Here is a 72089-nt window from a genome sequence, read left to right on the forward strand (position 1 = left end):
TTTTAGTTCTTTTTGAATGGAAACTTCCAGAGCTTCACGGATCTACGTTAGATTCGTCCTTGTTGATGTTTCTGAGAAAGAAAGTGGAGTTTATGTGTTTACCTGTGGTTTTCGGTTGGAGATTTCGAACGAAGATCTTCGGAAACACTTGAATCTGGTTCTGCTTGTTGATTTCTTGCTTTAAAACCGAAAATAAATCGGTGTTGTTCCTTCTTCTTCTTCACCGGTTCAGATTCTGCTTCTTTTTCTCTTCTTCTCAAGCTTCGGATCCTTCGTGATCGTGCTTGAATTCGTCGCCACTGGTGATGAATTCGCACTGGAATTGCGAAGGATTTGATTCGATGATGATGACTCGCAAAAGAATCTCTGAGAATCACAGAAAAAAAGATGAATTTGGTGAATCTGGAAATCTAAGGTTTATCTGATTGTTCTTGTGATTTTTCTGTTTTGATCTGTAACTGCCAAGAGAGAGAATTCTCAGGTGTTTTTTTTTTTGTGGTGGCGCGTGATTTTTTTTCTTTCTGACTTGTGCATTGAATGCGCCTTTTATAGGCTGCCACTTGTATCTGAGACCTAATGGGACACTGCCACCTGGAATTGGACTTAGTTTGGCTCTGCCTTGGACTTTTGACTTTAAGGACCTTTCTGCAAAATGTAAAAAATGAGGACTGGACTGTAAATAAGAAAAATGGACTAGAAATGTAATTTTGAAAAGTTTTGGACAAAAATGCAATTTTGGAAACCTTTTGAGGGACCAAAATGCAATTAAAAGAAAATTGAATTAAAATTGGTAATTTGAAAAAAAAGTAAAGTGAAACCTAAAATAAAATCAACAAAAGGACTAAAACGAACCAATTACTGACATGAGGTATTTTAAAATACCTCCCTGCCGAAATTTTGACAGGAAAAGACCAAAATGCCCCTAGGGACTAAACTGACTCAAACTGACTCAGATGCAATTTTTGAAATGATTTTTAAACAAAGACTCAACAATAATTCGTACAGACAAGTTGAAAAGACTCAGAGGCAAACACAGGGACTAAAATGGGTTCCACTGCAGGAAATGACCAAAATACCCTTTTGTATGATTTTTGAAATAAAATGCAAGAAAAGTAATGCGACGTTTCAGAGAGTTCTTAAATGACTTGTAATGCAAGAAAAGACAGACAGAGGCAGTAAAATATGCTTGAAAATAGAGTAAAGGTTCAGAGTAAAATAACAGAGAATTGACAAATATCAGTGTTAAAAGAGAAATTTGAACAAGTATTTTTAGGTCCAAAATCAGGGTACAGCAGGGTGGAAAAACTCTCAATCACTATGAGGTTAGGCTTAGCAAGCCTTTGTGGGACATGGATTTTGAGTTTATAAGGTGGTGAAACGATTGGCTTATCACTTTCTCCTATGACTTTCTCACCTTGTTGCTTTTCACTCTCTATCTCACCCTCAATTGTCTTAGTTTTCATAATGCGGTCCTCTAACTGCTTACCGTACCTAAGTTTAATAGCATTTATAATGCTTTTGGGGTTGGCTTCAGTTTGACTTGGAAAGACTTCGGGGGTTTGAGAGGAAGTAGCTACTTGTTGAGCTACTTTAGAGATTTGAGTTTCTAGCATTCTAGTGTGAGTAGCAATGGAGTCCACTTTAGATGTAAGCTTGACAAGAGAGTCATTCAAAAATCCAGTTTGATTTTTAAGTTCTTGAAATTGCTTGGATTGCTCCATAGCATGTTTTTCTAGTAAAATTTCCAAGCTGGATTTCTGAGGGACTCTTTGGTTGTTTGCATAAACGGGTGGTGTTGTTTGTTGTCCAAAGGTATAAAAATATTGCTCGGGAATTTTAGCAACACTACCTAGTTGGCATTCAACACCGGTATGGTCAAGTATTCCACAAAATTCACAAGGTGGTGAAACAAGAGTAGGTGTGACGACACTTGCAGTTAATTTATCAAATTTTTGAAGAAGTGTGTCCACCTTAGCAGATAGATGATCAAGGGTAGAAACCTGGTACATACCTGCCTCTTTTTTAGAAGGTGGAGGAGTACCTTCAGTGATAACTCTCTCACTTGTCCACTGATAGTGGTTTTGTGCCATGTTCTCGACTAAATCATATGCTCCTGTGTAAGTTTTATTCATCAAAGCTCCACCTGCAGCTGCATCAACATTCATTTTTGTGGAAAACAAGAGACCATTGTAAAAAGTGTGGATAATAAGCCAATTCTCAAAACCATGATGGGGGCAAAGCCTAAGCATTTCTTTGAAACGCTCTCACACATCGTAAAGAGATTCACCATCTTTTTGAGTGAATTGTGTGATTTGACTCCTTAATTGAGCTGTTTTACTATGGGGAAAGAATTGGGAAAGGAATGTCTTCCTCATTTGGTCCCATGAAATTATAGAACCAATTTTCAATGAATGAAACCAAGCACTAGCACTATCCCTCAAAGAGAAAGGAAAGAGGTGCAGCCTTACGGCCTCTTGGTTTGCCTTCAAAGTTCCACTGAGTCTTAAAAAAATTGAAACATGAAGATTCGGATCCTCAGTGGGTGATCCGAAAAATTGATTTTGCTGCACTAGGTAAATAAGTGCATGCTTTATTTCAAAATTATTACCCTCAACCGTTGGGTACACAATAGCATCGTACGGCTCATCTGAATATGTGATTGCATACTCTTTGAGAGCACGTTTCTCAGTCATATCGTTATTATTGTGTGTTTTTCATCTTAGAATAAGAACCCAAGAAGTTAACGGTAAAAACAAAGAAATAAAGAAAGAAATAAAAATAATTTTTTTTTTCAGTCTAATCGATAAAAAAAAATTAATCAAATTGCAATAACTCTCCGGCAGCGGCGCCAAAAACTTGATGGGATAAAACCGCAAGTGCACGGTCCTATCGAAGTAGTAAAATAAGAGTATCGTTCCGACAGTGAGTTATGAATTCAATTATCTTTTAACAATGATTAGAATTAAAGTATAGAAAGTAGAAAGTTGTATTTTTGTATTTTTGTATATTTAAAAGAAAATAATAATAAAAGATAAGAGTCTTGGGATTATTGGTTCATCCTAATGACAAGTCCTTCTCAAACCAAACTATTAAACTTATAACCTTATGTTAGTCCTAACTTCTAAAGACAGTTTCTCTTTTGTTCCTCTAGCAACCAAGCCTATTTCGCTGACTTGATTACTATTAGATTTTGGTCCTAAGTTGCAACCAAGCCTATTTTGCTGACTTGATCACAATTTAGAATCATTGAAGTTTGAAACTATATGTCTCAAAGATTGCAAAGACTATTTCGCTGCCTTTGCAATCCTTGTCTAAATTCACTTGTTCGAATATCAAAGCTCCACTTTCGTTTTATGAATTGATATTTGAGATGATGGATAAACAATTATCAAACCCTCCACTTTCGTTTCCATAGTTTGATAATGGTTGATCCATGTTAAAGCGGTGAATTTAGATAAGAAATTAGGGTTACATAAGATTAAGGTTTAAAGTTTGGTTTGATTAGGATTATGTCATTAGACTTATCCAACAATCCCAAGACAAGAGAAGTCTACTCACTAATGTTCATCGTAGACAAGGAGAAGAAGAGAGAAAGCATAAAAGTAAATAACAAGAAAGTAAATGAACTTTTATTAGAAAGACAATTGTCACATATTGCATTCCAAGAAAAGATGAATGTTTGTGATGGCTAGCTACTCTATTTATAGTTTACATTCGACTTAAAATCTATGCAATCACTAGAATGTCCCACAAGTAAACTAAAACATAGTAGCTTAAAATCTAAGCAAAAGCAGCAAAAGTAGTTCTGGAGTGTGGCACGGCCGTGCCAAGTTTCTGACTTGAGGGAGATATATTTTTGTCTCCCAATCTTCGTATTTTCGTACCAAATCAGTTCCAAGACCCCTTTCTTTTGCTCCAAGACTCAATCCATTAAATATTCGTTCCTGAAATATAACAATATGCAATTGTAGTAAAATAGTTCAAAAAAGGAAATAATATTAATATAAAATAAACTTAAATCTAATTAAAACTAAAGTAAATAACATATTAAAATAGATAATAAATGACTCATCAATAATGTGACTCGTCACAGACTTTATGGTCACTATGCCCGCATTCTTGTTGACCTGGATCTCTCGAAGGATCTTTTTTATGAGATCCTGGTGGAACGTGAAGGCTTTGCGTTTCCATTGGCAGATAGAATATGAGGGACTTCCCGATTTTTGCAACCATTGTAAAAGTATTGGTCATGATGTTTCTAAGTGTCGTTGGTTGTACCCTAGAAAGGATGTTTCTAATAATAAAGATACAGATGGTAAGGGGAAAGAGAAAGTTCCGATGGTCACTATGCCCGCATTCTTGTTGACCTGGATCTCTCGAAGGATCTTTTTTATGAGATCCTGGTGGAACGTGAAGGCTTTGCGTTTCCATTGGCGGATAGAATATGAGGGACTTCCCGATTTTTGCAACCATTGTAAAAGTATTGGTCATGATGTTTCTAAGTGCCGTTGGTTGTACTCTAGAAAGGATGTTTCTAATAATAAAGATACAGATGGTAAGGGGAAAGAGAAAGTTCGGATGGAAAAATCTGGGTGGATGCCGTTGAAGAACAACCCCTCAGGTACTGGTTTCTCCAAGGCCTTTGAAACTCCCTCTACAGAGCAGTCGTCGGTGACTAAGAATATTGCTGAAAATTCTTTTAGTTTTGCTTTGCAAAACGTTACAGACGAGGTACCACAGCATTTGCTTACAGTGGAGACTTTATTGACGTTGGTGACAGTTGAATCACAAGATATCGTGGTATCTCTTGAAGGGAACAACATTGTTCCGGTTATTGATGTTACTAAATCTCCGGTAACAACTGGTTCCCCTTTGCACTTGGAGCATGTTGAGGTGCAGGAGGTGCCTATTGATGATCTAGTTGACACTATCGCAGTGAATGATGCAGAAGTTACTCAAGATGCCACTGAAGGTACAGCCATTGATGTTGACAATGTTGACATGGATGTCTCACCAACTGTAAAATTTATTGGCGCAGAATTTGCAGAGTTAGAGGAAACAAACGGACCTGTAATTGTCCGAGAGGAAGGAATGACGCATACTAATCCTCGTATTCAACAAGATCTCGATCTTTGGCAGAAAGTTAAGGATTATGATCAACGTTCAGTAGAGAATCCTTTCGTGCCTGTGTTATCCAAAAAGCAGAAGCAAATGTTAATGAAACACCATTTTGATGGCAAAGCACCTTACAAGACCCGCTCCACGGGGCCGATCTCGCCTCCTTCTCAATGAATATTTTCTTCTGGAATGTACGAGTATTGGCATAGTATGGTGGAACAAACGCTTTAGGATTCTCCGAACGGACACGTTTTAGAGAGTACTACAGTTGTTGTTCCGTCTTCCGTAGTGCACGTTGACGTGCCTAAGATTTATGTTTTGCCTCAATCCACTTCTGCTAGGACCATACCCTTGCTGGTCCAGCACAATGAATCACAAGATGTGGTCCATTCAAAGGTGGCCGATTCTTTAACTTGCCAGTTGGTGTGGCTCCAATAGTTGATGATAAAGTATGTGCTGACTCATAGGCTTACCTTTTACTATTTGGAGCAGCTATTTCTAAGGCATGGTGATGCTGCTCGTGCTATCGGAATCAAACAGATGGATAACTACTATTATAAGTAAACATTTTCTGTCGAAATCAGCCCCATTCGTCTTGAGGATTTAATTTGTTTGCCTCCTAATGCTGCTGCAATTTTGGGAAATATTGGTCCTATTGTGTTTTGCTCGAAGGTTTCTAACAGCATTGCTTTGCTTGATTCACTTGCCTTGAAGTTTGGTTTCATGGATACTTTGTATGGAGCTAAAAGTAATGACATGGAATTGGACAGGTACATAGGAAGTATTCCTTAAGTAGGTTAGGCACTTCTACAGGCTTGTGTTACTTTTTAGAAATGCTTCTTTAGTCGGATTATGCTTCGAAACAGATGGCATAAGGGATCTGTTTGGTTGGATACTTTACCATCGAAACTACACTCTTATTTCTCTTGCGAGCGGTGTGGTCTGCCTTATTACAGATTTTCATAGTCTGTTGCCCTTTTCTTTTTTCTTTTTCTTTTATTTTCAGCTTTTGAGGGTTTTGGTCTAGTCCCCCCTCATGTATATATTTTTCCCCTTTTTTTAATAAAATCTTTTGAGTTTGGCGGCATAGGATGGAGGTTTCGCAGGGTGCCAACTGTAACACTCCTATTTCTATTAAAGCAATTAAACATGCGAATAATACATTTATTCAAGAAATAGAGGTTACGCCACATTCAAAATTCAAAAGTCAATAAACATGTATATAAACCTCAACAGTCGCAGCGGAATATAAACCAGAGTAAATTCAAATATACATGTTATGAATAAATAAATTACATCAACATAGATGCATCTCAAAAATCCCAACAAACGGGTAATCTCCAAACATAACAACATCCAAAGATAACCTAATCTAGACCGACACAACGAAGCCTAGATCAGAGCCGACTAACTCTAAACACCAATATCTAAGAAAGCTCCCGATATCCACCAAGCACAAGAACTCAAGAAGCAACTAAACCTGCACAACGTCTACCCATCCATACAGATAGGCAGGCGGTCCATCACAAATCCACTCGGGGTAAGTATTACATCATCATAATCCAAATAACAGTTAACATGAATATTTCAATTAACATCATGCATTTGATCAATAAAAATATTCACATAACAATACTTACATCAAAACCCCAATATCTCACATTAATAATCATCTATCACACGTGTCATGAACAAATATCAATTCACAGTTATTCATACACAATTACCCATCACATATATCGTGAACAAATATCAATCATATTCCATGAACATTCATTAATCACATTTCATGAACGATCACCAATCATAACTCATGAACAATCACCAATCACAAGTCATGAACAATCACCAATCACCAATCACATTTCATCAAGTCACATATTCAATTATGACATACTTCATCAACCAATCAAATGCATGCAATGTTCTAGACTCTTCTAGATGCATGCGGTACCGGTCATCACCAATATTTAGGCTGTCGCCCATCATCACCAAAATCATCGCCAATTGGATATATAAACATATCCGTCATCACCAAATATGTATGCATGAACATATGACTCAATAATAATGCATATGTCCACACAACAACTCACCATATCATCACCAATATTTATTTGCATTTATGCAATCACACCAATAATTCATCACCAATAATTATTTTCATTTATGCAATCACACCAATAATTCATCACCAATATTTCATCACCACTTGCATAATCAATACCATATCATAATAAACAATGTATATGGACTCACCAATATCATCTCATCATTACAATATTTCTCATATACCAAGTAAGAGAACATACAACACCTCATGTTAATATCATAACCAACATATCATAATTCATCCATACATCTCCAAATCATTTGCATTCTCAAGAAAACATGTCCATACACAATTAAATCATAGCATTCATCATCACCACATCAACATGATCATCAATAATCAACAATGTTATTCAACATCAACTATCACATATAGTTTCACCAATTCAAGCATTTCATATTCCAAGTAATATGGAAAACAACATCTCATGATAAATATCATATCCAAAATATAATCACTCATTCATACAACTTCACTTAGTCATACAAGAATGGTCACAACAATTCATAAGACAATTAGTTTAAGAAACATTTCCGACCAAGACCGTGTCAAGTGGCAAACAGCCAACATTGACAATTCCCAAGACAAAACAACATAGACAAGTTGAGAGTTCTCAAACAACCTTAACCAATCATGTATTCATGAATTTAAGTTGCCTCCGGACCATTAAACATTAATCCAAGAACAACTTAAGTTCGTATGAAAAACCCCATTTCACAACTTTTCACATTCCCACCAGAAATATCACCTTTTACATGATTAGAACAAATGAACTAAAACCAAATAAATAAACTCTAGGACCTCAACCATGTATATACACAAGTCACATATGAGTGCAGTAGTGTTTACATCAACGTTTCATAGGCCAACTCACTTAAATTCAAGTTTTGCAAAGATTCATATCATAAATGTTTCATTAAAGTCAAGAAAACAAAAGGACTCACTAAGCCCTTAATACAAATCTATTTCTTCCGTAAAAACATCCATAGATGATTAGGATAAAGTCCCTACACTTAGGAAGAAGTTTGGAACCAATTGGAGCGAAGAAAATTGCATTTTTGAGGTTTTTGGTCAAACAGCATCGTGGCACGTTGGTTTCCCATCGTGGCACGCTTTTTCCAGAATCAGACAGGTTGAAAACCTGGTCAAAATCGTGGCACGTTGGCCCCGAATCGTGGCACGATTGTGGTTTGACAGACAGCATGAGATTTTCAACTTCTACGTTTTCGCGCATAAAAATCAAACCATTAATCCGTTTTCGATGTCGTTTTCACCTACATGCTCCTAACACTTAGCACTATCATAATGCACAGAAAAATCCCAGTTTCAACAACCTCAAATTCATTTTACAAGCCTCACACAAACACTCATTTTCCAAAACGGTTAACAAATGAATTTTCAAACGAAACTCCCATTTTCTCCCAAAACGACTCGACTAACATAACCACAACATAAAAACAGAAATTCCATCAAGTTTAACTCATCCAACCACATAGACAACTCAGTCAACAACTTTGTATGTAAAATTCCACTTAGGGTTCTTCACATGAACATCTAGCACAACTTCACCAACACAAACAACTTATTTCATAAAATGGGATACCCATGATATTTTTCAACCACAACAACATATCTAATTCAACAATACTTCATTTAGACATGAATTCAACCATCATTCAACAACACAATATCCTAATCCAACAATTGAGCAAAACACATAAGTACCCATTTTCACCAAACCAACAACAACAACTTATTTCACAACAACAAATTATGAATCATGCATATCCAAGCCATAAATTAGCATCCATAACATCACTTAACAACAACAACATCTATTGATCATGAAACTTATCACAATTCATCAACAACCATGCATAATTCACTAATTGAGCATAATTTACAAACTACCCATTTTCATACATCATGAACTTGCAATTTCATCATCAACAATTCATTTATCATTCAATTAACATACTCAAACTTCTCACCAAAACAAGAGCACGAATTTAAACAACAATTATCAATTCATTCCAATCAACCCATTTCATACAACAAAGAAAATTGCAAACAAAACAATCATGATTATGATGAAGACAAACCCCCTTACCTTAGGTTATGATCAATTCAAACTTGAGCTTCACTTTAGCTCCTAATTCTCCAATCTTCAAGTTTCCCCCTTTGCTAACCCTTGTTCTTCCTTTCACTCACTTTCTCTCTCTACCTCTCTCTAACTTTGTGAAATGAAATGAATGAATGAATTCCTCTCCAAGTTTTAGGTTTAGGTGTGTTCCCACTCAATTGGGCTAAATTCTAGATCCTAATGGGCTTAACCCATTCTAACACAATTCTAAAAAGTTTCTATACACTCAACGGTAATTACTAACAACAGTAAATTATAACCAACGGTCACCAAACGGTAAAAACTAATCAGTACACTAGTAACTTAGTAAAATAAGGGTTCTCACTAAATATTAAAAATAATTCTCACCAAAATTACCATTTTACCCTTATCCGCCAAATGACCAAAATACCCTTCTAATACGGTAATCCATGAAAATGCACCCAATGATGATTAATCACACCCAAACACAAATAATCACATAATAATTAATTAAAAATAAATTTAGCGAAAAATCGGACGGTTACACCAAATTAGTTGGAATGTCGTTGTTTCCTCTTGATGTCTGTCCTTTATCCTGGCTTATCTAAAAAAAAAAATGATTTATTAATATTAATTAAATGAACCCAAGAAAAAAAAGTCACATGTGATATAATAACAACAACATAGGTGTGTTGCACTACATCACATATTAAAGAGTAAAAAGGTAAAAATACTAAAATGAGCAACTTCTCTATACTTTGTTTTGGAGAGAACAAAAAATATGTGGGCCCCATCTCAGATTTGTCTCTCTTCTCTCTTTCATGTGTGTGCCAAACAAGAGAAAATGCTAGTTTCTCTCCTATTTCTCTCTTTGATCTCTCTCTTCAGAATTTCTCTTCTACCAAATAAAGTGTTAAAGTAAACTCATATGTATAATTCATATTTTGAATAAAAGTTTGCAGAAAAATTCATAATATTATAAGAATTTCTCCTAAAAAAAATTAGAAGTTTTTAAAAAAAACATGAATTTCATATGAATTTTTATATTTTTGAAGGTGAAAAATTCATATTTAATTTGTGTTTCTTTTTAAAATTTAATTTTTTTTCTTGGATATTTTTTTGCAATATTCTACACATTTCTGCACAATTTATTTTAAAAAAAGAATACAAAAATTAACTTAAAAATAGGGACCAAAACTAATGATTGAAAATTTTATAGGGACTAAAAGTTGAATGGAAATTTTAGAGGGATTAAAACGAAAAATTGGTATATTCATAGGGACCAAAAACATATTTAACCAAAAAAAAAAAAAAGTAGAGAAATGTTTAAAAAAATGGATGTTAACTTGCGCCCTTAAGACACATGTTAAACATTATGGCATTCCATTAATGGTAGAAATTTATTTCAAAAAATTTAATATTAAACATTTTGACCAATAAATTAATACAATTTCCGATACATAATTTCTATCAGTGGAATTCTTAACATGAGCCATAATGGCACATATTAGCATTTCCTTTTAAAAAAAGGTTAAATATGTTTTTGATCCCTATAAATATGTCAACTTTTCGTTTGAGACCTTCTAAAAAATCTCTTCAAATTTTAGTCTCTAAAAAAAATTTCATCTTGACTTTTGGTCCCTCTTTTAAAGTAAAATCATATGTATTATACATACTTTAGAATAAAATTTTGCTGAAAAATTCATAACATTATAAGAATCTCTAAAAAAAAAATAGAATTTTTTCAGAAAACATGATTTATTAGTCCCTCTTTTAAAGTAAAATCATATATATAATTCATATTTTAGAATAAATTTTGCTGAAAAATTCATTACATTTTAAAAATCTCTCTAAAAAAAAATTGAATTTTTTCACAAAACATGAACTTAAAATAAATTTTTATATTTTTTACGGTAAAAAATTCATATTTAATTTATTTTTGGTTAAAAAATTCTATATCTTTTACTATTTTTTTACAATATTCTACACATTTATGAATAATTTCATTAAAAAATATAAAAATTAACTTAAAACATTAAATTAATAGAGTCGTGTTATTTGAACAACCAAATGAGACAATTTATGTGTACAAATATCATTTTTCTCATTAATTAATGAAAAATGTTATTTGATATTTCTAAAACCAATTTAATACAATTTTGTACAACTTTCTCCCTCGTACTCAGAGCTTATCCAATCCGCTCCCACCAATTTCCGATCCCGGCTACTCACAAAAACGGCAAGGGGGTGGCAAGATCTCTCTGGTACTTGCGAATTGGTTCGTGGTTCGCTGAACCTCCTCGCTTATCACAGACAGACAGAGTTTCTCTCTCTCTCTCTCGGTCGCGGCAATGTCAGTACTGATGGTAACGAGTTTAGGCGACATGGTTATAGATTTACACACCCAAAAATGTCCCTTAACCTGCAAAAACTTCTTGAAGCTTTGCAAGTCAGTTTTCTCTCTCTCTCTCTCTCTCTCTCTCTCTCTCTTTCTTCCTTTCTTCACATAATCATCATTATCATTATCTTAACATTGTTTTTGTTATTAGGATTAAATATTACAATGGGTGTTTATTTCATACTGTTCAAAAAGATTTCACTGCTCAGACTGGTGATCCTACTGGAACTGCCACTGCTGGTGATTCTATCTACAAGTAACATTCCCTAATTCATTCTTTCCTTTTACTCTTGTTTTTATTTCATAATTGTGTTTTCTAGGGTTGTTAATTAATTAATTAATTAATATTTCAATAAATTTATGAAGCTGAGTTAAGTTTTTGTTTTTTATTTTTTGTTTTTATTTCTAGATGAGACAAGATTAAAAATGACACTTGCAGTAGAAATTAGGTTTCGGTGGTTTCCAAATGTTGAGAGAAGACGGGTAGATTCTATAGTAAGGAAAGTAGATCAGATGGAGAGTGAGACCTAAAAAGACTATAAGAGAAACTGTTAAGAAATATCTAGAGATTACTTAGTTGGATCGAAATATGGTTTATGGTAGAACATTATGACGTAATTTGATTCATGTAGCTGACCCCACTTAGTGGGATAAAGTGTGATTGTTGTATTGTTAAAATGTGTGTTTTTTTTATTGTTCTTACTGATTCACTACTACCAGCTAGCACTTCCAAATGCCGAGTGTTAGTAGTGGTCACAAGACTTTTTTTGAGGTGAATTGGGTCATGGGGGCTCACCAGGGTAAGAAAAAGTCTTGGGATTTTGTGGGATTTGACTTGAATCCTTACTGGAGTAGTAGTAATAAGTCTTGTATCACTAGGGTTTTATTACTAGGATTTTGTAGGACCTATTCTAACATTGACGGTAAATAAAAAAGGGAAATATTATATGGGAAAGTTTTGGATTTGAGGAGAGTGAATGGGGGGAGGGAGAGACAAGACATTCTCAAATTTTTTCTTGAAAGAGGAGATTCTCTGTAATATTTATCCACTGTTTAGGTTTGTGGCTCATTGAATGGATCTCAGTTAGCAATAAAAACCTTGTTTGTTTTCTCTACGGATTTAACCAATCTATTTGGATGTAGGACTTGTGTAAATTGCCAGTTCTCTGCACTGGAGATATGGTATTTGTTATCTCCTCTATCTGTATATGATATATTGTGAATTACTAAATTCACATAACAGAATTTTGAGATTTTCCTTTTTCGTTCTATAAGTTTGTTAGATCGTTGTCTTACAATATATATTGAGATTTTCCTTTTTCATTCTATAAGTTTGTTAGATCGTTGTCTTACAATATATATAGGGAGCATCAGATAAGAGTGTGAGAGCATGAGAAGAAGTAATCTTGATTGCAAAATTTCTGACTTGATGTTGTCATTTTGTGCAACGACCTTCTGATTGTTCAGGTTTCTTTATGGGGATCAAGCTCGATTTTTCAATGATGAGATTCATATTGATCTAAAGCATTCTAAGACTGGAACTGTTGCCATGGCTAGTGCAGGAGAGAATCTGAATGCTTCACAGGTATGGCATTGATTTTGGTGGCAGCTTGATGATTAATTTACTGTTACTTGATCAACATGTGTTCTTCCCTAACAACCTTGCATCGGATAAACTATTCTTTTACTTACTATTCTTTTTCTTGTTTGTTTCTTTTTTCAGTTCTATATAACTCTGCGTGATGACCTTGATTACCTTGACGGAAAGCACACTGTAAGTATTCTAGGCATCCTTTCCTTGCTTTGATTGTTTCGCAGGGTACACGGCATCATTGCATTGAATACACTGAATTATTTACTTATTCAGGATTTGGATAGATATCTTTTGTAAATTTCACTTTCGCTGCAAAGTTAACAGACTTATAATTTTGTCAACGATAAATTCTAAATGTAAAATGAGCTCGAAAGATAGTTTGCTCCATGCTTTTGAAAATGTACTTGTCCGATAACATGTAACAAACCATCTTCATCATGGTTCATTTTTTCCTTTTGGCCACACTGATCTGTTGTGAAATAGAAATAGTAGTCAACTTCCTTTTGATCCCACTTTGTTTGCAGAAGTCATTTAAATCACATGGATTTGAATTATGATCAGTAACACCCAACAAACATCCCTATTTCTATCTTCACCAGACCTCATCTGGTTACTTTCAAATTATCTGTGAAGAGCTTGAAGATGAGACCTGTCTGTTATTTCTGTTGCAGTACCTTATTTGAGAATTGTGTCGAGAACTGGTCATATGATTTACCTAGTTCTTCACTTTTGGGTTCATTCAAGCAATGTATTACCCAATTCTATTTGACATTAAATACTAATTTCATTATTTTAATGTCATTCGACTTTTAAATTTATAGAATGAGAGAAAGTGAATGATGGAACTGAAACTGTATTTTCTGATTGGTAGCTTCAGAACATGAAACCCATCTTACGGTGCACTTAAGCTTGTTAGACAAGTCCTAACGACTCTACAGTTATGCAACTGAACTTCTACAATAGAGAGCACATGTGCATTTACATTTTATATAATAAAAGCATAAAATAGAAGCTTGACTGGCAGAGGCAGCTATTATAACAAAAGCAACTTAGCTATTACTTTACTCTATCAACTTTTATATTGTCAAAGTTATTTGTTTGGTTTCTAAGGTATGCCATCTCTGCAGGTTTTTGGCGAGGTCGCTGAAGGATTTGAGACTTTGACTAGAATTAATGAGGCTTATGCAGATGGAAAGGGAAGACCATTTAAAAATATCCGGTCGGTACCCATTTTTAACTACTAAGAAATGTGGATTGAAAGAGGTATTTTAGTTTGTCTTTTTGAGAAGACTATAATATATTCATCTTGCATTACTTGAACAGAATCAAGCACACTTACATCCTGGAAGATCCTTTTGATGATCCTCCTCAACTATCTGAGTTCATCCCTGATGCTTCACCAGAAGGAAAACCTAAAGACGAGGTAAGGAAGGGTTGATTGCAGAATTGAATTTTATAGCTTGTAACCAAGCAACATTTAGCATAGCATAGATTATATTTATCAGCGATCCTTTCTATTATGTGAGCATTAATTGTGAGAACTGAGAATGACTCCAACTGAAAAAAAATCATTGACCTCATTTGTCTTAATTTGATTACATGAGCAAATCCACCTGTTATTTCTTCAGACACATTTTAAAGAAATAAGCTTGAAGTTACATTAGTTAAGTTTGAAAAACTTGGGAACAGTTCCTTTTATGATTGCCAAACCATGGAGCAAATCCACCTGTTACTTTAGAGTCTGTTTGGGAGGGGTATATTGGAGAGGAATGAAGTGTGATTGAATTGTTATATGACCATATATCATGATATTCTTTCAATTTTTTTTAAAATCTCAAATATATATATATTTTAGGGAAAATCTCAAATATATATTAAAATATAGACCTAGCCCTCCAAAATCCCCCTCCCAAAGAGACCCTTAGCGTTTCATTTGTGGTTTCCTAAAGGTTTTTCCTGTTAGATATGCAGAAGGATAGGATCATATGAGATCTATTCAGCTTAATTTACACTGTTAATTTGTTTAATTTTGATACATTATTTTTTTCACCTAGTTCAGGAGGGTAACACACCCTCCCCTATTTTTTGTGATTCTTCTTCAATCTTAAATAAATTTTTGTTTCTCTATATAAATGGTTAATGTATTCAACCTGTTTTTTTTTCTGCCATGTTTGTAAGTTACAACAGCAAATCAAGAATTGACTATCAGATTATTGGATTATTGTGAATTGTGATATTACAATTTACAAATTGATTTATATATGTTGTGACTGTATGACTAATCTGTAATTGAATGACAGCATCATCTATATATGGATGAATATGTTGTGTTTACTTTTTATGTATTTATAATCATATATCAAACATTACAGTGAATATTTCAATTTTACAGTCTTTAGTAAGAACACCTGTTTGAACTTCAAAGTTATGACTAAATGCAATTTTACTAGGTTGATGATGAAGTCCGACTTGAAGATGATTGGGTGCCCATGGATGAACAATTAAACCCAGGAGAACTTGAAGAGGTTATTAGATCAAAGGAAGCACATTCTAGGGCAGTTGTGCTTGAGAGTGTAAGTATATGTTGCACAAATCTTAGTACTTCGTGATTTCTCATCTGACTACGATGCCTTTGTATAACTCCCTTTCTTCCTTATTTTAGATTGGGGATATTCCTGATGCTGAGGTTAAACCTCCAGATAATGTACTTTTTGTCTGTAAATTGAATCCGGTTACTGAGGTAGGTAATCTTTTATGCTCTTTTATGGATCTGTATAATTTGCTTTTTTTACCCATTCATATCACCGAGGTAGCATTCTGTGTTTTCTTAACAATTAATGATTTTTTTTCTCTTTAAACCATAGGATGAGGACTTGCACACAATATTTTCACGCTTTGGAACTGTCTCATCGTGAGTAATACTGAAGATTTGACTTGTTTACACATTTAGCAATATCATATTGTATATTGTACATATTGTTCTCACCTAAAATATTTGATGATAGGGCTGAAATCATCCGTGATCACAAGACCGGCGACAGTTTATGCTATGCTTTTATAGGTCAGTATGTATGTCCACAATCTGTGTTAAATTTATGCAGTTTAAAGTTCATCCAGGAATTTATAATTATCAATTGTTTAAATGAGTCCGATTTTTTTCCATCATTAAATGGCCTTTTAGACTTCGTAGTGAGAATCTGCATTGAAAGGCTACTGTTAGAAGACTTATAAATATCTTATATTATCTTGATATTATGTTAAGATTTGAGAGTTTCTTGATATTATCTTAAGACCCCAGTATCTCAAACCTACCCTGCAATTGTAAAAGTGGTAATTACTCTTGTTATTAATGCAATCAATGGTATCTAATGCTTATGCACCGTGACAGAGTTTGAAGACAAACTGGCATGTGAGCAAGCATATTTTAAGGTATGCTGGAGATCTTGACCTGTTGTTTTCCTAAATAATATTGTCTTTCTTTTTCTGGGCAGTAAATGACACTATTTAGCTTCATGCACACCAGAAGTTTTAGTAGGTTTATTAATTCCTTGATAAGCTTATGTATACCTTACATAATCTTCCTTGGTTTGCATTATCCGTCATATGTAATATTGCATTTATCTCCTAAACAACAACAATAACAACCAAGACTTATCCCGCAAAGTGGGTTTGGCGTATTTATCTCCTAAAGATAATGATAATTTCGCTAGTGTTTAATATGCTTGCTTAGCTGTTTTATTTGCTTTGTTATCCTGTTTCAATTTGCATTGGCCTTTTGGATGTATTGGATTGCAGAGTTGTTCTTTTCTTTTGTAATTTTTAGTTTAAACTTACAATTTCAACTACATATACATAATTATTTCTTAGATGAATAAAAAACTTATTTTTCCTTCATGGCCTCCTGATCTGCAGATGGATAATGCTTTGATTGATGATCGAAGGATACATGTGGATTTTAGTCAAAGTGTTTCAAAACTGTGGTCACAATACATGCGGAAAGATAATAAGGGTAATGATATCACTCTAAGCATTTGTTTTATACTTTCATTTTATGGCATCATACAGAATGCCAGCCTATGTTTGGTTGTCAACGATTGAAACTAACCCTCCATGTTAATACAATAATTTACGACTGCAGGTGGTGGTTGCTTCAAATGTGGTTCCACAGATCATATTGCTAAGGATTGCACTGGAGATGCTACAATGAAACAACCCACAAAATTTATCATGAAGGACAATAATGCCCAACGGGGTGGAGATAAAGCAAGGTCTGTACTTTTGATTGCATATGTTTGTCTTTTACTGCCTGTGATTATGTTTGTTCTAACGAACAACTGCAATTTCATGGTGTAGATACGAAATGGTTTTTGATGGAGATAACACGGAAAGTCCAAAGAGAGAAATGAAACACCAGCGACATGAAAGGGATGACCGAAATGATAAAAAAGGCAGGAAGGAGAATTTTAAAGATGATAGTCATAGAGGTCGTAGGGATCAGGAGATGGCAGGCTCGAATAACAGAGATAGGCATCGCGATAGAAGCAGAGGGCTTGAAGGAAATGGAGATGATAAAGCGCGACTAGAAAGAGGTGCAAGAGATCCGGATTTTCATGCCGACAAGAAAGACATAGAAAGGCATATGGGAAGAAGACATGGAGATGATGATTACCGACGGAAAGATGAGCTAGACTCGAGAAAAAGAGACTTAGATGATAGATACACAGAAAGACGGGCTAGTCGAGATGATAGGAGAAAAACAGACGACAGCCATTTAGATAGGAGGGATGACAGAGATTATAGGAAGAGAACTGAAGATAGTGGAAGGCAAGATGTGAAGGTTGATTCTGGAAGAAGAAAACGAAGCCCAGATGGTGATGATTACAAACGTAGAAGGAATGATGAGGATTACAGACAAGATGTGAAGATTGATTCCGGACGAAGAAAACGAAGCCCGGATGATGGGGATTACAAACGTGGAAGGGACCATGAGGATTACAGACAGAGGAGGGAAGGTCGTGAACATAGAAGGACATGATACCGGATCTGATGACAATCCTCATCCTCTAGAAGGCATCATGGTGATCATGGTGACAAGATGACTGTTGGTGTCATCATATTCTAATCATAAGCACAGAACTTTGTGAATGCAAGTTTAAGGTAGAGTTTACTAACACAGTGAAATCAAACAGTAGGTTTTGTTTTCTTCGGTTCCACTAAGCTTTTGTTAGTGGAATCGGAAAGTCTTGTTTATTTAGTTCTATGCCGTATTTAATACTTGGAACATAGATTAGAATTCATGTCTAATATTTTGTCTTGTTTTTTGGTGTTTACAAGAGAACAAAACTTACCTGTAGTAGCATAGGTGTTATAAGTGTAACACTCCAGTAAAAAAAGCATGAAAGTCGAGATTTCAAGAACAGTTATGCAAAGACAGTTGTAGATTGTTATCAACAGTTATAAAGGAAAACGGAAACTACCGCCCAAATGGCATGGTTTCACGATGTAATCGAGTTTTCTTTGAATGGTTATGCTGCGAATGTCTTTTTTGCTTCCTTTCCTCTGCTTCTGGTGAGCAAGTAAAGCATACTATTATTGATGAATGAGGAATAATACGGCTCACATGGATGCAAAACATATTTTAACTGATGGTTCTCAATTTTAAATATGTCTGTAGGATCATCATTGATGTGTCTGCAACTTTTAACATGATATTTTAAGTGTGTATTATAAATAACCGATTTAAAACGGTGAGCGCCATTATAATTTTCAACTTCATTTCATAAAGTCACCATGTTTTTTTATTTTTTATTGTCAAGTGGTTTAATAGCTAAACTCGCACACTGAGTATAGAAAAGTGGGAAATTCAAAGTTTAAACCCCAACTCCTACCTATTAATGTCAATGGAGCTACCAACCAAGCTCCAAGACATCATTGTGATTGTTTCTGTTTTAATAGGGTTATAACTACACCCAGTTTTAAAACTAGGGTATTTTAATCTCCATTTCATAATAGTGAGACTTTTCAATGTTTTTTTTCACATGTAATCATTATTATATACACTTTATCTTATTCCTTTAGATTCCTAACCAAGTTATTAAAAAGCCTTTATCATCTTTAATTTTCACAAAGTGAAATAATTTGATACATTAAATTTATCAAAACCACCTTATGTGTCTCATTGGTCACATCTGCTTGGCAAAAAATATCTTAATGCTGATGAATTAGAAATTGTAACGGTCATTGTGTAATATAATATAATTTAGATCTGATGAATTGATGATGTAATTTTCCTTATTTCAATTACATGGTTTATGTTGGCCCCCTAATGAAAAAAAAAGTTGCATATTCATCCTTTAATTTAATTAAATGGTAGCAATTTAGTTATTTCTATCCATTTTCATAGTCAAATTCAACATCTGTGACACACGACGTTGTGATTGAGTATCGACAACAGCGCCATGTGTTAAAAATGTTGACTTTAACTAACAAAATAGATGGAAAATAGTAGGGATGTCAATGGGTATCCATGGATACAGGTAAGTATGATATTTGTCCCCGTCCCGTTCGATAAATATGGTATCCGTGTGGGTATCTCTATACGGGTAATCCATAGATATTTAGATACCCATGGATATTCACGGGTACCCGTAGATTTTTGAATTAATTAATTTTTTTTACAAAAAAAATAAATAAATACTTTTTAAATTACCTACAAACTTCAACTTTTAAAGATCTATGCATAACATATTCCATTCATATTTCATAATCCAAAAAAATATCATAATTCTTACATAATCTCAAGCAAATTCATCATACCATAATGCATATAATTTTTAGATAATTCATACAAATTCTTAAAATAAAATAAAAGGATAATAACATCTAAAATCCAAATAAACATCCAAAAAGCATAAAAAATTTCAAATGAAAGCTAGAAATTTTTGAAAAAATCCTTGAGAGAAAGAATAGAGAATCACACGAGTAAACTAGGATTTTTTTTTAGATATCAAACTCATATATATACACATGGATATTTTAGTAATTTACTTGATTTATTAACGGGTACAGATACCCGCGAGCATGAATATCATCAAACCTGTATTCGTGTTCATAAAATAACGGGTAATTAAACACCCGTTATTTTAACCGCGGATACTCGTTTGGCTATCAGCCCTATGCCCGTGACAGATTTTATCTGCGGATACCCGCGGGTACGGATATTTTTTTCCACCCTAGTTGTTACCATTTAATCAAATTAAATGACCAATATAAACTTTAAAATAAAATGTAAAATGAACCAAAGGGGAGTAGTTAACTGTATATAATATTCCATATAAGTGCCAAAATAGTAGTAATATATATTATTGGAAAAATGTTCAAGAGTCAAAGGATAAAGGTTTTTTCTTTTATTATTTAAAAAGGAAGGATAGAGGAAATTTTCAAAGGCAACCACCTAATGTGTCTCATTGTTTGTTGGCCGACCAAAATGAGAATAGGTTTATGACAGACAAGCAGATGAGACCAATGAAAATGAGAAGAGAAGTTTGCTCATTATGTGAACCGGCCATAAGTTAATAATGTTCATGTGTGAGTGAGGCCGGCTAGGAGGTGCTCTTGATTTCCAATTTGCACTATATTTTCTTTAAAATTATTATTTTTCAAAAGCATGGCTATCATCATCAAGCAAAGTCTTACGAGAGTGGTCCTCGTGAATCTAACTCAATTGGTAGGGATAATGTATCATATATGTAAGGTCTGAGATTCAAACTCTGACCACCACAAAAAATAGTCTTACAAGAGCACACAAATAAAAAAATATTAAAAAATAAATAAAAGATTGAAAGGATACTTTTTTTTAGGGAATATTGAAGAGCTGCTATGTATGTATATATTGGAAAAGTTTTTCTATGATTTTACTAGGCAGAGAACACTCAAATCTTGTTAATTATATTTTTTTTTACTGGTTATTTAAAGTTTATTTTTACTCTTCCTTAATAGCAAAGAAAACTCAAATATAGCTGGTTGAATTATTTTTGTTTAAAAAAGACATCTGTTTTTTTTACCAACATTTTTTATTTTGTTTTAGTAGTAGTAAATAACATATTATTTTTTCTCCTAAAGTAATATCTTATCTTTTTGGTACAAAGTTTTTTATTTTTACTCTGCCTTAAGAGCAAAGAAAAATCAAATATAGTTGGTTGAGTTATTTTGTTTCAAAAAGACATCTGGTTTTTTTTACCAACATTTTTTTTTTTGGTTTTAATAATAGTAAATAACATATTATCTTCATAGATGAGGTGACAAAATGCTACATAAACCTTACGCAGACAATTGCGAGATTTCAAATTCGAGTTTGAGTGAAGGTGATCAACCTAATGATATCAAACATTGTTAGTTAACTAAACATATAATTTTTTTATGAGGGAATTCTGACATGTTTGACAAAAAGATATTCTCAAGTTGATTCCTTAAAAAAAATCATTTTCTTTAAAAGATATTCTATCAGTATTATTCTCTTGGTCCTGAATTTAATTGTCTTTCATAGAAAAATACTCCTTCGCACCTTATTTATAGCCAAAAATATTCATAATTTTATAGCTTCAAATACAAGTAAATGGTACAAATTCAACTCTATTATTGTTTCAATTTTATAATGAGTGTGCATCCCATTACAAATTTAATGAGATACTAATTATTATAATAAAAAATGTTTGTGTAAATATAACCAATTATTGAATATGTTTAAAACAGTAAAATTTTGTTTATAAAGAAGTCATGTGTAGTTAGTACATATAAATTACACATTGACAAAACCTTTTTACTACTATGTCTTCCTTTATTTATGGCTTGATCATGGCACATGTAGCTCTATTTTTTGGTCAACATGCAACCACATGTAGCTCATAAAAACTGCCAAAAGGTATTATCTTTTAAGGGTAGAAGGGCCTAACATCAACTACCTCATGTACATTACCCTTTATATTTGCCAGCTGAAACTCATCATGTTCTACCTCCTAAATGCAACAACCCATAGAAGTGTGACATTGACACCTACATACATTAATTATATGGTGTTTTAATGAAGATTGAAATCTCCTTGAAATCTCGGTTCGATTCTCTCTAGTGTCAATTTAGATGAACTAATTTAGCTTTTTAAAAAAAAATGAAGATTTAAATCTGGGATCTGATTACTATAAAATCATTGATTGATACTTACCTATTATGCAAAATCGATTTGGTAAGTGTAGTAAAAAATTTAGGATTATATTAGAGTATATTCAAGATATGTTGGATTATCCACTGAAATACTACTCTGATCATGCTCTAAAATGACTAAAATATAAAAGGTGTGTTACGAGTCTCGCATTAAACAATCTGAATAATTGTATTTATAAATATTTGACATCTCAAGTCGATTTTCTAAGAGTTACTATGAATAGTAAATTTGTTTACTCACTTAATTTGTTGACATGAAATCATAAAATGAATAGATGTCACAAAGGATGAATTGACTTCTTATGTATGTTACTATATATTTTTTCTTTTGTCTTTGCATTACATGGTTTGTTGTTTGGTGGCCGATAACCAATATAAAATTTTGTTGAATATTTTTAGTTTACAATCAACATGATTATGTTTACGTTAGGTTATTGGTTTTTAGAATATGAACCGTATCATATTTTTTTGGGTCATGTTTGGTAGCCTGCAATTATTTAAAAACAAAAATATTGGGTTTCAACCAATGAGTTGATACAAATGATTGGACCTTTGTACGTGTATTAGGTGTGATTTCAGCTCATTTTCAAAATTATCTTGTTAATAATAAATAGTGTATATACGTAAATTTTATTGTAAAATTGTGTCCATGTTGGTGGTTTTCCTTTGAATTGCTTAATATATGCTTCCATTATTCTTGATTTTGTTTATAAAAAATGAGTTTTCTTGCAAATAAGTGTCGGAACATTTTTACTTTTTAAAGTAAATCTTTAGTGCTGTTTTATTGATGGTTGATATTTAAGTCCCTTAATATCTACTATCATTTGTTCACGGGTTTGAAAGGGAAGGGAGAGAAGGACTAAGGAAAAAAAGGAAGGAGGAAGTGGCAGAGAAGAGATAAAGAACATTGGGAGATGAGGGTTTCGAGGGGTTCGTTTTTCTTCATAATACAAAATCCTACTAATTTGTGGGAACTCAAAAATTGTATTGAAAGAGAGTGTATATGAATTTTTTAAATTTAATATATGTTGTTATAATATTCTTAAATTAAAAAATATATTAATCATAAGTATTAATTTCATCACTTAAAAAAAAAAACACTCTTTTAAAAAATGTGAGTATATTTCCCACCCCCAAAACCCTCCCTTCATCTCCCCTCCCATCCTCTCGAAACTTCCAAACAAAGCCTAAGAGTGTGTTTGGATGGAGGATTTAGGAGGGGAAGGGAGGGGAGAGTTTACTTTTCTTTTTAAATTACGGACATTATAAAATGATTTTTAGAAAATTGAATTAACAACATGATAAATGATCATATAATACTTCAAAAACACTTAATTTATTTAAAAAAAATCATTTTATATTGTTCGTAATTTAAAAACAAAAACTGAGCTCTCCCCTCCCTTCCCTTCCTAAACCCTCAATCCAAACACACCATAAGTGTTTGGTGAAGTCCCATTTCGTGTGAAAAGCATCTGATAAATGAGATTAATCTTCCAAATAAATCTCAATTATCTCGTAGTGGAATGCAATGATATCTATTTAACAACAAAATAAAAAAAATAAAAGTAATTGATTTTAAGTTGGAAATTCTGTTGTGTTGTAATTAACTTGTGTGCATTAAATTATTAAATATTTACAATCAACCATTTCTCTAAGCCAATAGAATCTTGGTATTATTCTTTAATAATACCATTGCTGAGTATTGTATCTTATAATCATATTTAGAACCTCTATGTAGGAGAGTTAAATAGAAACTGCTTATGTGCAATATAGTGTTGTATAAGATCATAAAATCACTCAAATCCTCTCAATTCTTTTTCTTCTATATGGAAGACTTAAACATGTGGCTTTCCTTCTATATGAATGAAAGTGTTAACCTTGATTTCCCTATAAGAAGGTTTTGCCCTGCAAGAATGGAGCAAGATCAAGAAGGAGAGTGCCATGACCAAGAGACAATACTTGATGATGTTGAATTGTGTACTTTTGATACTACCACCACTTCTTGTTTATTACCTTCTTCGGAAGTCGATGACTTTGTTGATAGCTTCATCAACATGGATCAATATTCAGATCATGAGTCTCAAGAGAAGAATCATCAAAGTCAAAGTTTTGATCATAACTTTTTGGTGAATGATGATGTTTTTGGATATGATCCAACCACAATGGAGGATGAAGAATTAGAGATCTGCGAAAATACAACGATCACAATGGAAGACGAAGAAGTTGAAATGAATGGCAACTTTGGTGCTATTCCACAATCACAAGCCAGTCTCGGTATGAACCAAGGTCTTGACTTGGTCCATACGCTATTGGCTTGTGCCGAGGCCGTTGGTTGTAGAGACAACAATCAGGCGGATTTGTTACTTGGTAAAATTTTGGCTTTGTCGAGTTCTTCAGGAGATTCATTACAAAGAGTCTCCTTCTGTTTTGCGACGGCATTGAAGTGTAGGTTATCACTTTATCCACAAAATGTATTTTCAAATAGTACACTCACAACAAGTACTTCTAATGATGTTTCTTTGATTACTAGGGAGAATAAGTTGGAAGCTTTTCAGCTTCTTTACCAAACCACACCTTACATTACTTTCGGTTTCATGGCTGCAAATGAAGCTATATGTCAAGGATCAAAAGGAAAAAGCTCAATACATATAATTGATTTAGGAATGGAGCATGCTCTTCAATGGCCTTCGCTTATAAGGAGCCTCGCTTCGAGGCCTGAGGGACCTCCAAAGCTCAGGATAACAGGATTCAGTACGAATGAAGAAAACAACGCAAAACTTCGCGCTAGCATGAATTTGCATGTAGAGGAAGCACTCTCATTGGGAATAGTCCTTGAATTTCGCATAATATCAGAGCCGGCAACTCCTTCTCTTCTTACAATCGAAAACCTCGGCTTGAGAGAAGGTGAAGCTTTATTTGTTAATAGCATCTTGAAATTACACAAATATGTGAAAGAAAGTAGAGGCTATCTAAAATCAATTCTCCAATCAATCAAGAAGCTAAGTCCAATTGCACTCACTGTTGTAGAGCAAGACACAAACCACAATGGACCTTTCTTTCTTGGTAGGTTTCTAGAATCACTTCACTATTACTCAGCAATATTTGATTCTCTTGAGGCAAGTATGCCAAGAAATAGTCCAATTAGGATGAAAATAGAGAGAATACATTTTGCAGAAGAAATTTGTAACATTGTGGCTTGTGAGGGTCCTGATAGAATGGAGAGACATGAAAGAGTAGATCAATGGAGAAGACAATTAGGAAGAGCAGGATTTCAAGTAATGCCACTCAAGTGTACAAGTCAAGCTAGAATGATGCTTTCTGTTTATGATTGTGATGGATATACATTGTCATGTGAAAAGGGTTGCCTTTTACTTGGTTGGAAAGGAAGGCCTATTATGATGGCTTCTGCTTGGCAAGTGGCAAGTTTGTCATATACTGACAGAGCTTCTTAAGCTAAAAGGAAATGGTTTTGGTGCAGAAACTGCATCACCAACTTTTCAATCCCAACCATTTAAAGCTGATTTTGTTATTTCGTCATTTGAGCTGTCCGATCTCACTTTAACGATTGACATCGCTTTCTGAATGTGTTCTTTACAGCAGGGAATTCTAATTCAAGAAAAAGGGAGTAGAATGGTCATGCACTTATTCATTGCAGTAATTTGTTTCTTTTAACATTTAATTTAATTGAGTTAGTCATATTATTATACCTATAGGCTGTTTGGAACAGCGTTTAAATGCCATTTCTCGCGGCCTGAGGCAACTTTGAAGTGAAAATATAGAAGCTACAAAAGACAGCTTCACACAAAACGTGGTTTTCTTTGCTTTCTACCGCTTCAACAAACACACCTCTAGTCACATGCATATTCACTCAATTTAAGTGTATCATTTTTGGAAAAAAGTTGAGTTAGTCATAATTTCTGTTTGAACTTATTGACCATGTATTTCAGTCTCAAATTTCATAATGGTATTTGATAGGCTGTAAAAATAATCTAGAACCTCAAGAGAGAATGGTATTAGCAGTTTCCCAGAAATGTTTTTTAACTTTCAAGAATGACAAAATTACATATAGCATCATAGCACATCCAGTTTTCCATATTGGCATAATGGGGACTCTTGTCTCTCTGGATTGTTAAGTTTTTAGTCTAAATCTTTTGGCCTTATATGTACTGTCTCTATTATTGTCATTTCATGATTTTAATCTCATCAATTTAATTTTTCAGAATTTTAATCCCCTTATTTTTAAAACATACAATTTTGGTCCGCTTCAGTGACTAACAATTACCGTCTAATACGAGCATACCGTGATAATACGAGTAACATACAGAACCTACAAAATCGTTTGGTGCTGATGTGGCTGATACATGTCTGTTGGTCTCGTCATCAGTTCACTAGCATATCAAAATTATGGACCAAATTGACAACAATATTGAGACAAAGAAAGGGTTGTGGACTCGAAAAAAAAAAAAAAAATTACCAATTGTTGAATATTGATAGCAGTATTCCTGAAACAAATGAAGTAGCTTATCATTTTTTGCTGACTATCATATAAATAGAGATGTCAGAACAGAACTGATTAATCCATTACCCATAAGTATCAGACAATTTTGCACTTGTATTGAAGCATTGGTGTACAACAAGTACCTTGCCTAGCATAGTACTAGATTATTCCTGTGTATATCTGTTAGAAGAAAAAAAAATCAAAACCTATATACTAGCACCAGCCCTGGTATAACTAACTTCCTGGAGTACCACTAAAAAAAATTAAATGTTACATCATCAATAGCAATAATAATGCTATCTCTGATTCATTTAGATGGCTTGTTTCCCTGTGGCTTTGTTTCAGTAGCAGCTGCGGACATTATGCGCAAGCGACTTGCAATTTGTGTAAAGGAAGGCCTGGCTACAGGATTCGGAGCCCAACATTCCTCCATCAGTGTTTTCCATTCGAGATCGCAGTAGCTTGGGATGGCTGGCCGCAATGTGTTATTTACAATCCCACCTGCATGTAGAGTAAAATATTAATGACAACTAATACAAAATAAACCAATTGATTGACTTTTTTTTTTTTTTTCTGAAGGAAGATTGATTCCTTATGTTGACTTGATGGAATAGGAGAAATAATAAACAATGCTGCTTTTTATAGGATAATCTGATAAACCTAAAGAACTCCTACAGTGATATGTGCTCATTCCACACAAGTATCGGACCCTAATTTATGTTTATGTTCATTATTCTCCTCTTTTTCAAGCCAATTAAAGATGTAGAGACAAGGCTCTATTTTTGTTTCTTTATTTTCCCTCCATCTATTTTTTAAAGCAAAGTGATCGAAAAGAAAAATGAACACAGAAAGACTTTATTCTACAATCTAGTGTGCTGTTGCTATAAAGAGGTAAACCCATTTGAAGATGATACAAAAGACTAGATAGTTCATATAGCTCTTCAACAGAAAAAACAAAAGACAAACATGAGAACACAATCTTACCTATAATTCCACCATAGTGCATATTGGCATATGGCTCCTCACCAGTTAAAATTTCCCATAGAACTATGCCAAAGGAGAACACATCAACCTACAAGATCAAAATGCAAATTCAGCATTCAATGGTTGCAACCAGTCATTGGTTAGAGGTAAAGTCCAAATATAGCACATGTTTCATAAATTTTCTTCAGTAATAAAATGAAATATGAAAATTTTAATGTGTAAAATTAAAATTGGTCAAATGAACATATCTTTCCATAATTTGAGTAAATGAACATAATTAAAAATAAATCAAAAGTTATGAGTATTAGAGTTTTACTACTATATGAAATGAAGGAAATTCCAACATCAAGAAGAGACATCAATACAGCTCATTTCCTTAGTTAATTTTCAGTGTCATATGGCAAATTGGATAAAGTCATAAAAGATGGGTTTGAGAAAATTTCAAATTCCCTTGGTGGATATGGATTGGAGAAAACCATTTTACTAGAGATAACTTAAAATATTACCTTTTCTGAAACTTTGTTGCTGTTTCCATTCAGCAGCTCTGGTGCCATCCAAGGTAAAGTCCCCCGCACACCACCAGTAACCAAGGTATTTCGTTTAATTTTTGACAAACCAAAATCACCAACCTAGGAAAGAAATTTTATGTTTCTTATTAACATGCCAAAATTATGCCATATCAAATTGACAGAAGATTGCACCAGTATCAAATACCTTGCATATTGGCCGTAAAGGATCTTTCAAGTTCACAAGCAAATTGTCGCATTTTAAGTCGAAATGCACAATGTTTTTCGAGTGTAAATATTCCATTCCAAATGCTGCATCCATTGCAATTATCAGCTTTTTCCGATGATCAAGATACCTACAAAAATCATGTTCAGATTCATAAGCCGAACTAGCCAGTAAACAAGACATGATATTCATTACTTGAACATTCTTGCAGACAGAATACACTTTAGAAAAGTGATGCCTTTCATTCAAGAAATAATTCTATTATAAAAACTAGTTTTCATCAAATGTGATGCAATAGTAAACATTTTTCTTATAGTAATGCTACATGATAATAGAAATGAGAAGCTCATTTTAAATGCATTACTTATCCTTGCGAAGTAATACATGCTTAAGAGCACCATCCACCATGAATTCTGTAACAGTAGCCATCGTTCCTCCAGGCCCATCCTGTACCACACCGTAAAGTGCAACCACATTTGGATGGTGAAGCTTTGAAAGAATGTCAGCTTCTTGCCAGAACTCTAAAGTCTGAGAACAGATACAAATATAGTTTACTACCCTCGAAATATATGCTTATCATTATATAACTTTCTAACAACCACAACCATAAGAAGCATTCTCTATTTCTTTTTAAAGAAAAAGAAAACAGTATATGCTATCAAACAGACATGGAATGACAAGTTACCAGTCTCTCTTGCTCAGATATTGAACCCCTGAAGCAACTCTTCTTTATTCTTTTGATAGCAACATCTGTTCCTCTCCATTTTCCATGATACACAGTCCCAAATGTACCAGAACCTAGTTCCCTCAACTCTTCAAGATCATCATTCTTAATGACCTACCAATTGCACCAAAACAATAACATAAACAAGCTTAAGATATTTAGGTAAACATTCAAGCATGTTTTGTAAAATTTATCTTTAATCAGTTTTCAATGCAAACATAGGTTTTTTTGTTAATATAAACAACATATATTCCAGTAGTTGTATAATTGATACTTCTAAAGATAAATAGAAATATTCAGTATCTTCATAAAAATGTTTATACACACACACACACACACACACACAAAATATTTGAATATTGCCATAGCCCATACCCATGCCCTAGCCAATTGTTTATAAAAAAATTATATTTGTAAATCATATCTTATCTTACCCGTACCTGTGCAACATATGTTGTTAGCATATATATATCAATATATAAAACAATGTTCCATTTATGCAGAGAAGAAAACTAAATCAAATAAGAATGTTCAAGGGAAAGAATGAGACTTTACCTGCACAGTATTGATAGCAATTTCTCCTAAAGAAGAATCATGTGGAGATCGGTTACAGTTTTTGCTTTCATACTTGCCATCCTAAGTTAAAGCATAAGAACTATTGTCAGCGGAAAAACAAATCTAAAAGGATACTGAAAAAATTAAATTAAAATCATACCTCGTACTCAGACTCTGGTGCTCTTTGATTTTCCATCCTACCATCAAACTGCACACTTCCAGTATCACTAAGTTGGGATTGATCATAATTGGAATTCAGAACATGGGTTTCTGTTTCAATCCTTCTATGTAAGTCCTGATTTTCTTCACCAAAATTAAGGTGGGAATTCTCACAATCTACAGGAACTCTATCCGTTGTTTGAGGTGTAACATGATGTGAAAAACCAAGATGATCTTTATCAATAGGTGAGACATTGTCAAGGCCTTCTTGTGCCAGCTTTCCAAAATATGACCAACTTTTAGGTTCGTGATTTTCCATATTTACACTATAGCCTATTCCATCTGTGGATGGTGGATGCAGAATGGAGGGGTCTTCTTCAAGTATTGCTTTAGAATACATATCAGAAAGCATTTCACGGGGGAATCGATCATCGATGTCAATTAGAATGTCACCTTCTACTTGATTGGTAACATTTGCAGGAAAATCTTGAGAAACAACTTCGGTTATGTTCCCAGCTACAGAAACAGGTAGTTCTTGCACCACATGGCTATCATTAGATTCCTTCCTATAGGCCTCACCCCAATCAATCTCTGGAAGACTGGATGCTATAACATCAAGGCGCTCAACAGAGGAAACATGATGAACAGCAGGAAGATCTGATTTACCATTTTTAGTTTCGGTTTCATCACAAAAGGGTTTGATATGGTTATCTTTAGTTTCCACCTCTTTAACTCCTTCGTTACTCGCCAAGACATGCTTCAACTCGGGATCCATGTGCTCAGATAGGTTTAACTTCATCTCACTGTTTGTATCAAGCAACGGTTTATTCATTTGATCGTTGGCAAACCCGTTGTCAACAGTATGGTCATCTGCAGGAAAGGGTGTTGGTGAAATAGTTGGTTTCTTGACTGCATCTAACAGATTGCCATCATGCAAGTTGTCGCCAGATTCTGTTACTGGACCGACTGGCTTGATATCGGAAAGCAAACCTGACACATGAAAATGTGAGCTGTGTGTATCATCTGACTTTGAGGACTGATTCAGGACCTCTACTTGCTCCCTAGGAGTTCTTTCTGAACAGTAAACTCTTTTAGGAACTGGAGAAGGATGAAGACAAGTTAAATCGATTGCATTGGAGTAAGAATTAACATAATTAGGAACACATGAACTGCTAGATAAAGAGCCCTCTTCACAATCCTGGTGCTGAACTTTTTGTGTGGAAGGGAACGAAGGTAAATGCTCCTCAGGCATGGTAACTCCAACTGACAGACATGGGGACGGGGTTTCCAAGGATAGAACATTACCCTGGTCACTCCCTTGTTTGCCTGAATTATTATCACCTATTGTTTTCACCTGCGCTGAAGATACTTCAGATGTTTGTATATGTACTCCACTAGGTGGATAGTCTTTATTCAGAATCCCTGGTTGATTTTTCAAAAGATGAGGAGCCATAGAAATAGGAGTCTCTCCAACAACAGGGTTATGAGAGGGATGAAGGCCAAGGTGAACAGGATATTGACGACTGATTTCTGCAGCTTGCGTCATTTGGCCACCATTAGTCAACGAATTGGTTTCATAAGCATTTGAAGATGACCCTAGTACTTGCTGCGAAGACTGGGTAGCCAATGAAGTGTCAGATTTGTTAGTCGAGGGAGCATCCCTGACACCAACAGTCATTTGGTGAACAGGGGGATATTGACGACTAACTTCTGCAGCTTGCATCATTTGGTCACCATTAGTCAGCGGACCAGTTTCATGAGCAATTGAAGAAGTCATTTGGTCACCACTAGTCAGCGGACCGGTTTCATGAGCAATTGAAGACGTCCTTAATACTTGCTGTGAAGACTGATTAGCCAATGAAGTGTCAGATTTGTTAGTCAAAGGAGTATTCCTAACACCAACAGTCATTTGATGAACGGGACATTGACAATTAACTACTGCAGCTTGCGTCATTTGGTCATCATTAGTCTGCGGACCAGTTTCATGAGCAATTGAAGAAGTCATTTGGTCACTACTAGTCAGCGGACCGGTTTCATGAGCAATTGAAGACGTCCTTAATACTTTCTGTGAAGACTGGGTAGCCAATAAAGTGTCGGAATTGTTAGTCAAGGGAGTATTCCTGACATCAAGAGCCATTTGCTGAACAGGATATTGACGACTAACTTCTGCAGCTTGCGTTATTTGGCCGCCATTAGTCAGCTGATCAGTTTCACTAGCAATTGAAGACGTCCTTAATACTTGCTGTGAAGACTGGGTAACCAATGAAGTGTCAGATTTGTTGGTCAGGGGCGCATTCCTGACACCAACAGTCATTTGTTGAACAGGATATTGACGACTAGTTTCTGCAGTTTGAGTATTTTGGTCACCATTAGTCAGCGGACTGGTTTCATAAGCATTTGAAGACATTGTTAATATTTGCTGTGAAGACTGAGTACCCAATGAAGTGTCGGATTTGTTAGTCAAAGGAGTATTCCAGACATCAAGAGTCGTTTGCTGAACAGGATATTGACGGCTAACTTCTGCAGCTCGCGTCATTTGGCCACCATTAGTCAGCTGATCAGTTTCACGAGCAACTGAAGACGTCCTTAATACTTGCTGTGAAGACTGGGTAACCAATGAAGTGTCAGATTTGTTGGTCAAGGGAGCATTCCTGACACCAACAGTCATTTGTTGAACAGGATATTGACGACAGATTTCTGCATCATGCGTCATTTGGCCACCATTAGTATGCTGATCAGTTTCGTGAGAAATTGAAGACGTTATTAATACTTGCTGGGAAGACTGGGTAGCCAATGAAGTGTCGGATTTGTTAGTCACAGGAGTAATCCTGACATCAACAGTCATTTGGTGAACAGGATGTTTATAACTAAATTCTGCAGCTTGCGTCATTTGGTCACCATTAGGCAGCTGACCAGTTTCAAAAGCATTTGAAGACATTGTTGAGACTTGCTGTAAAGACTGGGTAGACAACAGAGTGTCAGATTTGTTAGTCAAGGGAGTATTCCTGACACCAATAGCTTGTACAGCTACACTGCTAGACTCTCTTATGATAGGTTTACTCTCAAATTCACTTACGTCATTTGCTGAAAAGCTGACACCAAGTGCAGTTGAGTTGTTTATTGATCCCAAGTCTATGCCATTAATAGCAACAACATACTGGACCTCAGAATTATTACTAATGCTGCGGAGAGCATTCTGAGCATCTTCCCAATCGTCCTCTGAGAACAAAAAAATCCTAAGTCTTTCCGGGGGTTCTCTATCTTCTATAAGGTTATACTCCTCCATCATATTCTGTAAATCCTCATCAGTTGTTACAGATACCAAAGCATCAAGTTCTTCCCCAGGAAGTTGATACTTTAGTACATGAACCAGATTGTAAATAAACACTGCTTTCTGACTAAGCTCCAGCCAAGATATGTCCTTTCTCAGACGAATAAGATGTGTTTTACCTCCGACATACCTTAATTTTCCATCCCTTGGCCTAGGTAATATTCTACCACCAAAGCTACATAGACATTTCATCATCATTGACGATCTTCTCTTTGAACCACCATAAGAAGCATACCCTCGCCCAAATTGACCATTCTCTTGATTCAACGGAGTTCTTGCTGTTGGTCGAGCTGACCCATATTTGCTTTGGTCTCCGTGTAACCATGTACGCTGTCTGTTGAACTCTGCTGAACCTTTCTCAACAGTTGAGAGCACAGAAACACCTGAACAATTCCCAAATCCTGAATGACTGATGCCTAAAACATCATTCAATTCCCTACCATTAAATGTAGAATTGGAATCACCGACATTTGAAAATACAGGGTTCTTTAGATTTACCCTGTCTCTAATAAATTCAAAAGCGAATTCCTCACCCGTTTGTATTGAATAATTCTGTACAGATTTAACATCTGATGTGCTGCTATGCTCAGATGGACTTGTATAAGTATTAGCATACATGCTGTCCAGATAGCTCTGCATTACTGACTGAGATCCAGGATGGACTTCCTCATTCCTTCGTTCCATGGCATTGCAATGAAGCTGTTCGTTAAATCTTGGTTGTTCCATCACACCATATTTTTTTCCTCACAACAGAATACAGAAATGTGAAGAATCAGAAAACTTTGAAAACCTCAAGAAATTCTACTGATTTTTCGTTTCACAAATCGCAACTTAACCGTATAATTTCCTGCAAACATAATGGAACAAAGGCAATAAGCTTGAGCAACATATCAATATGCAAATATAAAGAAATTAAGCATACACACTCTACAATGACATACCGGACCGTTACACATGATATTTTGTCAAATAACATAAAAAAAAATTGTGTTTTTGTTAAAATCATAAATAAAAAGGACAACCCGGTGCACTAAAGCTCCCGCATAGGCAGGGTCTGGGAAGGGGTCGCACCATTTTTAGTGTATTGTACGCAATAAACAAAAATTATGTTTCTGTAAAAATCATAAATCAGAAACAACTTCGAATTTCAGGAATTAATAACGAATTCTGTTACGATCATAAACAAATTCGAATTTCAAAAAGTAATAACTAATTTTGTTATGACATTTGTTCATAAACAACTTCGAATTTCAGGAATTAATAACAGATTTTGTTACAAAATTGATGCTTTACTCGATGACCTAATTCAGTGCTGCCAATGGCGGAGAGCCAAAATCCCGCCATACCGGCTGCTTTATGGCCCGTCAAATGGGACTATCCACCAAAATTGGGCACACGAAGAGCTCAAAATACCACAATGGATATCCCGCCATAACCGATATTTGACGACCCTAAACCCTAATTTAATTTGGGAATCATCATCACAACACAAAACTGAAAAATTTCTCACTAAATTCTGAATTAAATTACACACATTAAATATCAACATTCAATACAATATTCAATTTCATTCTCATAATAAAAAAAAATTCAAAATTATGATAAACCTAGGGTCATATCACTCTAAAAATTTGAACTTTTTGACATAAAAACAAAAACCCTAAACAACATTAATCAAAAAACGAAGAAAAAGAGTGCAGAATGTGTAAAATTAGAACAAAAAATGAATGTTTATACCTGAGAAGAGAATTTAGAAGTGAAAACGATGAATTGAGTGAAAGCGTTGAGAAGAGAATCTGTGTTATCTTTTGAAGAGAGGGATTGAAATGAAAATGACGGCACTTTGTGTTGAGTTTCTCTCTCTAGAAAATGGAATGAGGAAATTTGTTTGTTTGTTTGTTTGTTTCTCTCTCTAGAAATTGCTTGCTTCTTTGTGTTTGTTCTTTCTGCGCCGCTTTTCTTGTGCGATATAACTGCGTTGTATTTTAGTGATTTTTTTATTTTTTTATTTTTCAGATAGAAGAGAATGTATATGATATGTTACGGTCTTCTTTATTTTTTTTCTTTTTATATTAATCTCTTTAAAAAATATATATAAAATTCGGTCAAAAGAAAAATAAAATCTTACCAAAAATTATTTATGTTCTTTTGCACAATTTTTTATTTTGTAAATATTTTAAGAAGACCGATTTTGTTATTTTGTGAATATTTTAAGATAGACATAAAAATAAATTGTAGATTTTTTTTTAAAGAAATAATACATCTTATACCGAAAAATATTTGGGTGTTTTTAGGTTTAGTATATATTTTATTTTTTACTGTTTTTTAGGTTAAAATAAATTATTTAGATGAGAGAATAATAAATGAATGGTTAAAATTAACTATTTAGATGAGAGATAATGAATGGTTAGATATGAACAAAGACACGAATAACATCAAAGGGATCAACACCAATAACATATAAATAGATAAAGGGAAATGTTAACGAGTGTTGTGGGGCACTCTTTAAGGCTTTTAAAAGGTAATTTTTGTGGAATAATTTCTTCTTTTTGAATGCTTAAAAGTGTCTCGGAGGCAATCGTTAAAATGACTCATAAATGAATTCCACCACCACTAATAATTAGTTGAGAAATAATATTTGTACAACCACTTTGTGACAAATTTCTCTCTCATATTCACATTATATTTTTATTCTCTCTCTTCATTTTTCTCTCTCCATTGTTTTTAACCAATGAAAAGAGAGAAAAAAGAAATTGTCACAAAAATTATATTAAATAGTTGTTCAAATTTTATAATTTTTTGTTTCAAATTTTTGTGTTTCTCTTTCCAAAAGAAAAAAAATTGGAAATGATCATTTCCTTAAAAAAAAATGGAAATGATCAAAAAATTGAGATCTTACTATTAAAATGAGATCATGATTCTTGAGTTTGTCGTGGATGCTCCAAGCTTAATCTTATTTGACATGTGCGCTAAAACGTAACTTGATTACTTTTTTTTAAGGAACTTGATTACTTTTTTGTTTTTTATTCTCAACTAAAATATTTTTTATTTTTTGACGCAACTCAACTAATATAATCTTCAATTTTTCCACTTAATTGTTATTTTCTGTCGATATTCTTTTAAACTTCTAGGTTCTTTAAAAACGATTTATACTCTTCAATATCCGAATCATTTATAGGGGCGTATCTTTTTATTTTTGGGTGAAAACTTTTTTTTTTTTTTTTGAAGAGACAAAATTGAAACTTTATATTAACAACAAAAGCTTCGTTCCTTCCGCACAAGGAGTGCTAGAAGAAAACGACTATAATTACACAAAAGTTCAGTCAAAAGTAGCAGAGACCAAAAACCAAAAACAGCTAGTCTATACGCAAACAAAGCAGAGGACTAACAAACCAACTATGAACCCCGAAGACATGAACACGATTAGCTGCCTTCAACCACCAAAAGAAATGATTTTTAATCTTTTGGAACGGAGCATATTCCTAAGTTTCTTTTTTTTCTTTTTAAAGTGTGATTTTAGAGGGCAACTGCGGCACACATTTTTGGCTAAACTCGGGTGCTCTTCACTGCTAGGTATGACCATAGGGCAGGCTCTTTTGTTGAAGTTGGAAACTATGTTGAGGATTAACGTTCTAGACTGAGCCATCTTCCTAGTGTCCTTTTTTTCTTTTTCTACCCTTTACCATTCTACTGAAAAGAGTGTCTTAGACAATTCAATCTTAACTCATATAATTCATTAAATAGCTCTTTATACAAGGAACAACAAAATAAAAAATCTAAAATATGGTTTTAGTTCCTGTAATTTTTTTTTCAAAATATTTTGCAGGAACTATTTTTCTACAAAATGGATTCAATCATCATGAGTCACGTGTACAAATCATCACAAAAGTTGGGTCAGAGACCAAAATCAAAACGAGACATATTTGCAGGACTAAAAACTACAATTTTTTTTTACATAAACTACAAATAAAATCAGACATATTTGCAGGGACTAAAACAATATTTTAGTCAAATAAAAAACTTATCGACTATGGGCAACTATATTCATTCCACGACGAATAATCTTAACTCCAAAGTTATAATTAGACTCTACAAGCTCCTAATGATAGAAATAATATTACTACACTCAAATTCCCTGCAAAATGCGAGTGAACAAAATCGACTAGAATTTTTTTAATAACTTTCAAATACTACATTATGCAATCCCTACCATTGGACCCTATTTCATAGGCATCAACAATGCAAATGTCTCACCATCATGAATGAGCATCATCAGAGTCTTCAAATCAAAATAATCATAAACAAATTTTCCATTGGAATCTTGAATACAATACACAACTTGTTTTATTGGTTGACAGATTTAAACTAGTGTCAACATTACATTTCAACACACCGCTATCAGTCACTACAAGGAAACTTGAGAATTTGATCAAAATTTATGAGGAAACATGGTTTCTCGCTAAAATAAGGTTTTTCCGTGGAATAATTTCCTCGATATTCATATGTCAGGAATCTCTGCTAATACGTCTGCAAAATTAAACTATCATGCTTTTTTAGGTTAAATACCGAGGAAAAAGCTCCTCAAAAAACATGTTGTCTTTATTATATACTGTTTAGAAACGTGTTGTCAGTATTGACATCGATTACCGAGAACAAAGTTCCCCAGGAAGCATATATGATTGTTGTGAAGAATTAATTATTGGGTTAATAGTGTTTACCCCCTGTAATATAAGTCATTTTCGGTTTTTCCCTCAATAATTTTTTTTTATTTACCCCTTGTAATTTATTTTTTGAAGAAATTTTTGTTTTTGAATGACCTGTTAGACGGTATTCATTTTTTTACAGGGGGTAAATATAAAAAAAAAATTACAGCGGAAAAAACCGAAAATAACAGGGGGGTAAAACACCATTAATCCTTAATTATTTTACGGTAAAACTTTTACAAAGCCCAACTTTTGGTAGCTTGTATTAATTTCCATGAGCATTTTTCATAGGAAAGCTTTTAAGATATTACCTACCTCCCTCTTCAAGAACTTCTACCTGGATCTAATGAACAATATATTATCTCATCTAAACCTTGAGATAGCTTCTCCCTTAGGTCGGTTTCTCTTCTTTGTTTTCCTTCTGGGCTTGATTTTGTCATTATTTTAGGGTTTTAGTTTTCCTTCCCCCTCATATACATATTTTTTCCTTTTTTTTTTTTTTTTTTAATATATGAATATGATGGTGTGACTGGCAGAGGGCAAAAGTTCTTGGGGTTACAATTGAGTACGGATATCTAAGTGTATGTTTGGTTATGCGGTGAGTAGAATTGATTATGAGTGAACGTAAAGTGATTTACGTTTAGATGTATTTGTGTAAAAGTGAATTTGACCCAAACACGTCAAAATCAATTCTAAAACCTCTATAATCACTTTTGACCCCCAAAATTGAAACCAAAATATGTAAGTCTCTTTGATGTTTTAACACACTCTTAACTTACCAAAAAAACAATTATTAAAATTTAAAACTAAATTATTTGAAAACATGTTTTCGAGGAATAAAATTGAGTTCACCTTAAAAAAATAGTTCTGGGTCCACCTTAAATAACATGTTTCTTTAGGAGAATATAGTTTTGAATTTAAAAACCTAAACAATTATGAATTCCACTAAAAAAAAAATTATGAATTATAATAAATTCTCAAATTAATGCGAAAAAATAAAAGTAATAATAAAACGACCACGGTGGGACTCGAACCCACAATCTCCCGCTCCGGAGGCGAGCGCCTTATCCATTAGGCCACGCGGTCTTTTTGTTGTTGTCATGTAGTGACTACCAAATCTATATAAAACTTACTAAATAACCGTCTAATGCTTTTACTTCATTAAGATTTATACATAGAAAAATATTATGAGTTTTAACAACACACTGAATTTCAATTCAAATAGGAATACTCTATCCGGTCCTATCTATAAGAAAAATTTGACTTCTTAGATTTATTGAGTACTTGATGTATTTTGTCTAGAATATTGACCAAATACATTATTTATGCAATAGATTAAAAAAGTCAAATGTTTCTTATAAATAGAAATCCTGCCAAGGCCGGTCCCAAGCCTGGGTAAAAGGAGAGGGTTGTGTTAGGCCTCGACAGCCAACGTAAAACTTTGTTGAATCTCTATGACATAGATAGGCGACCCCACTTAGTGGGATAAGACTTGGTTGTTGTTGTTGTTTCTTATAAATAGAACGGAGCAATACTTTGACATCTTTATCTGCCAATTTCGCAGCTCTCGCTTAGCGAACAACCACATAATGCTCATTTTTCAGAAATGAATAGATTCACCAGGTGAACACGTCTTCACCTAAATTTAGTAGAAAGCATAATTTTTCAGTTTCAATTTCATTAGCATCATTATACATAAAATTATGAATTGCAGAAGTAAAATGTAAAATGATGGAAATTTGAGTTGCCACCCAATAAACATTTGTTTTACGTCATTAGCTCGACGCCATTTGATTTTCTTATCAAGATGGTTCTGATGATGATTTCCTGTTCATCCTCTAGTACAGACAATGCTTGTGGATCTCTGGAATAAGATGTATACCTCCAAATTTTGATCTTTAATTGTTAGTATGTTTTCATCGACGTTCATAATGATCCAAGTATTACAGGGGATGTATCATCCTCTTTCATTTCCACAACGATGCAGGCATCATCAATCCTCCAACAAAGGCTCTGACATGAGTCATATTCAAATTACATCACTGTTTTTTGTTTGTTGAATATTCAGTGCGTGATTATCCTTCATACATGCTAGGGATATAAAATTACTGCTTGATCCGAGATCAAGCAGAACCTTTTCGAACTATACACCACCTAGGGATTCTAGAAGTTGTTGAACTTGTTTTGATTAGGGTACAAAAACCAGTACAATGAGGGCCTGAACATAGCTCTCAGTGCATCACCTGCTTCACCTTTTCCTCATTTAAGGTGACAAAGTTTAGGTATATATTGGATCATCTCAACATGTAATTTCTCTCTCAAAATCATTACTATATAAATTATTCTGATTCACGTCTTGCATATCATTGTCGAAATTACTTGCATGTCTAAATAATACATGATAAATTGTGTAAATCAAAATTCAAATTTTCTAGAATATCCCTATTTCCTCTAAACATGATAAATCCACTCATATGTCTAATACATTCAATGTCTTCCCAAGGAATCAATGCTCGAGAAGGCAAAACAAATAAAGCATCGGTCCACCCATAGCACCATTGTTTAATCGATAAATTTTGTATTTTCTTCACTGGATCTATCTATACTTTGCTCATGTGAATGAGAGTTTTCATATGTGGAATCCACACCAACATCTTCGCCATATGTTTCTTCCTCAAAAACTCTTGTTCTACCATAGTATGCCGGTTTCTTAGGCAAAACATCGACTTTAATTTTGTTAGTTAACATTGCTATAACATTGGACATGGTGGGGCGATCATCTGCATTTTCTTCTACGCATAATAAACCAGCATGAACACATCTTAGCACCTCATCCTCAGAAAATGACTCATTTAGTAATGGATCCACCAACTCAAGAACCACACCTTCTTTCCATAGCTCCCATGCCTATGACATCAATGATTAGATTTCATGTCAAAACTCAGTCAACATCTATACATTGTTTAGAAGGAGTAGAGAGAATTGATCACATACATGTCCTACTAGGTTAAGTGGTCTGTCTTCACAGTAGAAACTATTGTTTTTTTCACCATTGATAATTTCAAGGAGCAGCACTCCAAAGCTGTACACATCAGACTTCGTAGAAAATACTCCTTCCATCGCATACTCTGGAGACATGTAACCACTGTATGAAACAAAAAATATTACCGACATTACACAATAGATTTAGTTTACACAATTCTCAGTAGAATTCAGATGCAAAAGAGAACACAAAAAACTCACTATGTCCCAACAATTCTATTGGTATTTGCTTTGGTTTCTTGTCTTGTGAACATTCTTGCCACACCAAAATCAGAAATTTTTGGGTTCATATTTTCATCAAGGAGAATATTACTAGCCTTCAAATCTCTGTGGATAATTCGGAGTCTTGAGTATTTGTGAAGGTAAAGTAATCCTTGAGCAATTCCTTCTATTATGCTAAAACGTTTGTTCCAATCTAGCAACTTTCTTCTGGTGGAATCTTCTCACACAAAAGAAAAAAATACAATGCCATGAGAAGAAGTATTAAAATAAATATAAAGAACCATCAAATATGTTAGATAGACAAAATAGGTAACATTACTTGTATATATTAATAACATTTAGTTCTCTACATCAAGAAACTTAAATTGCTCTTCTTAATATCAAGAAACTTAAATTACTCTTCTTAATATCAATTATCTGAAATGAAAGATTTATCATAATATAGAATATATAAGGAAACAGATGACATCCTCATTATTCTTTAGACACACTTAAATATTCCATAAACAAACCTTAAGAGACTGTAGCAATTAATATATCTCACCAAATAAAAAGAAGTCCAAGCTTTTGTTGGGCATATACTCATAGATCAATATACGCTCATGTTCATGAATGCAATGTCCGATTAGCCGAACAAGATTCGTATGCTGAAGCTTACTAATGAGTGTTAATTCATTTCTAAACTCAGTCATTCCTTGTCCAGAAGTTTTTGAAAGTTTCTTCACAGCTACTTCTTGCCCTGAAGGTAGAATTCCCTGAATTGAATATAAAAAAAAAATTAATAAAATGGATGAATGCATAATCTCAACTATTTAATCGTGCAGTTATGTGCAGTTATTTTATCACTGATAAACTAAAAAAGGGTCACCTTAAAAACAGGTTCAAAGCCACCTTGTCCTAACTTGTTTTCAGAAGAAAAGCCATTGGTGGCCACAATTATTGATGAATAGCTAAACACTTTTAAGTCATCTCCACTGCTGAAATTGCCTTCTAGATCATCGCTATCAGAGTCTCGCCTAGAACCTTCAAGATCTTGAATCTCAATCTGCATTCTTATTCGTTCATTCTCTGTTTATATATATAAAGGTGAAAAATGAAATATTAAGGGATTGTTACAATTAGGTACTAAATATAATATTTGATAAAACGTAAATACCTCGAAGCACATGTTTTCGTCTCATTAAAGCTCGGAGCAGAATGGAAAGGCCCATAAATAGCAGAAGAGTCCCCAATCCAGTGCAAATCAATAGCCACTTGTTCGATACTAAAACAAGGAACTGATTTGAGTTTCTATTTCAATGAATTACTTGTTTTGTTCTTATTACTACAAAAATGCAAAAATGTTCTTGTGATCAAATACAATAATTGTAGCTAATTTTAATAACCATTCCTTATTCACTTGCTCTTCTGGTAGGCCAGCTGCTAGTCAGTCATGGGAAAAATAATAATTGCAATATAGTACTAGTAGTTAAGAGATATACATACCTTTGTGACCAGTGTTCTTATCCAGAATGTAAAATGAGTCAAAACCAATGCCTGCAGCGTTAAAACCATTACTTGATACCAAGATTACACAACCAGTTCGATTATCATAAAAAGGTTTGAATCCAAAGCAGCTGCAGTTACTCCAGCACATATCTTGGCAATCACTTATGCCATAACTAGCATTTTCTATATTGTATAACATATCTTTATTACTGAATCCTAACTTGCTATCAAACATATCACCAGGATTCCTGCAAGCAGGTATCTCCACATCACGCCACTTTTGGCACCCTCCATTAGTGTTATACCCATAACATATATCAGCTCTTGCTATGTCAACTCCTCCTCTGTTTATCAGTTGCCCAGTTTCCAATAGAGTCCATATAGTAAGTTCTTCATTTGGAGTTTTATATGTGACCTCAAAATCTTTGACCTCAAATTCTTCTCCACGTATATTCTCAAATCTATTGTTTTTCATCAGTTTTCCACTTGTCCAATATACTTTTTCTCTATGCTTGATGACCAATTCTTTTATTGTGGGTTCCCACTCAAGCCTGAATGGACCAGAAGCTGGGATTGAACCACTAATGTATGAAACCAGTGACCAGTTTTCACCAGTTTTACGATTCACACCTAGTTTCATCTCAGGAAGCCAACTATCAGTTGGATGATCAAAACTTTGCCACAAAACAATGTTCTTCTCAATATCTTTCAACACAAAGTCACCTTTATCTAACAAGGTGGCAACAATAGTACTATTGTTTAAAGGTTGAGGTGAAGAATACAGGATTATTGGTTCACCGATTTTGGATTCTATTTTGAGCACACCAGAGTAGTCTAGTGATAGAACAGCTGAATTTTTGTCAACAAGTTGGTTTCTGTTAGCAATCCACACCACCCAAGTAGTACCTTTGGCAACTATGCTGAGATAAGTGAGATTTTCAGATTGCGTAGTTTGGTTAAAATTCATGCAATATCTACCTTGTTTAGAACACAAATCGGATGTGGCATTCAGTTTATCTCCTGGCTTCATACTATCAATATTTTCTGCTTTGACATAGATAGAAGTACTAGTAATCCACCAAAACAAGCTGAAGTGTGTGAAGAGAAGCAACAGTTGAGGTATCCCTTTTTCACTGCAAACCATGTTTAAATCACAGAATTAGTGCTTCAAAAGTGGAAAAATTTATTATGAAGTGAAGTTTTGGATTAGTAAAGATGGCAACTGTGTGTGGGAATGTGATGGCCAATCATCGGTCTTTAAAGGTGCTTTGGCATTCATTTTTCTAATCAAAAGAAGATCACACTGCTTTATCTCATAATAGTATAGTTTATTCAATTGACCCTCTTTAGACCCGTGCTTCTATTTTACAACAGTGATTAAACAGTATATTTGTTAAATTATTTAAAAAAATAAATAGGATAAATCAATTAGTCAAATAATCTATAAAAGATAATGGGAACCCAAACAATGAAAAATGAAAATTGCTTTCCTCCTCATGATGATGTTGTGTAGGGTCCACTATCTATGACGGACGCGTCTGGGACGACGACCCCTCCCCAATCCTACACTCGCCGCCGCGTCCCTTCCTAATAAAAGGGTGCGCAACCTGCCTCTCTGCCCGTGCACTCCTCGTCATCGTCTCCTTGCTGAGTCTCTGCCTGTTTGGGTTGCCAGACATATCTACGCAACATAAAACAATGCAAAAAATCAATTAATTTTTCATAGAGACATTTTATCAAACAGCTATAGCTCAACATAAAAATTATGAGGTTATTGTCTCATTCCAATCTCTAAATTACGACATTGCACTCAAACTTACTATAATCAACATTAACAATCCAATTTCTAAATAATTTCATCATTAACATGCAAAAAATCTAACAGTTTCATCAACCATAAAACCTAACATTTCACAACTTTCATAAAAAAAATTAAATATTTAAACAAAATAAAAAAAAGTGCAAAAGGATCATAAACACTTACTTGTAATTGAAGTGGAAGTTGAAGTTGATTTGGTTAAGTTTGATAAAATTTGAGTTTTTAAACACAATGTTAGAAGTTTCTGCATGTTCTGATGTAAAATAGGCGCGAGTTTCTGCCTGAGCAGAAGACCGGTTTTCATGAAAATTTAGTCAAAGATCTCTTATCATTACCCATCAATTCAGTCTGTTAATATGTACTTGGTCAAGACTGTTTTTTTTTTTTTTTTAGTTTTTAGTTCAGGTTAAAATTGCATAAGATTGATGTTGAATCAACACCATGTTTGGTCATTGAAAATACTCCATCCGTCCCTTAATGTAGACACCCATTTCCTTTTTCACATTTTTTAAGAAAAGTTGTCTGTGTAATTAATGTGTCAGTTTTGTGTGTTAATATTAAGAAATTATCCTTTGTTTGTATTTGTATTAAATTTGACTTTTTATATTTCAAAACAAGATAATAGTATTAACCATTATTTTACTAAGTTTCTAGCGTGGTAATTAGTTGCGAGTCGGTAAGCTATCGTTATTATTATTTTACCGTTAAGTGAGTAGAAACATTCCTGAATTAGTTATTGAGTGAGTTGAGCCCATTAAGGCATTGAGGGTTAAACCCATTTGAGAGGAGCCTATATAAGTTCTAGTCTTTAGAGAAAAATAGATTTTCATTTCATTTCATAAGAATTTGAGAGAGGTAGAGAGAGAAAGTTCAAGAGAATGAGCAAAAGGGTTAGAAGGGAGAAAGCTTGAAGAACCAAGAGGTGATAGAGATTCTAGGAGCTAAATTGAAGCTTTTGCTAGGATTATTGCTTATTGAGGTAAGGGGGTTAGATTTCAATCATAATCTCTTAGCTTAATTTCTTCCCAAATTCTATGCATAAGTGCTTATTTGAATAAGTGATTATTTTGCACTTAGTTGTTGAAATTCATGCTCTTGTTATGATGATATGTTTGAGTATATGAATTTGATGATAATTTAATTGTTGTTGATGAAATTGTATGTTCATGATATGTGAAAATGAGTATATTGTAAATTGTGCTCTAATTGTTGAATTGTGCTATGTTGTTGTTGATTTGTGGTGGATCCATGTTTAATTGATGTTGTTGTTGTTATGAGATGTTGTTGTTGATTATTCACATCTTGGGTGTTCATAAATTCGGTCAGGTTGTATGAATTGAGTTGTTGTTGAAGGTTTTTGTAGAAATGGGTTGATTTAATGAATTGTGTTTGAAATGGTTTTTGATTTCATGTTTGAATTGTTTTTGGAAGCCCTTTTGAGTACATGAACCTGTAAACAACCTTTGAAAACGAATTTGGGTATTGGGAGATCAAAATTTGGGTTTTAGGATGAAAAAGGGTTGAAACCCGAAAGTTTTTCTGCAGAACTGATGACTGTTCGCTTAAGCGAACGGTAAGCTAATAGCAACAGAAAGTTTCTGGAACTTGGTTGCTTAAGCGAACGGTAAGCGAACAGCTACTGTAAGCTTCTGGAGCTTGGTCGCTTAAGCGAACAGATGGATGCTTAAGCGAACGAGCCCAATTTCAACAACTTGTTTAATCACTGTTTATACTCCTTTATTTACTGAAACATGTTTTACTTATCCAAACTTGGGAATTTCTAAATGGTTTGAAACTTGAACTTTTGATATTTTCGGATTTGTCGAAAAATGAAATTTTGTGCATTAAGATAACTACAAGCTTGGTCTACAGTTCATATAGACTTAGACAAGGCATGTAAGGATGGTTTAATGTCTTAATCATATCAAACTTGATTTTCGGGTGGGATTGTGGAATATGTGAACTTGGGGTTTTCTGATACGAACTTAGGCAAATCTTTGAACTAATGCTTGATAGTTCGTAAGTGGCCTATGCTCATATTTATATGATTGATTAAGATTGAATTGTAGGTTTCCAAACTTGAACAAGTTACCTTGCTTTGAAAATTATCAATGTTGGCCGTTTGCCACTTGATACGAACTTTGTTGAAAATGATTCTCTTAAGCCGGTTACCTTATGAACCTTTTGTGATTAGCTTTATTTGATTAAGTGAAGATATGTGAATAGTTGTTAGGCATTGAATATGATGTTTATCATAGGGTGTTGTATTTTCTCCTTCACTTGGAATGTGGAAAATCATGTATGGATATGGAATTATGTGATGAAGTTGGTATTAGTGAATACATATATGTTGATTGATTGTGATATTGTTGGTGAATACATATATGTTGAGTGATTGAGATGTTGTTGGTGATTGCATATATGTCAAATAATGGTGAATTGTTGGTGAATACATATATGCTAAATATTTGATGAGGATGTGCTGAATTGTTTGTGTGAACATATGCATTTGTTGTTGAGTCATATGTTCATGCATTCATGACTGATGGTGACGGATTTTATATCCAATTGAGGTGATTGTGATGTTCAGTTGGCATCATGGGGTGACGGCCTAGACATTGTTGATGTCGGTACGGCATGCATTTAGGTGTCGTGTCTAGGAACATACCACGTTGTGGCATGAGTCCTAATTGTGAAAATATTTGATATGCTTATGGATGTGAGTAATTGGTTGTGATATTTGGAAGTATTATTATGAAGTATTATTGAAGTTGAATATTCATGTTAATTAATTGGAACTTGAATTGATTTATTTATGTTCAAATCTATTTTGTTGATTATGATTGATGTGAAGCTTATTTCCAGTGGTTTCAACCGCCTACCTGTTTGTATGAATGTGTAGACGGAGTGCAGGAGTAGTTTGTTTTTGATGAGTGCTTGGATAGCGGAAGCTAATCTCCGTTATCGTTCTTGGAGTCTTAGATTAGGCTCTGATTAGAACGTTGGTCTTTATGTCTTTGTTGGATTTATTTATTATTGAGATTTTACCCATATGTCAGGATTTAGAGAATTTATATGATGATGTATATTGATCTCATGACATGTATACATTAGAGATGTATGATTTATATCCGCTGCGACTGTTGAAAAATTTTATGTATGCATGTTGATGTTTTTGTTGAAGATGTAGCGTCTATTTCTTAAATATATGCTTTATTCGTGTATTTTATCACTTTAATAGAAACATGACGTTACCCATATACTATGAATAATCATCTATAAAGGTGATAAAGTATTTCGTACTACTTACGTCCATGTCTGGACAACAAATATCTGTATCTATGATTTCTAATAGGTTAGAACTCCTTTATGCACCCCTTTTGAGCTTGTTAGATTGCTTACCCTTAATGCAATTCACACAAGTCCCCGACCACCGTTTAAATGAATATTATTTATTGGAATATCAGGGGGATTCCTCTTGTGTGGTCCAGACAACAATGGTTCACAATGGCCCAGCAGCCTTGGGGCATGTTTTCAAGACACTTTGTGGTTTACTCTGTTGCCTCCCTCTTTTGGGAGCAGATTTTGATAGGAACAGATATGGGATGCCGAACGCCATATTTCCTTAGCTATTTTTGTTTCTAGTTTTCTGTAAATATTTATTTTCTTTCAAGGGTATTGGTTTAGTCCCCCCTCATTGTAATTTTTTTTTCCATTTTTTTAATAAAATTTACGTATTTGAAAGGCGATAGAGGATGGGGGTATATGAAGCATCCCAACCTAGTTGGGATGCTTCAGACTCTCCCGGATGCCCAACCTTTCTCTTGGCCTTGTAAAAAAAAACTATCAAATTATGTTCTTTTCTTAATTCCTACGGATAAATCAAGAATTAAATACACAACCAATGTATTTCCGGCATTTCTCTTTGCATTTTCATTTGCTCGATGTATTGTGTATTTCTCATCCCAAGTTGGAAGTGTTGTCAAAACATTCCAACTTGAGAAGGGTGGGGGGGGGGGGGGGGGGATTAGTGGGTAAATTTTCATCATTTGTAACACTCTTTCCATCTATACAAAGAGTTAGTTGCTTTTCTCTCAATCTTCCATGGATGCCATGTTTCATAACGGATGCATCACACTACCGCTTTCTATTTTCTTCTCGTGAAACCCTTTTTTAAAGGCACAACACACCTCATGTCTATTTTCACCAAACATGAATTCAACCATCTTTCCTAATTATGAATCTGAAGGTGTGAAAAACACAAGAAGGGGGGGGGGTTCAATTGTGTTTTCTTTTTCTCTCTAAAAAATACTTCTTCTGATAAAACTTCAGAAGCAGTTTGTGAATGCTTCTAATGAAATGATCAGAATCAGATATGAAGCGGAAAAGATCAAAGCAGAGAAAAGAAAAGCAAGACACAAGCAGTTATTCTGGTTCCTTCTACAAATCGGAAGTAGTCCAGTCCCCCTTGCACTTCCAAGGAGATTTCACTATAATCACAAAGATTACAAATGCTCAATACTCTCTAAGCATGAGACTTCTCAAAAATGCTCAAGCACACACGCAAGAGTCTTCCAATGCTCAAGCACTAAGCAAGAGTCTTCTAATGCTCAAGCACGCAGGCAAGAGGCTTCTGATCAAACAAAAATACAATGAATTAAGTTTGACTTGAACACTTGATATACAATTAGTGGTGTTCACAATACAATACAATAAAGACTCTAGACTTTTGAATTTCTAAGATGTATCAAATCAGTGCAGAAATTCAGTGTGCTTTGTAGAATTAAATTGACAGAGTTTTTGCGCTTTTTAACTTGTGTATCTCTCTCTTTTATCTTCAAGTCTTCACTCCTTTATATAGAGGCGTGAAAGAGACGTTGAGATAATTAGCACGTCTAAAGAGTCGTTTGAAATCCTTTGATCATTCACCAGTAATCCTTTGCCTGATTTGGGTGTAGTCCTTTGAAGAATTAGCTTCAAATTCATTCCCATCTTGAAGGCACAAATTTTGCAGGCATAGTTGTTGTCTTGTCTTGTAGCGTGGACAAAACAGAGTAGTGGAGGTAGTGGTTGTACACTTGTACTTTGTCAACTCTGTTAACGAAGGACAAATGCTCAGCTCTATCCAAATGACCGTTGATACCTCCCTTTCAATTCTTCGTTCTTCTTAGATAAGGTTGAAATGAGAAACAGCTACTTTGGATCTTCAGTTTGAATATATGGATTAAATGTAGCTTCTGGTGATGATTTCGCGTCTGATGAAAACCTTGCTTCTGATTACCTTCTGCTTCTGATGACGTCATCACTTCAGATGCACTTCAGCTTCAGACGCAGTTTTCTTCAGATGCTTAGAATTTCTTTTTCTTTCCATTGTTCTTCCAAGACCTATTGAAATAACTTGACTAGCCTTTGGTCCTGTACACTTGAACAATTATTAGCAATAACCAATTGACAATTTTTAATACCTTGTTATCATCAAAACTTATTAAGGTTCATTGTGAAACACATTTTGTTCCAACAATCTCCCCCTTTTTGATGATGACAAACAATAGTATTTAAAATGTTCAATTGTTGTTAATCTAATTAATAAGTTGACTTCTGGGATAGAGGTTTGTAAGCTCCCCCTGAGTCCAATAGATCTTTAAGGTGAGGTTTGTAAGCTCCCCCTGAGTTCTATTCTTATTAATTAAATTTCAGTAAAAAAAATACTCATAACATATCAGAAGTATTAAAAGGTTTAGAAGTGGTTCTGTTTAGCACTTGGCTCTTCTTCTGGCTGTTCAGCTTGATCTTCTGTGCTACCTTCAACAGCTTTCAGATCCCTTGCTCTCTTGTTTCTGATGGTTTGAAGAGCAGCTTCCCTAGCATCAGATTTCTTGACATTCTGTTTCTGAACATCTTATTCAGAAGCAGGAGCTTGTTCAGAAGCAACAGCTTGTTCAGAAGCAGAAGCACTAGCTTTGGATTTCTTTGGCTTTGGTGCTGCAACCTCAACCTTTGTCTCTTTTCTTGTCCTCTTGGAAGGTTTCCTTTTCGCTTCTTCTTCTTCCAAGTACTCTTCCTTAGTAAGAGGTTTGCTTTTTGATTTTCTGCTCTTGGCAGCAGGAAGAACACCTCCAAACATTTGTTCAGGAACATCTTTCAGACTGATCTTTTCTCTTGTCCTTTCAAAGTGATCTCTGATAAAGTTCATCTGAACGTCCAGAGGATCTTGCTTACAGATGGGGGGAAAGTTGGGAATCAAAGCTGATTTGGCATCAGATGCCTTCATATCTGTGGGTAGCTTCTTAAGGTCTTTTACATCAACCAGATGCATGGACCTCAAAGTTTCTCCATTGATAATTTTTCCTCTAACAGTTCCCAACTGTTCATCTGTGAAGAAGTTTGCCTCCTTCAACATCTTGATGATTCCTCCTTGATGAAGAATCTCAAAGAGTAGCCTTCCATAGGGTACCCAACACCTATTCTTCAGCTGGCTCTCTCTGAGCTGATGTACCATATGCCTGAAGATGTATCTGGGCACATTAGCCTTTACACCAGTTAAGAAAAAGTGTAAAAGGATTTTGTGTTCCAGAGAAGGTTGATCACTACCACCACCTTTTGGTAGTAGGTTGTCATTCTGAATTTTCAGCATCACCTTGGTCTTGGCATTCATATCAGCATAGGCAAAGTCCTTGACCTTGTTGTAGAGTGTTTTGTTCACAATATCATTCCAGGGGTTGTCTTTGGGTTTAGTGATTCCAGCCTTATAATCTCCTTCTGCTGGTCTTCTGAGGACGAAAGCAATCACATCCTCATTGATCCATACAGGAATCCCCATGATGCTTGAACGTATCTGGGTTTTAGTGAATGGTTCCAAGCCCATTTCTTGTCTTGATTTACCCTTGAGTTCTGGATAGAGAAGGACTTTTTCATCTTCTTCCATCTTAGCAGCATCTCTATCAAAGATACTGGCTCTAACCCAGAAATGATGTATCAAAGTTTGATAGGTTGGTCCGTTCAGAAAGTTGAAGTAGCTTCCCAAGCCTTGCACTTCATAGAAACTTCCAATATCGCAGTTATGAGCGGCCAAGGAAGCAAAATCTACTGGATTCTCTGATTGAATCTTTAAATCCCATTCCTCCAAGGACATGGTTCTTCCCTTAATCACGTAGGCAGGAGCCTCTTCTTGTTGCATGTTAGATGATGAACCAGGTGCAGAACTTGAAGATGCCATTTGATTGATTGAAGATTGAAGAGGGTTTCTAGGGTTTTTGAAGTTTCTTAGCAGCGAAGGTTTGAAATGAAATGAGAGTGTGAGTTGTGAAGTGAGTAGTGTGTGTTTTTGCTTAAGTGTATTTATCAAAACGTTTGCAATTCAAAAGAGACAAACAAACATAGCATTAATGACAAATTGGGGGCGCGTGTTAGTACGTTTAAAAGCAAATAAAACATCATTTCCCTTTTTGTTATACTCCAATACAAATAGACCATGTCAGAAACTTTTCAGAAAACTAACCTTTGGGTAATGGGACAGCTGTTACAAAAAGTAACTGCCAACGTTCCCACTAGCCAGCCATTCAGAAGCAAAGAATACCGCTTCTGAAGTTTTAGTGCTGACATCATCTTCAGAAGCACATTTTCCTCAGAACCTCAGTTAAGAGCTTCTGATGGACTAAATGCTTCTGAATGGACTTCAGAACCAAACTTCTTATTCAGAGGCAAGCAAATTTTCAATCAGACACAAAGTGCATGTTCAAATTTTTCTTAATAAAATCAAATCTTTCAACAGATAAAGGTTTTGTAAATATATCAGCCCATTGATGTTCAGTATCAATGAATTGTATATCTAAAATTCCTTTTTGAACATAGTCTCTGATAAAATGGTGTTTGATCTCAATATGCTTGGCTCTAGAATGTAGAATTGGATTCTTAGACAAACAAATAGCAGTAGTATTATCACAAAAGATGGGAATACTGTTAGCATTAATCTGATAATCTTCCAACTGATGTTTCATCCAAAGTAGTTGTGTGCAACAACTTGCAGCTGAAATGTATTCTGCTTCTGCTGTAGACATAGCAATAGTTGCTTGTCTTTTGCTTGCCCAGGATATCAGATTCTCTCCCAGGAATTGACAATTTCCACTGGTTGATTTTCTTTCAATCCTATCACCAGCATAATCAGCATCACAGAATCCAACCAACTTATAATCTAGAGATTTCCTATACATGAGTCCAAGATTAGTTGTTCCTTTCAGATACCTGAAGATTCTCTTAACTGCAGTTAAATGAGATTCTCTAGGATCTGATTGAAATCTTGCACACAAGCATACACTGAATAAAATATCAGGTCTAGATGCAGTGAGGTATAACAGAGAACCAATCATACCTCTGTATAGCTTCTGGTCTACTATTGTTCCAGTATCTTCTTTGCTTAAGGTGCAGGTTGGATGCATTGGAGTGTTCATCACTTTACAATCTTCTAGCTTGAACTTCTTCAGAAGCTCCTTTGTATATTTTGTTTGATGAACATATACTCCTTCTTTTCTTTGATTGATTTGAATTCCAAGAAAGAATTTCAATTCTCCCATCATGCTCATTTCAAATTCAACCTTCATTAGCTTAGAAAATTCTTTGCAAAGAGATGCATTAGTAGAACCAAATATTATATCATCAACATATATTTGCACAATCAAAATGTCTTTCTTAAGAGTCCTTCTGAAGAGTGTAGTGTCAACTTGTCCTCTTTCAAAATCATTTTTAATTAAGAAATTACTTAGTCTATCATACCAAGCTCTGGGAGCTTGTTTCAAGCCATATAGTGATTTCTTAAGTTTATAAACATGGTCAGGATGCTTAAGATCCTCAAACCCAGGAGGTTGTTTAACATACACTTCTTCTTCAATGACACCATTAAGAAAAGCACTTTTGACATCCATTTGATATAATATTATGCCATGATTAATTGCATAGGATAGAAGTAACCTGATTGCTTCCAATCTTGCAACTGGAGCAAATGTTTCAGTGTAATCAATGCCTTCTTGTTGACTGTAACCTTGAGCAACAAGTCTGGCTTTCTTTCTGGTTACCTCTCCTTGCTCATTCAGCTTGTTTCTGAATACCCATTTTGTTCCAATAATGTTCTTCTGATAAGGTCTGGGTACCAGATCCCACACATCATTTCTCTGAAATTGATTTAGCTCTTCTTTCATAGCTAATATCCATCCATCATCTGAGAGAGTTTCTTCAACAGTTTTAGGCTCAATTATTGAAAGCAAACCTATCAAAGATTCTTCTTGTCTGAAATGAGATCTTGTTCTTCTAGGACTATCTTTGCTTCCAATGATTAGCTCCTCAGGATGTGAGGATTTGTGCTTAAATTTAGGTTGAATAACCTGCCGAGTGTTATCTTGAATATCCTCAGAAGCATTTTCATTCTGTATTACTGGACTAGGTTCTGCTTCTGAAATAGACTCAGCTTCTGGAGTAGTTTCAGCTTCTGGACTAGATTCTGCTTCTGAATGCTTTTCAGAATCAGAAGGTTGATCAGATTCTGATGCATCTTCAGAATCAGTTGTACCTGCATTACTTTCACTTTGCTCTGGGGTTTTACTTCCAGGCTCTCTATCATCAAATTTAACATGCATAGATTCTTCAACACAATGTGTTTCTGAATTATACACTCTGTACGCCTTTGACCTTTCAGAGTAACCTAAAAAGATTCCTCTTTGAGCCTTGGCATCAAATTTCTTCAGATAGTCTTTAGTGTTTAGAATGTAACAAGTACATCCAAACTGATGAAAGTAAGAGATATTGGGTCTTCTTCCTTTAAAGAGTTCATATGCAGTTTTCTCCAACATAGGTCTGATATAGATCCTATTTTGAATATAACATGAAGTATTAACTGCTTCTGCCCAGAAATGTTTAGCTAAATTGTTTTCATGGATCATGGTTCTGGCCATTTCTTGTAAGGTTCTGTTCTTTCTCTCTACAACCCCATTTTGTTGTGGAGTTCTAGGAGAAGAAAATTCATGGAGAATCCCATGTTTTTCACAAAAAGATTCAAATGGCTCATTTTCAAATTCACCACCATGATCACTTCTGACTTTCAAAATTTTCAATTCTTTTTCAGATTGTATTTGAGTGCAGAAGCTGCTAAACACTTCACATGCATAGTCTTTACTTTTAATGAATTTTACCCAAGTCCATCTGCTGTAATCATCAACAATGACTAATCCATATTTACTTCCATATAATGATGCAGTGTTAACTGGTCCAAAAAGATCAATATGGAGTAATTCTAAGGGTCTTGAGGTTGATACAATGTCTTTGGATTTGAAAGAACTTTTCACAATTTTCCCTTTCTGACATGCACCACAAAGTGCATCTGAATGATAATCAATGTTAGGCAATCCTTTGACAAGTTGTAACTTGCTAATTTTAGAAATTAATCTCCAATTAGCATGTCCCAATCTTCTATGCCATACCCACTTTTTATCATTCAATGACAGTAGGCAAACTACCTTCTGATCAGCCAGATCAGAGAAATTAATTTTATAGACATTCTCAACTCTCTTTCCCTTGAATGTAATGGATTTGTCATCCTTGTTGACTAGCGTGCAGTTGGTCTTACTGAACATTACATCATACCCATTGTCACAAAATTGACTAATGCTCAATAGGTTATGCTTCAGACCATCTACTAGCCACACATTATTAATTGAAATGGAGGAGTTACCAATAGTACCTGTACCAATGATTTTTCCAGTTTGGTTGCCACCAAACTTCACTTCTCCTCCATCTTTCATGGTGAGGGTAAGGAACAAAGCTTTCTCTCCAGTCATGTGCCTTGAACATCCGCTGTCTAGGTACCATGACCTTTGTTTCTCTTTTTCCCTTAGGCACACCTGCAGTTTTAACCAATTCAGATTTAGGTACCCATATCTTCATGGGTCCTTTTGGGTTAGTTCTGGAGGTTTTACTTTTCCTCCCTTGTACCTAAAGGTGAGTGCTGGATAGCTTCTGATCATTCAATACTTTAGGTTTAACAACTTTGGGTATTGTTTTCTCAGAAGCAGTAGCTGCTTTGTTCTTCTGATCCTTTGGCTTTGGGATTTTAGATTCTGGTTTAATCAGATTCTGAGGAACAGGTTCTGATCTTTTCAGAATTTTAATCTTTTGAGTCTTAGGATCAGATTTTGTCATAACCTTAGACTTGAGTTTTTCTGGCTTTGATGTGATCTTAGCCTTCGAACCAGAAGCTTCAGGTTCTGACTGAACAGCAGTTACAGCATCTGTACCTTCAGGCACAAAGGTGGATTTCAATCCATCCTTGATACAATCACAGTAGCTTTTGAGACTGTATTCTTTGGATTTCTCCTCAGAATATCCAATCCCTTTGCCATTGTTCTTGTATGTGCTGTAGATCATAGAAGCAACTTTGCTTCTGTCTATTCCAGCCATAATAAAATCATCCAAGGCAATCTCATGTTTATTGCCTGAACCTTTATCACATTTTTCTTGTAGCTTCTGACAAAGAATCTTGAGTCTATCTTCATATGTTGTTGATATGAGGTTAAACCCTTTGAGTTCTTCTTCAGAAGCTTTCAGTTCCAATAGAGTTGTCTTTTGTTGTTTCATCAAATCAACATATTTTTCTTTTAAATCTGTCAACTCATTTGTTCTGTGTTCAAACAGTGATAAAAGTTCTTTTAGAGAATCAACAAGTTCTTGTCTAGGAATTTTGGAATATACCTCATTTTCATCTTCTGAATCTGATTCAGCTTCTGATACTGCTTCTGATGATACTGTTGCCACTAACCCCATGGCTGCCTTAGCATCATCATCTGCTTCTTCTTTATCAGAACCAGATTCACTATCCAAATCTTCCTAGGTCGCCATCAAGCTCTTTTTGATTTGCTTTCTGAATTTACTAGAGCTGAAGCTTGATTTCTTGGATTTGCCTTTATACTTCTCCTTCTGAAGATCAGGGCAATCAGCAATGAAATGACCAGACTTCTTACAATTGAAGCATCCCTTCTGATCTTCTTTCTTGGAGTTCTTGTAGCTACCTCTCTTGCTCAAAAATTTCTTCTGCTTCCTTGCCAGATGCTCAAGCTTGTTGGACAACATAGCCATCTTTACAGATTGATCTTCATCATAATCTCCATCAGGTGATTCTTCTTCAGATTCACTGGCTTTGTAGGCTTTGGAAGATTTTGAAGTCTTTCCTTTAGATGGTAAAGCAATGGATTTACTCTTCTTAGAGGTTTCATGCTCATTTAAACTCATTTCATGCACTTTGAGTGAGCTAACAAGATCTTCAACACTTAAAGTATTTAGATCCTTAGCTTCCTCAATAGCAGTTACTTTGGGTCTCCATCTTGAAGGCAAGCTTCTCAAAATCTTACTAACATGATCAGAAGCAACATAGCTTTTCTTCAGTATTTGCAATCCAGAAACTAAAGTTTGAAATCTTGAGTACATTTCTTCTATACTCTCATCATCCTTCATTCTGAAAAGTTCATACTGATGAACTAGCATCAAAGCTTTAGCCTCTTTCACCTTCTTGTTGCCTTCAAAGTTGGCACATAGTGAAGCAAACATAGCCTTCGCAGTAGATTTGTCACTCATCTTCATGTATTCGGTGCGACGTATAGAAGCCACAATGATTCCTCTGATCTTGTGGTGTTTCTTATAAAGCTTCTTCTGAGCAGGAGTATGTATTCTTCTGTCTATAGCAGCTCCTTCTTCATCTAAATCCAGATCATCAACTCCATCTTCCAGTATGTCTCATAGCTCTTCATCCAATCCCATGATAAAGCTGTACATATTTGTTTTCCACCATGAAAACTCTTCTGGATCTCCATTAAACTTTGGAGCTTTTCCAGATTCTGTTTTCTTGTCAGCAGTATCATAGTCATGCTTGACACTTGTGTATTTTGTAGTAACTGATTCCTCTCCTCCAGACATGTTTTTCTTTTGGATCTTGAACTGTCACACGGTTAAGTGCTTATGATAACAACGCAAGCTCTGATACCAATTGAAGGTGTGAAAAACACAAGGAAGGGGGGGGGGGGTTGAATTGTGTTTTCTTTTTCTCTCTAAAAAATACTTCTTCTGATAAAACTTCAGAAGCAGTTTGTGAATGCTTCTGATGAAACGATCAGAATCAGATATGCAGCGGAAAAGATCAAAGCAGAGAAAAGAAAAGCAAGACACAAGCAGTTATTCTGGTTCCTTCCACAAATCGGAAGTAGTCCAGTCCCCCTTGCACTTCCAAGGAGATTTCACTATAATCACAAAGATTACAAATGCTCAATACTCTCTAAGTATGAGACTTCTCAAAAATGCTCAAGCACACACGCAAGAGTCTTCCAATGCTCAAGCACTAAGCAAGAGTCTTCTAATGCTCAAGCACGCAGGCAAGAGGCTTCTGATCAAACAAAAATACAATGAATTAAGTTTGACTTGAACACTTGATATACAATTAGTGGTGTTCACAATACAATACAATAAAGACTCTAGACTTTTGAATTTCTAAGATGTATCAAATCAGTGCAGAAATTCAGTGTGCTTTGTAGAATTAAATTGACAGAGTTTTTGCGCTTTTTAACTTGTGTATCTCTCTCTTTTATCTTCAAGTCTTCACTCCTTTATATAGAGGCGTGAAAGAGACGTTGAGATAATTAGCACGTCTAAAGAGTCGTTTGAAATCCTTTGATCATTCACCAGTAATCCTTTGCCTGATTTGGGTGTAGTCCTTTGAAGAATTAGCTTCAAATTCATTCCCATCTTGAAGGCACAAATTTTGCAGGCATAGTTGTTGTCTTGTCTTGTAGCGTGGACAAAACAGAGTAGTGGAGGTAGTGGTTGTACACTTGTACTTTGTCAACTCTGTTAACGAAGGACAAATGCTCAGCTCTATCCAAATGACCGTTGATACCTCCCTTTCAATTCTTCGTTCTTCTTAGATAAGGTTGAAATGAGAAACAGCTACTTTGGATCTTCAGTTTGAATATATGGATTAAATGTAGCTTCTGGTGATGATTTCGCTTTTGATGAAAACCTTGCTTCTGATTACCTTCTGCTTCTGATGACGTCATCACTTCAGATGCACTTCAGCTTCAGACGCAGTTTTCTTCAGATGCTTAGAATTTCTTTTTCTTTCCATTGTTCTTCCAAGACCTATTGAAATAACTTGACTAGCCTTTGGTCCTGTACACTTGAACAATTATTAGCAATAACCAATTGACAATTTTTAATACCTTGTTATCATCAAAACTTATTAAGGTTCATTGTGAAACACATTTTGTTCCAACAAACTCTCCTCCTCATCAAAATCTTGCTCATCATATATGCACTTGTAAGAGACTTCTTTCTTGTCAACTTCTATTTTCACCAAACATGAATTCAATTGATTATAAAATTCATCTTCTTGTTGAATCTTCAATCAACACCCATTTGATTCAAACAATATTCTTTTTCTATCTATTTTGAGCTTGTGATACTACTGTTTTGATATTCTACCAATGAGTATATATATGCACTTGTAAGATACCTCTTTAATGTCAACTTTTGTGAAAAGACTTAAGTGCAAACATCAGTAGATCACTATTCATAAAACTTAATGTTTATTCCATAAGGTTTGTTATCATTAAAACATTCACCAAAGAGATTTTTGTTTCAACACTTTGTCCTTCATCTTGAAATTCTCTTATTGTTGAACGAGCAAATTTGTTTTTGTTGCCTTCACTTGATGATTACCTTAATATGTATGGCACATGGAGTAAAATATGCTTAGTATTGGGAAAAATCCATGTCCCACATCGTATAGATTAGACTCTTGATAAGAGTTTATTTAGAGGAGACAACCCTCACCTTATAAACCGATTTTTAAGGTTGAGTTAGGCCCCCAATTTCATCATGGTATCAGAGCCTGTCGATTTCAAGGGCCACCTACCAATACACGCACCAAGCCCAAAGAGTGTTGCTAGACATGACGGCCCACACCAAAGCCCAAAGAGTGCAGGGCGTGACGGGGGTGTATTTGGAAAACCCATGTCCCACATCAGATAGATTAGACTTTTGATAAGAGTTTATATAGAGGAGGCAACCCTCACCTTATGAACCGGTTTTTAAGGTTGAGTTAGGCCCCAATTTCATTATTGGGAAAAACCCATGTCCCCCACATCAGATTGATAAGACTCTTGATAAGAGTTTATATAAAGGAGACAATCCTCACCTTATGAACCGGTTTTTAAGGATGAGTTAGGCCGCCAATTTCATTATGGTATCAGAGCCTGTCGATTTCAAGGGCCACCTACCGATTCACACACCAAGCCCAACGAGTGCTGCTGACGTGACAACCGATTCATGCACCAAAGCCCAAAGAGTGCTGGGCGCGACCGAGGTGGATTGGGAAAAACCCATGTCCCACATCGGATAGATAAGAATTTATATAGAGGAGACAATCCTCACCTGAACCGGTTTTTAAGGATGAGTTAGGCATTTAATTTCATTACTTAGCTGTAGATTTATCTCCAATATTTTTGAACACTGGAAACGAAATTTTATTGACCAATATCGTTCTAGCTTTGTGTCTTTTGTAGATCTTATTTTATCATCTTTCAAAGCCTTTCTATTTATCATAGTTCTTTCCTTGTCCATTGAAATGGTAATACCGTATTCTATGATGTGTCATGGATCCTCATCTTCGATGATTCAAAGCCTTTCTATTTATCATAGTTCTTTCCTTGTCCATTAAAATGGTAATACCATATTCTATAATGTGTCATGGATCCTCAACTTGGATGATATAAAAATTGTACAATTTGCTTTTCAACATGACAAATTGTTCGGCATCTCGATTAATTAAATGTAGGAGGTGTATATAAAAAGGAATCATTTTTGGTAAAGGACACATGTTTTTCTCTAACACGGTTAAGTATTAACTATATAGACTTTGCTCTGATACCGACCACTGAAGACGAGAAAAATACAAAAATAGATGGTTTGAATTAATTGTGCTTTTTTTATTTGTGATTCTTTTTAGTTAACTGGGGCGAATGCTTGTATAAGAAAGGGATAACTATAGCTATTTAAAAAAAAATAAAATTATTGAATTAGTAGATATATTTTTATATTTAGCTACCCCAAATTCGATTTTAGGTATAATAACATTTTTTTGACTTAATGATATAGTGCGGTCTTCTTTTGAGTCGAACTTCGGTTTATCTGACCCCATCTCCCCGAAACTGAAGAATCAACACTAAAAAAATTAGTATTATATTTTATTTAACAAAAAAAAAATACGACAACAACAACAGCAACAATATTTTAATATGTTACTATTAGGCCAAACATATATCATATAGGCCCACCGTCCACCCATTGTTATATTAAAATTATAATATAATTAATTTAGTAGTAAATAAATTGGGCAAATGAAAGGAAACACTATTTTATTTACACTCAAAAAGACATTACAAATCAATTTAGCTCATAGACAATTATGAAGGGATTTGAGCTTTTAAAGGGTCGCCAAGTGAGACTTTCATAAATAACTACTGTCATATTTTATTTGTTAGATACAATCTTATATTTACTTTTATGAAGGTCTTTTTTGTTTTTATTTTTTTGTTTATTGGTTAAATTTACTTTTAATTTAAAAAAAAAATATATATGCGGCCATCTCATAAATATATTGCTAGCTTCGTCGTTTTTGATTAAGATAGAAGAGATTCATATCATCTCATCTAACCACCTTTGAGTTAAACGTATCCATTTTTTTAAAAACTTTTTTAAATATAGACTATTCTTACAAAATGCAATAGTATGAAAGACTAAAAGTACCATTAAAATTTAATAGCAAATAAACTTGAAAACTCATGATTTTATAGGATTACAAGACATAATGAACCCTTGTGAAATATTAAGGGACAGAATATTAAATTTTGTTCACATTGATCAATTGACTAAATACATATTAAGGAACTAAATGGGTGGATAATATGATATTAAGAAATCTTTAACTTATTTTGCATTATTTTGGATCAATACGATAACTGCATCTTTTACACTTTAATTGACTGACTTTGTATTAAAAAAAGGGTTCAAGAGCTTGTTTTGCACATGGTTGATAAGTTGAATAAACTATGTATAGTGCGGTCTTCTTTTGATTAGAAAAATGAACGCCAAAGCTCCTTTAATGACAGATTGGTCATTGCATTTCCATCTTTACTAATCCAAAACTTAATTGCAGAATAATCTTTAAACATTTGAAGCACTAATTCTGTGACTTAAACATGGTTTGCACTGAAAAAGGGAAACCTCAAGTGTTGCTTTTCTTCACATACTTGTCCTTATGGTGTAATACTATTTCTACCTATGTCAATGCAGAAAATACTGATAGTATGAAGCCAGGAGATATACTGAATGCCAGTGCCACATCTACGTTGTGTTCTAAACAAGGTAGATATTGCATGAATTTTAACCAAAATACGGATTTTGACAACCTCACTTATCTCAGCATATTTGCCAAAGGGAAAGATAATTGGTTAGTCTGGATCGCTAATAGAGACCAACCTGTTGACATGGATTCTGCAGTGTTATCACTGAACCAATCTGGTGCACTCAAAATAGAATCCAAAATCGGTGAACCAATAATCCTGTATGCTTCACGTCAACATTCTAACAATAGTAGTAATATTGTTGCCACCTTGTTGGATACAGGTAACTTTGTGTTGAAAGATATTCAGAAGAACATTGTTTTGTGGCAAAGTTTTGATCATCCAACCGATAGTTTGCTCCCTGGGATGAAATTAGGTGTGAATCGTAAAACTGGTGAAAAATGGTCACTGGTTTCAAGCATTAGCGATTCAAGCCCAGCTTCTGGTACATTCAGGCTTGAGTGGGAACCCACAAGAAAAGAATTGGTCATCAAGCATAGAGAAAAAGTATATTGGACAAGTGGAAAACTGCTGATAAACAATACATTTGAGTATATATCTGGAGAAGACTTTGAGGTCAATGTTGTGTCTAATAAGGAAGAAGAGTACTTCACATACTGGCCAAATGAAGACGGTTTTACCAAATGGACTCTATTACAAACTGGCCTACTGATAAACAGTGAAGGACGTGACATAGCAAGGGCAGATTTGTGCAATGGGTTCAATACTAATGGAGGGTGCCAAAAGTGGAATGAACTGTGCAGGAATCCTGGTGATATGTTTGATAGCAAGTTAGTTTACGTTAATGAAAATATGGTATACGATATAGCAAATACTAATTATGGCATAAATGACTGCGAAGAAATATGCTGGAGTAACTGCAGCTGTTTTGGATTCAGAAACTTTTATGGTAATGGAACTGGTTGTCTCTTCTTGGTATCAACTGAAGGTCTTAACATTGCAAGCAGTGGTTATGAGTTATTTAACATTCTGGTTAAGAACACCGATCCCAAAGGTATTTATATCTCTAACTACAATTATTGTATTTGAACAAGTAATTCACTAAAATATATAACTCAAATCAGTTCCTTGTTTTAGTATCGAACAAGAGGATATGGATTTATATTGGAATTGGGACTCTTACGCCATTTGTGGGGCTTTTCATTGTGCTCTTAGCAGTAAGGAAACGAAGACATGTGCTTCGAGGTATTTACATTTGATCAAATATTATATTTAGTACCTAATTATAACAATCCCTTAATATTTCATTTTTCACCTTCATGTAAACAGAGAGGGAAAGAATGAGAATGCAGATTGAAGATCTAGAAGGTTCAAGGCAATACTCTGATGGTGATGATCTAGAAGGAGATTTGAGCAACGGAGATGACTTAAAAGTGTTTACCTATTCATCAATAATTGTGGCAACCAATGGCTTTTCATCAGAAAACAAGTTAGGACAAGGTGGCTTTGGACCTGTTTTCAAGGTGACCCTTTTTTTATAGTTTTTCTGAGATGAAACAGTTGCGATTATTGAGTCATCGGTTTTTTAATATGCTTTTAAATTCAACACAGGGAATTCTACCTTCGGAGCAAGAGGTAGCTGTGAAGAAACTTTCAAAAACATCTGGACAAGGAATGACTGAGTTTAGAAATGAATTAACACTCATTTGTAAGCTTCAGCATACAAATCTTGTTCGGCTAATCGGTCATTGCATTCATGAACGAGAGAGAATGTTGATCTATGAGTATATGCCCAACAAAAGTTTGGACTTCTTTTTATTTGGTGAGATATATTGATTGCTACAATTTCTTAAGGTTGTGTATTGAATATTTGGGTGACCTTTATTTCAGCAATAAAAACAGATAATTGATATTAATTAAGAAGAGAAATTTAAGTTTCTTGATGTAGAGAACTAAAATTTATTGATATATCTAACATATTTTATGGTTGTTTAATATTTATTATAATACATCTTCTCATGACATTATATTTCTTTCTTTTTGTGTGTGAGAAGATTCCAATAGAAGAAAAATGTTAGATTGGAACAAACGCTTTAGCATAATCGAAGGAATTGCTCAAGGACTACTATACCTTCACAAATACTCAAGACTTCGAATTATCCACAGAGATTTGAAGGCTAGTAATATTCTCCTTGATGAAAATATGAACCCAAAAATTTCTGATTTTGGTGTGGCAAGAATGTTCACAAAACAAGAAACTGAAGCAAATACCAACAGAATTGTTGGGACATAGTGAGTTTTTCGTGTTCTCTTTTGCATCTAAGTTCCAGTAATAATTGTGTAAACCGAATCTTTTGTAATGTCGATAATATTTTTTGTTTCATAGTGGTTACATGTCTCCTGAGTATGCGATGGAAGGAGTATTTTCTACGAAGTCTGATGTGTATAGCTTTGGAGTGCTGCTCCTTGAAATTATCAGTGGTAAAAAAAACAACAGTTTCTACTCTGAAGACAGACCAATTAATCTAGTAGGACATGTATGGGAGCTATGGAAAGAAGGTGCGGTTCTTCAGTTGGTGGATCCATTACTAAATGAGTCGTTTTCTGAGGATGAAGTGCTGAGAAGTGTTCATGCTGGTTTATTATGCGTAGAAGAAAATGCGGATGATCGTCCCACCATGTCCAATGTTATAGCAATGTTAACTAACAAAATAAAAGTGGATATTTTGCCTAAGAAACCAGCATACTACGGTGGAACAAGAGTTTTTGAGGAAGAAACTTACGGCGAAGATGTGGATGTAGATTCCACGTATGAAAACTCTTATTCACATGTACAAAATATAGATAGTTCCAGCGAAGAAATCACTAAATTAATCTAATAAACATTTGCGCTATTCGTAGAATTAAAATGTTTTATTTGTTTTGCCTTCCCGAGTGTTGATCCCTTGGGAAGACATTGAATGTATTTGAAACAATTGCGATACGATATTTAACCAAAATTCCCTTTCATACAATAACATTGACGGTACTTTCAATCCTTGGCCAAAGATCATCCCACTCCTTTGTCTCTCAGTTACATTCGATTCAAGTTCAAATGTTTTATGCTCAAGAAATTTTATATTCATTGTGTCTAATTGATTACGTTACAATTCAACATTAGTTTTGTGTGACATTATCTACCATAAGTGAAGGTTCAATTCAGTCCTTCAGATTTTTTGATTGAGCCAATTCAGTCCCTGACAAAAATTAAACCTAAATTAGTCTCTTATATTTTCGAATGGAGGATAAATTAGTCCTTAACTCATTGTATTAGAGAGACTAATTTGTTTCTAAAATAAAAAGAGGGATATGTTAGAATTTCTTCTAATATTTTGTGTGCTGCAATCAATTGTAGGTTTTGGTTTTCACAAAAACGAACTGATGTTGTGATACATTTGATGATGCTTAGGCCCTAATAAAAGTTATCGATAGATAATGAGTATTTGGACACTTAATATGATTTGTGTAAATACAAAGTGTAGGCCCGAAAGTTAGGGCTCATGATTGGTAGTACCTAAGGTTGCATGATTATAAATAGAGAGGTTAGGTCCCCATTGCCACCACTCTGACTATTCTCCTCATTAGTAGTTCACCCCATTGAAAACCTTAAGTTTGGAGCATGTGAAAGGAAAAGGGAGACTCTTGTCCCGACGAGTACGGTAATCATAGTTTTTAAGTAAATGTGATCTTGGTGATTTAATTTTAACATGATAGACTAATTTGGAACTATATTGTTTTTGTAAGGGACTGAACTGACTCACAAAAATATTAGGAGTGATTGATTTGCGTCTTCTCTCCTAAAATTAATTAACACGAAAATTCTAAACACATAAGTATTTAGGAAACACAAATGGCTTCTCTAAATTCAAATGCGAAATGAGGGGTGACATAATTTTAAATCCATTTAATTAAATTTTGTGGAATGATTTGAAATTTTAACAAATAAAAAAGTGTGTCTTGAAAATATTAGGGTAAGAGAGTGACTTGTAATCATTATCTTTATTGATTATGGATGGCAATGGATATCTAATGGATAGGGTACAATACCACCCTTCCCATATCCGCGTTTGTAAAAAATATTTGTACCCGAGCTCGTACACTCGTGGGTAACAACTTTAGTACCCTTCCTCATATTCTATGGGCACCTACGTGCCCATACATGTACCCATTACCCGCATTTTAATTATAAAAAGACAATAAAAAACATCACAATTAAAATAAAACTACTATCCTATTTTTTCAAAGCAACTAATAAAATAGTAGAAATAGTAGAAATCGTGGTATTTAGCCAAATAAAAAAACATCTAAAATATTCCTCGAAAATTAAAATAAAAACATTCAAAATACATACAAAAAAGTGCATGCTAAAATAAACATCAAATTGATTTAAATCATAAATTTGTGGTTCGTGAACTTATGAAGGTAAGGGTGAAACAATTATTGTATTAGTTTTTAGTTTTAGGTTTATGTTTAAAGAACTAAAGAAATTAAATAATTGTACAACAAAAAAATGTTTATTATATTATATAAATACTAGACTTTCCACCCGTGCTGCCGCACGGGTCATATACATTGTAGATATAGTAGACAAAAACAAATCTCAATGCATATCAAAGAGAATGAAATATGTGGTCCCAAATATATGCAGATGTTGGAATTCGAACCTCAGACACCACGCTTATTCACCAAAAAAATATTAATTTTTATCAATCGTGTGTTACTTCATTCTTTTGTTAAAATTATATGTCAATATTATATTATTGGTATGTTACTTCATATTTTTCTTTTTTTTTTTGAAAAAATGTTACTTCATTCTTTTGTAAAAATTATATGTTAATGTTATATTATGTACCTAAAAATAGTTCATTCTTAACCTGAACATGTAAAATGTTTTATTTAAATAATTTTCCTTTTATCGAATATTTGGCCTTTACCGTAAATGATACCCTTTAACTGTTTGTTGAAATGTTTCTTCCACCTGTTTATATAGATTGCAAAATTCAGGTGCATTTTGTGGTAAATATTTAACAAAGAGAGTTCAGTTCTAATTTGGATGAAAAGTGTAATATTAACAAAAAAAAATGTTGCTATAATCTTTCAAAACCCTTTTATTCCAATAGGGCGATTTGTTTTGTTGAAGAAATAGGGCGATTTGTTTTGAAGAAATAGGGGAAATAAAGCGATGCCGATTTGCTTTGTTCATGAAAATAGGAGATTAGGTGTGAGCATTAGCGTTGTTCATGAAAATAGAAGATTAGGTGTGAGCATTAGGGTTAAAATGGTAAAATTATGCACCAGGGTTTAGGTTAAAATTAGGGCTCATGAAAATATGAGATTAGGTGTGAGCATTAGGGTTGTTCATGAAAATATAAGATTAGGTGTGAGCATTAGGGTTAAAACGGTAAAATTATGCAACAGGGTTTAGGTTAAAATTAGGGCTCATGAAAATATGAGATTAGGTGTGAGCATTAGGGTTGTTCATGAAAATATAAGATTAGGTGTGAGCATTAGGGTTAAAACGGTAAAATTATGCAATAGGATTTAGGTTAAAATTAGGGCTTACGGGTTACCTTTAATATATAAGAAGATTAGGTGATAGCAATAGGATTGTTTATGAAAATAGGAGATTAGGTGTGAACATTAGGGTTAAAACAGTAAAATTATGCAATAGGGTTTAGGTTAAAATTAGGGCTTACTTGTTAACTTTAATATATAATAAGATTAGGAGAGAGCATTAGGATTGTTCATGAAAATAGGAGATTAGGTGTGAACATTAGGGTTAAAATAGTAAAATTATGCAATAGGGTTTAGGTTAAAATTAGGGCTTACATGTTAACTTTAATATATAAGAAGATTGTTCATGAAAATAGGAGATTAGGTGTGAACATTAGGGTTAAAACAGTAAAATTATGCAATAGGATTTAGGTTAAAATTAGGGCTTACTTGTTAACTTTAATATATAAGAAGATGTATATGCAGGTTGCGAGGTTGAGTAGTATAGTGCCCTTACCCGGATCCAAGCCCATACCCATCAAAGTGGAATTTTACCTATCCATTGCAGGTATTTTTTGCGGGTGTCCATCAAGCCTGGGTCCAATTGCCATCCTTGCTAATATTGATTGTTAATAATATCTTGAAATCTATAAATCCATAAAGTAATTTCAAATACTATAAAATACTGTGGTATAAATTCTTTGAAGTATAAGTTACATATCTTGATAGTATCTTAAAATTACAAGGGTTAAATATAGTGTTTTTTTTCCTCATAATTTGAGCGTGTTTTGGTTTATCCTTTAATATATATTAGATTTCAGTCTTGTAATTTATAGATTATTTGTTTTTAGACCTTCGTAAAATTTGACCGTACGAAATTGAAATTTGACTATACAAAATAGATTATATGGTAGGGGATAACCTAAAATTTGTTCAAATTAGAGGGCAAAAATTCCTTAAATTTTGAAATTTTATGTCATGAAGGTTTAAAAGATGAAGAGCATTTAGATTACAACGCTTGAAATTTAGAAAAACAAAATTAGCGAAGGTAAACCAAAATTCACTAAAATTACAATTGGATAAACACTATTTATATACAAAATTATCAGCAAGGTGGCAAGTGAGTTGCGAAGTGTTGTTCATAAGAAAAGTGCATACATTTTTCATTGCATAGAGCAAGTTTTGAGTACTTATTAGAAACTAAGAAACAACTCCATCAAACAAATATTACAATTGGTTATTACTTTTGGAAAGAAATATTACAAAAAGGCAAGTACGTTGTTTATTTTTTTCTGGCTTGGATCAAGAAAATAAATAGACTCTACAAAAAGATAACAAAGAAATCCACTTTCAAATTTAATATTTAGAATCATAATCAGGTTTGTTTAGAAGAACCACACACTCAGATGATCAATGTTTATATGCACAAATTAATAGTTAAAAAGCTTAATCACATGCCTACAAAGTTAAATATTTCGGTTAAAGCTACTGAGATCACATCATATAGGAAAATCAGATGAAATCTTGAAAACAACTTATAAAAAGAAATCAGGTTTCACCTCAACTCTTTCCTGAAATGAATAGCATAGAGGATCAATTTTATATCTACAATAGATGCATTTAATTGAAATTTTCACTGACAATTAATGGTACAACATTTTAAAATCTTTATTATCAGCAATGTATTCGATAAAATTTTGCGTCGAAAGGATAGATGTTAAAACGACGGAAGATAATTTACTTTAGAAAGTAAAAATACCATGAAACCTGATTAACACATTACACTAAAGGGCATTATAGAGGACCCTGATTTATTCTCATTCTAATCACACCAATTATATTTTATGATGCTTTTCTTGACCCTGATTTATTCCCATTCTAATCACACCAATTATATTTTATGATGCTATATGATTCTACCACAACACAATGAAAATTAAAGCATTGATCAGAAAAAATAAATACCATATTACCATGTTTATATTTCATTCCAATATAGGTACATGCTACTACATTTTTTTTTTGTGAGGACCTACATGCTACTACATTTGTAGTTATAAAATACAGAAACTTCAATACCTCGTCGTAGACGAATCACTCTCCGATTCACTAACCTCTTTCTTAGCAGCCACATGTTTCTTCTCTTCTTCAGAGCTGTTATCATCATCTTCATCGTCAGAATCTGAGCTATCTTTCTTACTCTTTTTTGCAATAGCAGCTTTTGCTGCAGGTTTCTGAGCCAAGGAAAAAAAAAATATTCAATGGGCATTTTAAAAAACAAAATAAAGAAGTTATCAATACAGTAATACTCCCTCCGTCCCATAATATAAGAAAAAAAAACATATTTTCTTTGTCCCAAAATATAAGCAAAAAATACAAATTTTTGTCTTTTTTCAGATTTTTTTTTTGTTTATTCTCATAAAATTAAATGCAAATTACATTCAATTTTCTCTCTCTCTTTCATTTTTTCCATAACCAATAGCAAATGAAAATTGTTTTTACTTATTCCTATAAAACTTTTTTCAAAGAAAACACAATAAACTATACTCCAATTTCTTATATTTTAGTTTTTTTTTAATAAGTGTGATTTTTTTTTTACTTATAATTTAGGACTTTTTTTTTTTTACTTATAATTTAGGACAGAGGAAGTATAAATTAAGATTGATCGTGCAATTAACTTTAAAATGTCCAATACCTTATCTTCTTCGTCAGAAGATTCATCACAGTCTTCATCGGATAAATAAACAATTTTAAATTACTTTATTTTCCTGATTTTAAATGAACATACTTCTCTTCTAAATTTTCCTGAACAAAACTATCACACAACATGATATGAAAAGCATAAGCAAAATTAACAAAAACATGGACCGTGAAATTGGATAAAAGCAATTTAATTCATATGGCAGTTGGAAATTTGTCTTTACCAGTTTCAGTATGTCTATAACCGAAGATTTTATAAAAATTAAGCAAATATAGTAAACTTTAGGCGATTTTATCCCTAAAATTGTATACATTGATCAAATTTGTCCTTGACTTCTACAAATTAGCTTCGTTCCTGAAAATGTAACACATCAATCAAATTGGTCCCTTTGTTAAGTTCAGATGTTAGACAACATTTAGTGACGCGTTAATAAAAAGACGTGACAATCTACGTTTTTTTCACCACACTGCCATGTTTGCAGGAATAAAATTGACTTGCATAATTCTGACTTAACAACAAAAAAGAATATAACTCATGGAGGTTGAAAAGGCTTGAATTTCTAACCTGCAAGCAATACCTCTGCACATTGCAACCGCAACAGCAACAGCCACATGACTTAAATCGGACGCAATAACCTTTCCACGATCTCCTAAAACCCTACCAATGCCAATAGCAAGAGCACCACTTCCAGACCCTAAATCAGCCCAAACCCCTCTTTTCAAATCCTCATTCTTTGAAGCAACATCACAAACCAAATCAACAGTAAGTTCAGTCTCAGGTCTAGGAATCAAAAGCCCTTCTTAAATACAATAATGAGGTGGCACTCAACCACCCTCAACAATTAGGAGATTATTAAAATGCCCTTCGTAAGGGCAAAATGGAAAAATTTGCAGGATTATTATTTAATAGATAGTAAATAGATTAGACTTATTTATGCATAAATTTGTTCAAATGTGGCATCCTTTAAAAGAGTGTTTTACAACTTAAGAGTATTTTATTTTTTTAATGTCAAGGGAAAACAATAAAAAAAACTAAGCAATTCACTGTCTAAAGACCCCAGAAGTATCTCCAAGCAGAGTGATATTTAGCTAAGGAGGAAGAGACATCCACATCTTCAAGGAATTAACATTTTTAGCACCAAACTTAGCCAACCAGTCAATACATTCACGACCTTTTGTCAAAGTAACTTAGAGTTTTTTGTTAACACCGATTTCTAAAAACGATTCTAGTGTTTGCAAAAAGTTCAAATGATCAGCAGTTCAAGAAAAGCATAGGAGAACTTATATGTCAAATCATCACCAAAGACATTAATGTCACAACAAGAGGAGGACGAAGCAAATCATTGTTGTGAATTCGATGAAAAATCACATCAATAACAAACTTGATGTGTGGAGCAAGGGATAGTCAAACAACCAAAACAAAGTGTATGAAAGTTATAATCACAAACGAAAGTAGAAAACAACGAGAGAAAAGAAGAGAGAATACAAAAGAATTTGTTGACCCAGTTCAGTCCAAATTGACCTAATCTGAGGGAGAGAGAAACCCTCCGTTTCACTATAATGATGAGTAACTTTACAAAAGAGATATCAATGGGTTACAAGAATAAGTCTCCCGCCTAATTCTACCCAAAGTCCCAATCTCTTCCCGTGACCAAAAGATTCAATCC

General features: G+C 34.1%; 6 protein-coding genes and 2 non-coding genes across 8 annotated transcripts in view; 4 read left to right on the top strand and 4 right to left on the bottom strand.

The window, feature by feature from the left end:
• Window positions 1-2220: 2220 nt before the first annotated feature.
• LOC120577780 (small nucleolar RNA R71) lies at window positions 2221-2327 on the top strand. The gene has a single exon (XR_005643762.1). It is a non-coding gene; the product is annotated as a small nucleolar RNA R71 (small nucleolar RNA).
• Window positions 2328-11514: 9187 nt separating this feature from the next.
• LOC25502342 (peptidyl-prolyl cis-trans isomerase CYP59) lies at window positions 11515-18878 on the top strand. Its single transcript, XM_013589680.3, has 14 exons — window positions 11515-11784; window positions 11885-11989; window positions 13201-13318; window positions 13457-13507; window positions 14455-14546; window positions 14651-14750; window positions 15778-15900; window positions 15990-16067; window positions 16192-16238; window positions 16333-16388; window positions 16716-16756; window positions 17240-17336; window positions 17466-17595; window positions 17681-18878. The coding sequence occupies exons 1-14, from the start codon at window positions 11687-11689 to the stop codon at window positions 18360-18362; spliced, it is 1818 nt and encodes a 605-aa protein (XP_013445134.1). The 5' UTR covers window positions 11515-11686; the 3' UTR covers window positions 18363-18878.
• A 5380-nt stretch (window positions 18879-24258) lies between these two features.
• On the top strand, window positions 24259-26742 carry LOC25502341 (GRAS family protein RAD1). Its single transcript, XM_013589679.3, has one exon. It carries the CDS (start codon window positions 24304-24306, stop codon window positions 25993-25995), a length of 1692 nt encoding a protein of 563 aa, XP_013445133.2. The 5' UTR covers window positions 24259-24303; the 3' UTR covers window positions 25996-26742.
• Window positions 26743-27046: 304 nt separating this feature from the next.
• Window positions 27047-35476, bottom strand: LOC25502340 (uncharacterized). The gene is made up of 9 exons (XM_013589678.3): window positions 35264-35476; window positions 30197-34373; window positions 30037-30117; window positions 29443-29595; window positions 29122-29285; window positions 28740-28887; window positions 28532-28654; window positions 28026-28113; window positions 27047-27542 (listed from the first exon to the last, which is right to left on the bottom strand). Exons 2-9 carry the CDS (start codon window positions 34250-34252, stop codon window positions 27349-27351), a joined length of 5007 nt encoding a protein of 1668 aa, XP_013445132.1. The 5' UTR covers window positions 34253-34373; window positions 35264-35476; the 3' UTR covers window positions 27047-27348.
• A 3766-nt stretch (window positions 35477-39242) lies between these two features.
• TRNAR-CCG (transfer RNA arginine (anticodon CCG)) lies at window positions 39243-39315 on the bottom strand. Its single transcript has one exon. It is a non-coding gene; the product is annotated as a tRNA-Arg (tRNA).
• A 1245-nt stretch (window positions 39316-40560) lies between these two features.
• LOC25502338 (G-type lectin S-receptor-like serine/threonine-protein kinase CES101) lies at window positions 40561-45196 on the bottom strand. The gene is made up of 8 exons (XM_013589677.3): window positions 44966-45196; window positions 42979-44662; window positions 42650-42757; window positions 42362-42561; window positions 42038-42248; window positions 41473-41710; window positions 41224-41374; window positions 40561-41136 (listed from the first exon to the last, which is right to left on the bottom strand). Exons 2-8 carry the CDS (start codon window positions 44123-44125, stop codon window positions 40792-40794), a joined length of 2400 nt encoding a protein of 799 aa, XP_013445131.1. The 5' UTR covers window positions 44126-44662; window positions 44966-45196; the 3' UTR covers window positions 40561-40791.
• Window positions 45197-62055: 16859 nt separating this feature from the next.
• Window positions 62056-65208, top strand: LOC25502334 (G-type lectin S-receptor-like serine/threonine-protein kinase At1g11300). The gene is made up of 6 exons (XM_013589673.3): window positions 62056-63244; window positions 63328-63435; window positions 63520-63713; window positions 63802-64012; window positions 64245-64482; window positions 64577-65208. Exons 1-6 carry the CDS (start codon window positions 62086-62088, stop codon window positions 65067-65069), a joined length of 2403 nt encoding a protein of 800 aa, XP_013445127.2. The 5' UTR covers window positions 62056-62085; the 3' UTR covers window positions 65070-65208.
• Window positions 65209-72037: 6829 nt separating this feature from the next.
• Window positions 72038-72089, bottom strand: part of LOC25502333 (G-type lectin S-receptor-like serine/threonine-protein kinase At1g67520) — a 3725-nt gene continuing 3673 nt past the window's right edge. The window contains exon 7 of the mRNA XM_013589672.3: window positions 72038-72089. This exon is cut by the window's right edge and continues 657 nt beyond it. The gene's annotated coding sequence lies outside the window, so the exon portion shown is untranslated.

The sequence above is a fragment of the Medicago truncatula genome, chromosome 8 (assembly GCF_003473485.1).
Source record: "Medicago truncatula cultivar Jemalong A17 chromosome 8, MtrunA17r5.0-ANR, whole genome shotgun sequence".
NCBI lineage: Eukaryota > Viridiplantae > Streptophyta > Magnoliopsida > Fabales > Fabaceae > Medicago > Medicago truncatula.

Coding starts and splice junctions, on each gene's coding strand:
- LOC25502341 (XM_013589679.3), top strand. CDS start 24,304: ATGTGCAATATAGTGTTGTATAAGATCATAAAATCACTCAAATCCTCT.
- LOC25502338 (XM_013589677.3), bottom strand. CDS start 44,125: ATGGTTTGCAGTGAAAAAGGGATACCTCAACTGTTGCTTCTCTTCACA. Junction 42,562..42,649: donor ACGAAAACATGTGCTTCGAG/GTATTTACGTTT, acceptor ATATATAAACAG/AGAATGAACGAATAAGAATG. Junction 42,249..42,361: donor GCTTTGAACCTGTTTTTAAG/GTGACCCTTTTT, acceptor TATTCAATTCAG/GGAATTCTACCTTCAGGGCA.
- LOC25502334 (XM_013589673.3), top strand. CDS start 62,086: ATGGTTTGCACTGAAAAAGGGAAACCTCAAGTGTTGCTTTTCTTCACA. Junction 63,436..63,519: donor ACGAAGACATGTGCTTCGAG/GTATTTACATTT, acceptor TCATGTAAACAG/AGAGGGAAAGAATGAGAATG. Junction 64,483..64,576: donor AACAGAATTGTTGGGACATA/GTGAGTTTTTCG, acceptor TTTGTTTCATAG/TGGTTACATGTCTCCTGAGT.
- LOC25502342 (XM_013589680.3), top strand. CDS start 11,687: ATGTCAGTACTGATGGTAACGAGTTTAGGCGACATGGTTATAGATTTA. Junction 16,239..16,332: donor CGCTTTGGAACTGTCTCATC/GTGAGTAATACT, acceptor ATTTGATGATAG/GGCTGAAATCATCCGTGATC. Junction 17,337..17,465: donor CATGCGGAAAGATAATAAGG/GTAATGATATCA, acceptor TTACGACTGCAG/GTGGTGGTTGCTTCAAATGT.
- LOC25502340 (XM_013589678.3), bottom strand. CDS start 34,252: ATGGAACAACCAAGATTTAACGAACAGCTTCATTGCAATGCCATGGAA. Junction 29,596..30,036: donor TTGCTATCAATACTGTGCAG/GTAAAGTCTCAT, acceptor TGCAATTGGTAG/GTCATTAAGAATGATGATCT. Junction 29,286..29,442: donor TATCTGAGCAAGAGAGACTG/GTAACTTGTCAT, acceptor ATCTGTTCTCAG/ACTTTAGAGTTCTGGCAAGA.